Genomic DNA, 71578 nt, shown 5'->3' on the forward strand with positions numbered 1-71578 from the left:
TGCCCTGTGGCCTGCGCATGTACCACCCACTCTAAAAGTGGTGACAGGAAGTTCAAGGCCAGCCTCAGGTACCCAAAGGCTATCCTAAGACATCCTTTCTCAAAACAAACAACAACCCCTAAACTAGCAAGAAGCTCGATTACTAGAATCACACAATACCCCCACCACCACAATACACCCTAAAAGGGGATAAGGTAATGAAGGTCATTAAAGAGCAGGAAATGAAGAGGTTGCAGCCATTCCGTCTAGGAAAAGTCACTTGACGGCAACTTTAAAGTATTTGAAAAGACTGTTACCCAGAACGGGGTGGAGAGGCTGGGGAGACCCCTTACGAGCATTTACTGTTCTTGCAATGGAAGAATTTGGTGCCCAGCACTCACATCAGGTGGCTCAGAGCTACCTGTAATTGCAGCTTCCTCTTCTACACTCAACAAGTTCGTACTCATGCCCCAACCCCAATTAAAAAAAAATTAACCTCTCGCCACCCCCCCAAAAAAACCCAAAACAAACAAAAAACCAAAAAAATAAGCAAAACCCCTGTGTTTAAATTTACCTTTTTTCTATTTACTAAAGAAAATCTACAAAAATAGATTAATTCAGGCTTGAGACCTGGCTTAGCAGCGAGGAACACTGGCTGCTTTTCTACCTGTCCATCAGCCACCTAGCACTCCAGTTCCAGGGGATGGAGGCACTCTAAGGCCTTTCTTTTCTGGCCTTAGCAGGTGGCAGGCATGCAAGCAGGACACAGCCATACGTGCCGGCAACTCACCCAAACACATTACATCACCACAGAAGAGAGGGTGGTACAGAACCTTGCTAAATACCTGCACGGCCACATCGAAAGGCTAGGGAGACTAAAACCAACCCTTAAGTATCTGAAGTGATCTTAACCTTATACGAGTTACAGAGAATAGCACAAAGGATTCTTTTACCTACAACTGGGGCTGCAGAGCTCCCCACACCCAGCACGTATTGAGAGAGCAAGACCCTGGGACTGATCCCCAGCAAGGAGAAAAATCCCTCATCAGTTCCTCAATACCTTACTGCATTCGTTCTATGTAATATGAGGACTTCGTCTGAATCTTTGGAGAGCAATTTTCCAATAATTTTCCTTATCCCTAAAATTTTCATTCATCCCTCCTTAAAACAAGGCTGTGCTCCTGTCTTACCAATGATACTAAATTTGTGAAGTTAAAAGTGATATAGTACTATTTAGTCTACTGATTTTACTGAAACTTGCCCATCCTTTAAGCTTTTTTTTTTTCAATCTAATTTTTGCATCCTGTCCCCCCAAGTGTATGGATTGTAGTTTGTACTGACATGTCCACTCCCTAAAGTCCTTTAAAGGAAAACAAAACGAAAGACAAATCAAATAAACAAACCAGACCCGGCCCGCTGGATTATTTTTTCTTTTTCTGGAGCTGAGGACTGAACCCAGGGCCTTGCGATTGCTAGGCAAGCGCTCTACCACTGAGCTAAATCCCCAACCCCAGGCCTGCTGATTCTTTATAGAACATTTGAAACTTACATTTTCTGTCGACTAGCCACACATGGTGAACTACTCCTCTAGTCCCAGCACGGGGGAGGCAGGCAGAGGCAATGGATCTCTGAGTTTGAGGCCAGCCTGGTTTGTAAGTCGAGCTCCAGGATAGCCAATGGCTATATGGAGAAATCCTGTCTTGAAAAAATTTTTTTTTTCTTTTTCTGTACACTGTGAGCTAGAATCTCATCATTACAAGGATGAATTAACACCTAGGCTTGTAAGACAACGCTGCAGATTTGCCTGCATATGGTTACAAATTATGTCAGGTCTCAAACCCTGGAAAACTGCTGAGATACTTATTAACATCGAAACTGACTGCTCTCACAGATCAGCCACCTACCTGTGTCTCATAAGTGATTTGGCTTTTAAAAAAGATTTAAAACGTATGGAAGTCTAAAAAAGTGTTCTAAGGTATATAAATAAAAGTTGTAAAGGCCTGAAGATATGTTTAAGTAAATTGTGAGGGTCTAAAAAAAGGCGTTTTAAGTGAGGTTAGAAAGGTCTACGGGAGTGATTTAAGGTATATAAAAAGGAGAAACATTTCAGATCTCTCTCCCTCCCTCTCTATGCTATTGTTTTGCTAAGACGTCAAAAGCTCAGAGCTTTCTCGTTAGTTAAGAGAGTTCTGATAAGCAATTAATCTAGCCCCTGGTAAAGCACTGGCTACATCATAATCACAAGCCCAAACTTTGAAATTTCCTCTGCTTATCTTCTAAGTATAGATTTTAAAATGTTTCTCGCTGTGCTAAAAACGTCTCTAGAATTAAAGAATTCATATACTTCAGAGGATCGACTTGGATCCCTTCCTCGCAGGTCGAATGAACTCCAGAAAAGCACCCGCTGTCGGTCAACAGTCTAAGTTTCCCCAGCTGCCTACTTCTGAGGGGGGAGATCTCTCCTCTACTTGGATCTCCCCCTCCACTAACTACCAGGACCACGTGCCTGACCAACTCCCGGACATTAACGTCTCTCCCTCGTCTATCTGCCTCAGCAGGCATCGAGTTAACTGCCTACATATGCTGGCCCCAGGTGTTACTTTGGAATCTGCATCATAGACAGCCCCCAAAGTCGCTAGCCCTAGGTGGTCCAGTACACAGCCAGCTCCAAAGCAGCCCCAGGTGGGCTGGGAGAACCTGGGCATCCATCCAGCAGAGCGAGCGAAACAGCCTACACTACTCATCTCTCACTTCCTGGCCTTGGTCAGCATTCCGGCTTTCCTGCCCCCCCAACCCCAACCCAGAAGACCCCAGTTTCAGCCAAGTAACTGAGATAACCCCTTTACCAACAACAAAAGCCTGGAATGTTAGGTCTTAAACCCCAGCATTCATCGGTCCCTACCTGTTACTTGGTCCTCTTGGCTGGCATACCCTGCCCACTACCCTGAACTCCCCAGGCCATGAAACTGGGCTGGGTTGTCCTTCTACCAAATAACCCAGCTATTTTGGCCTCTTGGCCACTGCTTGTTTCTCTCTCCTCACACGACTTAGCTCAGTTTCCTGTTCACTCTGGACCCTTCCACATACCTCTGGCTATAGTCTCCCTCCTATTTCTAAACTCAATCTCTCTCTGTTCTTCGAGACTAGGCTTCTCTGTGTAGCTCCGGCTATCCTGGAACTCGACTTTTAGACCGGCTGGTCTCGAGCTCGGAGATTTGCCAGCCTTTGCCTCCGAGATTACTACCTAAAAAAACCCTTTCTCAATCCGTACCTAGTAGTCACGTCCTCCTTTCCTTCCTTTTTTTCCACTCAAATTAACGTATTTGTTGTGGGCGGAGCAAATGCCAGGCTGTTTAAAGGCCCTGAGAATCTACCCAAGAACAACAGACAACAAAACCCTTGTTAAGGTAGATCAGGTTGGGCAAATTAAACTAAATTTAAAATCTAAAAATTAAGTTAGAAATATACTAGCAACAGAGAATCCGGCTTCTTAAAATGGGGGATGGAAAGTCTCTGCAAAGAGGGGCGGCTGTGAGATTTGTGTTAAGTTTCCTACTCCGGCATCTCCTAGTTAAAGCGCCGACTTTTAAGTCTTCAGTTCTTTAAAACTTTGTTATAAGAGAGATGAATCCAAACTCCAAAGTCCTGTCGGAGCCGCTTCAGGTGCGGCTGTAATCACTTTCTCTGCAACCTTCGCTTGCCTGCCGTGGGGCCTTCCAGCCCCGTGTGCTGAGCGTGCCCGCGGAGTCTCGTGCCCCGTCCAGGTGCTGCCTCTTCGGGAGAGCTGAGCAACCGAGATCGTCACGTCTAGAGAGAGCCCTGAGGCGACGCGGCTCCGAGGAACCGGCTCCTCCAAGCGGCCTCGCCCACTGCAATGCAATCTGGGTGGTTTTTCCAGATTCCCCGCCCAGTCTCAACCCCCGCGACTCCTAGGGACAAGGAGGCAGGCTCAGAGACACCGGGGCTAGGGCGGGGCCAGGAGAGGCACCCGGGGACTCGGGAGCTGGGTGCGAGCCAGGCCTCCCTCGCCCTGCTCTCCGGGACGCGCCTGCCACAAGCAGCGCCAGTCCCCCACCTCCAGCCGCAACTCATCCTAGTGGGAAACGCGCCGCCCGCCCCCGACTCCTCTCTCTCCCCACTTCCCGGAGTTTCGGCTCCCACTGGGAAAGTGTGGTCTCTAGGTTCCCCTGACAGGCGTCCCTAGGAGGGTACCAATAGGTTCCTGCGGTTGCAAGGGTGTGGCCACTTCATTTCTCTTGAAGAATATGCTAGGCCGCACACCTGGCGCCGAGCTAGTAATATTTTCAGACGGAATTCGGCTCCCAAGAATAGACGGCTTTGAAACAAACAAACAACAAACAAACAAACCTCGAAGAACAACACCGATGGCACGTTTCTAAAATGTCAACATCATCTACCTAGCCCCTTGGCGGCTCGCGGCGGGGCTGGGGTCGTGGTGGCGCAGGAGTCTGTGGGCATGAGTTGGTCAAGTCACACGCTCCACAAAAGTTAGGAAATTTAGCGAAAAGTGTGTTGGCCTGACTCTGGAAAACCTGTAAGAGGGCTGCGGGGCAGATGCATTTCTTATCCAAGGCAAATCACTGTTAACTGTGCCTGGGCCCTAGAGGGCGTTCCGGTCTCGAACTAGCAGCCAGCAGGACGAAGATGTAACAAGTGATAGAGAAGGGGCTATAGGGTCCTTCCTCCCGAGGTTCCCCGGCTGCTGTGAAGGCTGTGATTGCATCCCAGGACCTGCCTAGCCGCCCGAATGCTGGGCTGTGCGGCTGGGGGTGGGGGAGCGGAGGCTCGCCCCGAGGTGGAGAGAGCGAATGCCAGCCTCCCGCGCCGTGAGGGGCAGGGCGGGCAGGACACCTTCCTCCGGCTGTTTGCACAGAAAGGTGTGCTGGGCTCAGGAGCGGCTTTTGCCGGGTTCGGTAATTGCCCGCACCAGCTTCCCGGGCAGCCGAAGACCGGTCCCTCCCAGGCGCCGCGCCCTGGGCCTCACCTCTGGCCTTCTTTTACCTCTAGGCGCCTTGGCCTTTCGCTCGACCCCTCAGCTTCTCTCCTCCCCAACCCCCACGGCCAAGCCAACCCTTCAAATCCCCCAACGCTGAGTCCACGAGCAGGGACCCTGGCCGCCGTCGTGTCCCCCTCCCCTTGGTCTGGCCTTGGCTACCCTCCTGGTGACAACTAGCACTTCCCCGCCCCTCTCCTCCCCTCCCTTTCCCTCCAGGCCTTCCTTCCCCATTCATCCAGCCTTTGTCTCCCGCCCTCTCCTCTCCCTCCCCCAGCACCCCCCTTCCCACCCCTGCCACGTCGTGGTTTGAAGGAGCCAATGGGCGGGCGCCGCCAGGTGTCTCTTACCTGCACCACGTGGGGGAGGGGGAAAAGGGGCGGGCAGGTAGAGCCACATCCCAAAACAGAAAAGCTTTCAGCCATTGCGCGCGCCTCCCGGGGGTGCAGCCCGGCTCCTGGGGTTTTTTTTTTTTTTTTTTTTTCTTAGACGCACGAGCAATTGGATACAAAAAGGGCAGGCCTGCTGCTCCCTCCTTCCACCCCCCTTCCTGCCCAGGGTGTGGAGCGCCGGCCAGGTGCGGGCTTGGGTGGCAGGTTACCGCCTTTTGCCCTGGCGGCCTCGAGGAGGGGGGTGGGCGCTTTCTTTTTCTCTTGGAAGAGGGTTTTAGCACAGGTTTTCTCGTTCTCACTTCCAACCCCACCTCGCCGCCTCCCGACCCCCCTCCTCCCCCTCCCCACCTATCGTCATGACGGCGTCTCCGGATTACTTGGTGGTGCTTTTTGGGATCACTGCTGGGGCCACAGGAGCCAAGCTGGGTTCGGATGAGAAGGAGCTGATCCTGCTGTTATGGAAAGTCGTGGATTTGGCCAACAAGAAGGTACTTCACCATGTTCTGGTCCAAACCAGTAGTGGGGGCAACAACTGTACTGTAGAAGTTGGAGAAGGGATGGTCGGTTTCTTGTTTCCTTTTTTTTTTTAAAGTGGTTGCACGCTTATGAAGCGGGGCCCCGAGGCCTAGAGAGTCCATTGCAGAATCAAACCTGTTAGCCTACCACCTTGGAGCCATTTAAGTCTTCCGAAACCTGGCCTAGGTAGAAAGGCCCCGCGCTGCCCTGCCGCATTCTCTGCGAGTCGCAGAACGCCTATGCCAGACTAGTGGTTCCTGGGGCGCTAGGATCCCCTCCTTGGCCTGGGCGACTTGATCCGGGTAGGGTGGGGGTGGGGCGACCAGATCCCTGGGCGTCTAGGGAGCTTTGATTCTGCTGTTAGGTGCCTGTAGAGCCTCGAGCCGTCCAGGGAAAGCCGGGGAGGAGGAAGGGTTTCCAAGTTGTAAAAGGGGAAACTGACCCCTTATTTTCCACCCCTTATACCCCGAGGTGGGACAGTTGCACGAAGTACTAGTTAGACCGGATCAGTTGGAACTGACAGAGGATTGTAAAGAAGAAACTAAAATAGACGCCGAAAATCTGTCTTCCGCCCCGCAGCTGGACCAAGCCCTCCGACAGGTGACAGTTTTGGCCAGGCCACGCCGCCCACCCCCATCTAAGTGGCCCCCACACCCGACCCAACCCTACGGCTCTCACGCCCTCGTGGGGCGGTCTCCACTTCTTTCTGGGGCGGGGTGGCGAGGTTCCCAGCCTTCTGTGTGGGAGTCCGGCCTGGGGGTGGGGGGCTGCTGCTCTGGAGGGGCTGCTGTGCTTAGCTTCCCGGTCTTCAGGGTCTGGGGATTAAGATTCGCTGGAGCTCCTGTTGCCTCCCGAGTTGTTCTTTGAGCGGGAGAATCAGCCGTGCGCGGTTTACCCCACGCGTTGACTAGCGAAGTTTCAGTGCCAGCTTCAGCAGCTCCAAGCTCAGACCCTACTGGGTCTGGGTCTGTAGCCCAGCCTCTGGGTTGGAGGCGCAGTAGTGTGGAAGGGGAGGGGGTAGACCCTCAGTCATCGGCGTTAGTGCTACCCATGGTTATAGTTTGGTTTGCACCTGAGTGCACGCCTGATTTTAGCCGAAGTTTCAATTTCCAAAGGCTTAGCTTCCTCATTACTTCTCTAGTGCCTTGATTGGGATCCTATGGAGGGATTGCAAGTACAGACCTGTGGGGCTGTTTGTTGGGTCACCGTGGAGCTGGCGGGATCCCCTATTGAAATTGAGGTGACCTAAAAACTGCTCTGGGTGCTGACGGTTGCTAGAATCCGGAATAGGGCGGGTCTCGACACCTGTGAGGCAAAGTGTGCTCTGCGTTCTCCCAGCCTCTGCCTCTAAGCACACGAGTTTCCAATTAAAGGAATACGTTATTTCTAGAGTTTTTCTAAGAAAGGTGATAGCCGCCTTACAGAATTCTGCTTATTCATTACCCCGATTGTCTATCGGATATGGATTCCTTAAACCTGAAACATCCAAACGTTGAAAAAGTAACCCTATAAAATGATGTAATCTCAAGGCAACTTGTTAAAAAGAGAAAAGAGAGACCTGATTAGTCTCATCCTGAATATCAGGGCTGCTGGGAAGTGACTGCAACTCCTGAACAAGAACTGCAGATTAGTTTGAAAGCTCCCTTGCCTGGGTGAAAAGGGCAGGTTCCTGGGGAAAGGGTTCTTTGTGATACTGCCTTGGTGTCCTCAGAGTCTTGAGGAGGATTTTTCTTTGGTTATCTTCGAGTTGGGCCACTTTGGTATGCTTATAAATTCTGCTTTCGTTTCATCCTCGCGTGTGTCTCTTGTTCTTGCAGTTTAACCAGTCAGTGAGCAATGAACTGAACATTGGGGTAGGGACTTCCTTCTGTCTGTGTACTGACGGGCAGCTTCACGTCAGGCAGATCTTGCATCCCGAGGCTTCCAAGAAGGTAAGAGTGCTGGGTTCTGGAAAAGCGGATGCTCTCTGAGAAACAAACAAACAAAATCAGTCTGTTCTGGCTTCTGGAAGGACAGGTGTACTTTTCATTCAAATTAAATCTTACTTTTTAAAGAAGTCCAAGTGAGGAGTTAGTTGTGTAATAGTGCAGATTTTCGTTTTGGAAAGATTATAAAATGTTCTGAATCAAAAGGAAGGAACAGTTGCAAAGCCTTAGTGACCTTGATGTTGCTGTACTTGCAAATGAAGAAACTGTAGATGTGTAGCTCCAGGAGGAGCTCCAGAAGGGTTAACACGGAGCTTTAACATTGTGTCTATTTTACCACAAGTCATGGAGATGTCTGGGGTAATTGTAATTTATAGGTATCCTCTGGTGATTTAAAACATTTTCTTTGTTTCCAGCTCAACATCCTCCTCCTTTCCAAAGCTAATAGAAAGTTTGAATTTCAGTCACTTAGAGTAGAAAAGACTGGTATTTTACCACATCCGATTATTTTCTTAATGTGAAGGAAATGTGCTTTATCCTTCAAAGAGAATAAAAAAGCCTTCTAAATATTTTTAAGACTGCTTAGTAACAATTACCAACATAAGCAGTAAATAACATTGGAGAACACTCCCTTGAACTTGAAGTAAATGTTCAAAACCGAATTTTAAAATTCCTATTTACTTTTGTGTATTTATGAATCTTTGGAGACAAAGTCTCACTCTAAGCCTAGGCTAGCCTCAAATTCATGGCATTCTGCCTCATCTGTGTGCTGAGATTACAGGGATGCACTTGTATCAGCGGGGTCATCTTTACTAATTTTTCTCATGTAGAAAAAAAATTATGCTATAAGAACAGTCTTACCCTGATCTACTGTTTGTCCTCCTGGGAAGAATATTTCTGAAGGACAATGAAGAGCAAAGACAGCTCACCTAGTGAAGCCAATTCGTGATAATGTAGTTCCGATTAACAATTCAGATTAATTGTGCTGTGCCGCCTTAGGCTGGCACCATTCAGGGCACTGTGAGGCTGGGAAAGTTGGTAGATAGACAGTGCAGGCAGGTTCATTTACTGCTGCTGTCTTTGCCTTCCTTCTCTAAGGTAGGGAAAGCTGGTGAGTTAGTTAAATAATCATTAGAAAAGTGTCTGCAGGACAATGTCTGTTCTCCACCTTTGAAGGTAGATCACTCCTTTTAAGGAGTCTTGGTAACCAGTTGATGTCACGGAATGGTATACTGGTAACTGTCATTGAGTCAGACGTACAAAGGAGGAGTCCCTTCCAACCCCCAAGTCATAAAGGAAGGGCCAAGAATTAATTCCTTCTTTCACTATTGGCAAGAGGGAAATATTTTTTTTACTTTTGTTCACTCCCCTCTGTTTTTTTGTGTTTTTTTTTGTTTTTTTTTGTTTTTTTTGAGATGGCCTTAGAGCCCAGGCTAGCCTTTCACTCTATATAGTTTAGGATGACCACTTACTAAAGAGCCTCCTGCTTCACTTTTTTTCACATGCTGGGTTACTGGTAAGGGCTACTGTTCTCAGCACAGTTTCTTCTATTATTTTTTGGAAGGATTGCATTGTAGGGGAGAAAACTTAAGGTAGTTTCCTGAGCCATTTCTATTAAGATAAATATAAATTATACTAAAATAGCATAATAAAAATTATATGTATTCATTTTATACACAAAATGCTAAAACATGAAAGAAAATAACTCACAAAGTTTTCCCTGACATTAGCATATTACATATTTTCCAGACTTAAGTAGGGAAGCATTGTTTTTGCGAGCAACATTTATACTATACAAACCTGTTTAGTTTGCTATATAATTTAGTGTGATGTCAATGTAAAGTGCTATTTTAAATGAGAGTACTAATTTAAACTGATGTTTTCCTGTTGTGTGAATTCTTGCTATAGATTATCAAGACCATAGGGCATTGGGAGCACTCCTAGTTTATGTAGTTCTTCAAATCTGTTACAAAGGTTTGCTAATTCTGATTTCAGATACAATTTGAGATACAATCCACTAAAGAATATGTTACTGTATGTTTAGCAAACATTCAGAACACATATTTTCTGGCTGGAGAGAAAGTTCAGCAGTTAAGAACACTTGCTGCTCTTGAAAAGACCCTGGGTTTGGTTTCCAATACACCCACTGGTGACTCACAACCATACATTCGATTCTATACAATCTGAAATCTATATAACTCCAGTTTCACAGGATCCAGTGCCTGCTTACAATCTCTGGGCACCAAGTGTATCCCTGTTATACATACATACATGATGGAAAAATATTCACATAAGAAATTTTTAAAAATTAAAAAAGCTACATATTTTCTTTTTTTAAAACAGTAAATTGAAATTTCAGATTAATGAACACAAATTATTTTGAATTTTTTTTTTAAAACATCTAGGGCTAGAAATGGCTCAGCAGGTAAAGATGTTTGCTTGCAAGCTAGAGTTCAGTCCCAAGACACACAAGGTAGTAGAAAAGACCCAGACTCTCTCAAGTAGTCCTCCATTCATTCAGTGGCATGCGTATGCTCCCCCCACCAAGAAATCTTTAAAAAAGGGGGATGTATTCTGTCTTGTCAAAAATTATTTTTAGCCAAGAGTGGTGATCAATGCCTGTAATACCAGCATTTATGAAGCTAAGCCAAGGTATGAATTCAAAGCCAATCTGGGGTTGTATACTTTATTCCAAACAGAAAGCAGAAGCTAAGAATTACCATTTGCGGCTGAGGATTTACCCAGTTAACAGAGTACTTGTTTGGTATCCTGGGTTCAGCCCCAGCCTGCATAAAACTAGGTGTGGGGGATTTAGCTCAGTGGTAGAGCGCTTGCCTAGGAATCGCAAGGGCCTGGGTTCGGGTCCCCAGCTTCCGGGGAAAAAAAAAAAAAAAAAAAAAAAAAAAACTAGGTGTCGGGGGCACATTCAAGGGGAGTGCCAGGGGATGAGAGTCAGAAGCTTAAGGATTAGCGTTGTGGGGTAGCACACACCTTTAGTTCCAGCACTCAGGAGGCAGAGGCAGGTAGATCTCTGTGAGTTTGAGGCCAGCCTGGTCATAGGGCTATGGGAGAGAGAGAGAGAGAGAGAGAGAGAGAGAGAGAGAGAGAGAGAGAGAGAGAGAGAGAGAGAGAGAGCGAGAGAGAGCGCAAGAGCGAGAGAGAGCGCGCGAGCGCGGAGACAGACACCCTGTTTCAAAAAGCCTTAAAAGTTCAAGGCTTGTTCAACCTGGGTACAAGGAAACTTTGTCTTTAAAAGAAGTAATAAAATAAAATAACAAAAACCCAAACCAGTGGTGTAATAATTATTCTCACAATGGTCTTTACTCTCCATAAGTGGTGCTCAGAGCTACCTCTCTTTTGCTTTGACTTAAAGCACCTTTTCTTTTTGATCTGTTGCTAGGAATTGAACACCTAGAGCCTGAATGTGCTAGGCAGACACTCTCCTGCTGAGATACATTCTGGTAGCTTGGCTCTTTTGAGACAATCTGAGTGTGTAACTCTGGCTGGCCGTGGGGGCTTGCAGTCTCCAGCCTCTCTGCCTGTAGAGTTCTGTGCACTCTCTTCCTTGTCTGGTTGTTGTGATGCCTTCTTATTTTAGAATTTTTTATAACTGAGTGGCGATAATGTGCCACACTCTGCACATTGAGGTCAGGGCATAGCCTGCGGGAGTCCATTCTCTCCTTCCACTGTTTACGTGGGTTCCAGGGATCAAACTCAAGTCATCAGGTTGAAGCAGTGAGTGTTTTCCCCACTGAGCCACCTTACCAGCTTGTGGCTTTTTGTTTTTTGTTTTTCTTTTTAAGATTTATGTTTCTGTTTTTATATGCATTGGTGTTTATGCCTGTGTGGATTATGTGTACCATGTGTCTGCATGCCTGTGGAGGCCAGAAGTAGGTGTCAGACCCCCTTGGGCTGAAGTCACAGGTGATCATGAGCTATTGTGTGGGTACCAGAAAGGAACAAATACTTTTTTTTTTCTTTTCTTTTTTTTTCAGAGCTGGGACTGAACCCAGGGCCTTGCGCTTGCTAGGCAAGCGCCTACCACTGAGCTAAATCCCCAACCCCATGAACAAATACTTTTAACCACTGAGTCCTTTCTCTAAACTTGTGGTGTTTATTTTTAAAATACTGGTGTGAATTTTCAGGTATAGATAGAATAATGAGCAAAAACCCAATGTGGAACTATAATTTGGCACAAAACTAATCTTTTCCAAAAAAAAAAAAAAAAAGGTACTATTCTCTAACCTTATTTAGTATCAAATATTCATATTACTAGGATTCAGCAGTAGTTAGAACTACAAAATCTTACCATTTAATTGTAAGTCTTAAGTTATCTTAAAATGGGGGTTGGGGATTTAGCTCAGTGGTAGAGCACTTGCCTAGCAAGGGCAAGGCCCTGGGTTCGGTCCCCAGCTCCGGGGGAAAAAAAAAAAAAAGAAAAAAGTTATCTTAAAATGGATTCTGTAAAATGGATTCCTGAAAACACAGGTGGTCTAAAGTGATTATGGCAGAGAAAGGTTGTAACTACCCTAGTAAGAGCACCGGAGTTCAGACAATGTAACAACTCCAGGACGGGTTTGAGTGAGGGGAGGAGAAAGGCTCAGCAGTTAGCTGAGAGTGCACTTGTGCTCCTTACCCTCATTCTGGTAACCCACAGTTCCTGTAGCTTCTGAGGCAGAGGCTTCTGGCTTTCGTGAGAACCCACACACACCTGGTGCACCTGCAGACACGTAGAAGCAGACACGTGAGACAAAAAATGGTTTGATTTGGAAGGCACAGTGAACATAAACATTGTGGTCCATTCTGTTAAAAGGAGATGACTTTTGTGAAACTGCTTAGATCGTAGGATCTAATGTGATATTGTGGCCAAGGATTAAACATTAAAGCCAGTCCACCTTGAATTTCATGGTTCTAAAAATTGTGGTAAAATGTTACCTATATTCCACTCTTAGGTTCCTAGTTACTAGAGAAATATGGACCAAATTCACCTAGTTTAACAACCTCTACCCTGTCCTCCCTCAGAATGTATTACTACCTGAATGCTTCTATTCCTTTTTCGATCTTCGAAAAGAATTCAAGAAGTGTTGCCCCGGCTCTCCTGACCTCGACAAGCTGGATGTTGCAGCCATGGCGGAGAGTATCCTTTAAGTTGACCTAAGAGAGCTTCGTACATCGACCCCGCGCTGTTCTGTTCATTTTAAGTTTTGGAGATGGAACTTGTTATGACCTGGAACTCATTATGTAGTGGAAGGAAATGACAAAATTACAGGTGTCCTCCTGCCTCACACCTCCCCAGTGCTAGAATTAAAGGTGTTAGCCTCTGTACCTGGCTCAAGAAAACTGCCTTACATTGTCAGTGAGTGGATCAAATTGTTCCTGTCCAATTGTGTCGGTATACTGCGAGAGGGAGAAGTAACACTCTAAACTGTAGGCATCTTTCAGAGTAGTCATTGACCGACCCGGACTTGGACAGATACATGGTCTTAATAGTTTGTTTATGTGCGGTATTTTTGTTTCCGATGATAAATATATGAATGTATCCATGTGTGTATAGAAAGATGCACACATATGTTTGGTAGATTAGATAAAATACAAAGACTCCACTTTGTCTACAGATCCCAAAGCTACTTGTGCCTGATTGTTTTGGTCTTGGGGTCTATTTTTGCTTCTTTATATTACAGAAGAGTTTGTTTTGAAGTATTGGGTTCCCTTTAACTCTTAGCTCTTTTCCGTATGTACCAACCTGATCTTGTGAATATAGTAAGATATTTGGGGGCAGAGTAAAACAGGAATTGTGCCAGACATAGTGGCTTGGCTCACAACCGTCTGTAACACTAGGTTCAGGTGGTATTCTCGCCATCTCGGTAAAGTATCTGTTGCTATATGCGTGGGGTCCTCTATGTGAAGGCATTTTTAGTTTTCTCAGATAGTTGACAATGCAGAAAAGTCTTTAGAATCCACCGTCCCTTTCTTCTGTCGCCTTCTTGGCCTCTGTAAGGTTGAGGCTGAGGTACTTGTGTGTTTCCTTGCTCTGTGCTGTGCTTCCCAGCCTGCTTTAGAAGCTGACCTCTGAGGAGGGATGGCATGATTCGCCAGCACCTTTGCCCACTGCTCCGGCTAACTACTTCTGAAATCCTGTGTTGGCAGCTCTCTCAAGTGCATGGTGACAAAAATCAGAAGTATTTGCCTCTAGTAAATGGGATTGTGACTGAGTCAAGCTGAACTTCCTCCTACGTGCGTTATCCTTGAAATTGGAGGTAGAGCTCATGGTCGTTTTATCAGTGCATCTGGTTAAAAACAAAGGCAGCTATGACATCGATGTGGCCAAAGTCAATACCCTGATGACGGCCTGACAGAGAGGAGAAGGCGTATGTTTGCTTGGCTCCTGATTATGATGCTCTAGATGTTGCCAACAAGATTGGGGTCATCTAAAGTGAGTCCAGATGGTTAATTCTAAATATCTACTTTTTTTCCCCACCATTTAAAAAAACAAACAAACCAAAGACGGGATTTTCTGTTTCTTAAAATGTAGCTTGCTGATGGGGGGCGGGGTGGGGGTGGGGGTGGGGGTGGGGTGTAGCTTGGTTGGTAATGCCCAGTGGAGATTGAGCTCAGGGTTGGCTCACACCTGTAATGCCAGCATTCGGCAAGAAGGTGCCAGAGAGCCCGAGGTTCCTGGTGGTCCTCAGTGGAGTAGCAAGTTTCAGGCCAGCCTAGGCTGTTTGAAACCCTGCCTTTAAACAAACAAAAAATTGATTCTAACTTTAAATGTTTTGATTAATGTTTGGGTCCCCCCCCCCTTTTTACTATTTTAGAAATGCTATTGACCCTTCTTAGCACAGGCTTTTATTTTTCATCTCTGCTGTTATAATCAATCTTTCTCTTCAGAGAAGTAGATCTTTCCCTGACCAGGCTGCTAAATCAACCTTAGAGGTCAAAGTAAGTACTGATTCTGAGCATCGACCGCATCCATCTGTCTGAGCCTGTGTGAGCCGAAGAGCTGTGCTCTTTGAAAACCCACTTGTTAACTCCTTGTTGATATGGAAGCAGTCCTGAATTTGGAAACATGAAGACGGTCATTAAACACGTTTGTTGGTTTTTGTCAGATGACAGTGTGAGCTTCTCTGTCCCACTGACTAGCAACAGAAATAACATTTTCTCACTGTGCAGATAGTTGTATTCTTATTCTTAAATCTGACTAGTTTTTGAGACAGTTTCACGTAGTCCAAGCTGACCTAGAACTTGGCTGTATCATCAAGGGTGATCTCCTGACCAGGAGGTTTATAGGTGTGCACCTCCCGGCCCAGGTTTTCTTTTTTTTTAAATGCAAGTGCAGCCATGTGGATTTGTCAGGAACGCCAGTGGCTGTGGTACTGTGTTAGCATTCTTTCACTTTCTATCCAATTAAAACGTAAATTCCTGGTACTGTTTTTGTTTCCTTTTGAAATGGGGGCTTGCTCTGCAGTTTACAGGCTTGCTGGGAACTGGGCAATCCTGCTTCCCCCCCCCCCTTCCCTCTGGGTGCTCAGGTTCTGTGCACGAGCCATCACACCCAGCCACAAATCTTTTTTTTTAAAGAGTAATTTTTAGATCAGAGCCAATTGAGCAGAAAATACAGATTTCCCATGACATCCCTAACCCTCCCTTAATGTCAGTTTGGCATATGTGCAGTTTCTTAAAACTGAACTTCCTTCGATATGTTGCCCTCGCTTTGTTGGAGATCACTTCTGATGTTGGGCATTCTCAGGCTTTCCAATGTATATGATGATGTGCCCAACACCATCTCGTCAGAAAGCAAAGTAGTGAAGTACAGAATGGTGTTCTGTCCCTGTGCTTTTGACTTTTCCAGAAAGTCCTGTAGTCAGGTAGTCCGAATGAGATCGGAATCCTCTCTTCAGATTGGCTTTTTAAACACGATTGTATACGTCTAAGGTGCTTGCATTTATCTTCATGGCTTGATAATTCAACTCCTTTTACCTCCCTCCCTCCCTCCCTCCCTCCTTCCCTCCCTCCCTTTCCATCCTTTCCTTCCTCCCTGTTTTGTTTTTGTTTTTTGAGGCAGAGTTTCTCTGTGTAGCCCTGGTTGTCTTGGAACTCTCCGTAGACCAGGCTGGCCTTGAGCTCACAGAAATAGATCTTCCTGCCTCCTTAGTGTGGGGCCTAAAGGCGGGAGTGACCACTGCCCTACTAGTTCCCCTCCTTTTAGTGATGCTTAATATCGTCTGGATAGACCACAGGTCATTCACTCTCCTACTGAGAACTTCCTTGATACTCAGTTGTGACAGTTATGAGTAAAGTTGTTCTAAGTATCATTGTACATGATTGTGGGGAGACATAGTTCTGTAATTCATTTGGGCTAAATACCAAGAATTGTAATTACTGGATTAATCTAGTACAACGAGTACACTCTGTCTTCATGCAATTTTGTGTTTTGACCGTTCTTTTGGCTTTGGTAGGGAAAGCAGCATCTTTTGGCTTTGGTAGGGAAAGCAGCAACTTGGTAGAACTTGGTTGTGTGTGTGGTTTTTTTATGTTGTTGTTGTTGTTTTTTGTTTTTTTGGGGGGTTTTTTTTTGTTTGTTTGTTTGTTTTTTTGGGAATGCAACTCTTTTAGCACCCAGCCCTGGCCTCTGCCCCTGCCCCTGCCCCTGCCCCTGCCCCTGCCCCAGCCGTGGCCCCAGTGTTGGTGTTTTATGGTAGAAAAGGAAGCTAAAGGTATTGGTGAAGTGTTGTAGCTGGGTCTTGAGGGCCTGCCACTCTGTAGATTGGCTTTTGTGGGAGCTGAGCTTCCCTGGTTCCCTTTGCGTTCCCAAACGAAAGCTTCATGGACTTCACCGTGCTCCGTATAGGAGAACGCATGCTCCGTATGGGAGAATGTGTGGCCGCTCTGGTTCCTTCGGGGTTAGGAACTGCGCTGGTTTCTTCCGCGCTTTTCCCACTACGTTTTTTGTGATTGCTCTGAAACTATTTCTAGACTTGGTTTGGGCTTCCACAGTAATTCCAGCTGCAGGTGTGCTAGTGTGTGCGTTACATAATGTTGCCTTTGTAAACTTTTTATCTGCCAGGTGAACTGTGCAGGTATTAAATCAGGCGACATGGCGGAGAGGAGGATGGGGCGGAGCTTATCTTCGTTTTGTTTTGTTTTTAAGGAAATTCTGTTCAATTCCTTGGAGAGATTAATAGTAGCTTTTTTTCTATTTACATTTTGATTACAGAGCCATTTGTACAAAGGATATTTATTCATTTACTAAAATTGCTGCCTTTCTTAATCCCTGAAATTGAATTATTTCCTTCTAACTTCTGAAGCTTTTTGTTCGTTTTGATTTGCTTTTTTTGTTTTTGATAAATGTTATTTAAGACCTATAGGTTTATAGCCCTGGCTGTCCTGGAACTTGATACGTAGAGCAAACGGGCCTTAAACTCACAGGGATCCACCTGCCTCTGCCTTCTCAGTGCAGGAATTGAAGGTTCATCCTGTTGCTCATGAGCTGATTTATTCTCGTTAGTTAAGATGTGTAGCAATGTGCGTTTACTTTTACTGACACACCTTTATTAAGGGCTTACATTCCATAGAGTCTAATGTAACAAACCTGTGAAAGAAAGACCGCTCAGGGGCAGGGTAAGACAGAGTGACAGAGTATCTACATAGCCTGTGCAGAGGCCCTGCTTTGAGAGCCCGGCCATCACATCATACACAAGAAAATATTGAAAATCAGTTACACCTATTGCTTTAGTAGCCTCACAGTAGCCCACTAAAAGGGCATTACCCCATTGCGTAACCAGAGAAACTGAGAGGTAAGGTTTTTTTGGTTGGGGGGTAGTAGTTCAAAACATAGTTTTTCTGTGTAGCCCAGGCTGTCCTAGAATCTGTTTTGTAGACCAGGATGTCATCGAACTCTCAGACCACCTGCTTCTGACTCCAAAGAACTGGAACTAAAGGCTTGTGCTATCATGCCCAGCACGAAGATACAGAGGTTTATCATAAGTGAGAGCCTCTAATATCTATCGGATACGAATGTCCTTATTTTGAGGAAGTGTTTTCTTACTGTACAGTTGGCTCGCCTGAAATACAGAGCAGGCTGACCTAGAACTCAGAGAGATCTGCCTTCCCAATGCTGGATTAGAGTCATGCACCCACATCTGGCAGATGATGTAATTGTGACCGCTTGTTGTCTACTCAGGTATGTTACGCTTCTTCTGAAGCTTTTTGTACTATGGGGCTTCTCTGAGCTTTTGCAGGTAAGCCTTTCAGTCATAAGGTATTAGTAAAATTGTGAGTGTTCACGCAGCACCAGGGTGCACTCCGTAGGCTCTTACTGCTTGACCGTGTTCTCTGCTGCCTCTGGATGGCTGTGCATGATTTGGATGTGTATATATGGCACCGCCTTAGCCTGTATATATAATATAGGTGCTTAAAGAACTGAGCTCTGGTCTGGTGGGAATGCATGCCCTTAATCCCAGCACTCGGGAGACAGGGGCAAGCTGTTCTCTGAGTTCAAGGCCAGCCAGGGCTACATAGAGAAACTCTGTCTCTAAGAATGAAAACAAAATATGAGGTCTAGGTGTAATGTATTAGAGTCAGGCTGTTGGCAGTCGTCAGCCTCGGTTTCCTTGTATTAAAGCAGGAAAGACTTGAAATAATAACCATGGTGCATGTGACCACATTATCCAGTGCTGGCCACTCTGTTTCCTCCTAGGTTATTGGGACTATCCAAAGAGATAACACAGTGGCAAACAGCTTTAAGATGGACTTCCTTATTGATTTAAAATGTGTTTGAACTATTTCACACTTAAAGTTTTGAACCTCGTGTGACTCTGGCTAGAGAACTTTGAAAGCTTCAGGTCCACGTTAGTGCCTGAACAACGGCCTTGCTAACGTGTCCTTTTCTTTAAGACACTGTGATTGTGGCTCATTTTTGCATGAGGTTTTTACGGTTAGTTGAACAGGGCCATTGTAATTGCCCAAGCCACTACCCAATTCAAAAGATGGCCGAAAGCACACCGACTGTTTCCCCGTAGCCACTTCTTCATATGAAAAGGATTTAAAATATCCTCACATGCACGGTTAAGGCACGCTCTGTTAGACAGCCTTGTTACCTGGAGGGGGAAGAAATTATCTTTGGCATCCCATCATCGCAGGCACTGTTTGAAGCAAGCGATCAAGCACATTGGCTTGTGGTCCCTGTAGTAAGTTAAGCAACTGGAAGTGACTGCTTGTTCCTGGCTAGCATGCAGATAAATTTTGTATGGCTTATTTTAATTCTACAAGTGTCATTTTGTTTTTGATGAAGCTCAGTTGGTAGGTGCTTGTCTAGGGCTCAGGAAGCCCTGGGTTTAATAACCGATGTTTATCGCTACTACTGCGTAAACCAGATGTTCACGTGGTAAGGCACATTCTAATTCCAGCACAAGAGAAGCAAGGGCAGGAAAGTCAGGAGTTCAGGGTCATCCTCAACTATGTAGTCACATGGAACTACATGTAGTCACATGCATGCACACACAGGAGATTAAGAGCATACGTATGTACATGTGAGAGAGAAACGACATAGAGTTAAGATGGGGGTGGGAGGCTTGGGGGCACAGAAGGAGTTAAGAGGGATGGGTGAGTGTGAAAGTAAGTTTGACCGAAACAAAAGTTTATTCAAATTAAAGACTTTAGTTTTGTTTCTATGGAGTTTTTATCTAACTTTCTTGCTTTATATAAATATCCTTTTGCCTGTATAGGTGATTTCTCTGAGGGTCTGAGGCCAGCCTGGACTAGATAGTTTGTTCTGGCATAACCTGAGATAGACACCCCCACCCCAAAATTTTTGTATTTATATTCAGTTTGTTGCAGTGCTGGGTGGCTGATCCTGGGGTCTTGTGTAGGCCAGGAAAACAGTGTGCCACTGTTCCGTATCTCCCAACTCTTAAATATGCCCGTGTCCTTGGATTTTTTTTTTCTTTCTTTTTTTGAGATGCCATTTCACTGTGATACCACCGTGGCCTCATGGGTCTGCACTTTCGGCCTTCCAAGTAGCCAAGGTTCAGATGTGAGCTGCCACTTGCTTGTTGGCTCGTGCCTACCTACAGCTTACTGCTTGCAGGGTGTATGTGACTCGGGGTAGGGCTGTGGAGGGGAGGGGGTTGAAATTCCTTCACTTGGTCCCCTTCATTATGCTCATGACTCCAGGACGTAGGATTTGTTACATAGGGATATTTTTTTTTTCTTGGAAAGAGTAAAAATTAAACTAATACTTTGAATACTTTTCCCTTAGCATATTTCTGTTATAAGAGTTTGCTGCCGTGGCTTGCTTTATTGATTGATTGATTGACAGGGTTTCCCTCTATTGCCCTGACTGTCCTGGAACTCAACCCTTAGACTAAGCTGCCTCTGCCTCCTGAGTGCTGGGATTAAAGGTAGGTGCCACCACTGCCTGGCATGGGGTTACTTTAGTTGTGTATGTGTGAAAGACAGGGTCTCGTGTTCCAGCCGGCCTCTAACATGCTGTGTGATGGAGAAAGACCTCATGATTCTCTTCCTTCTGCATCCCTAATGCTCCCACTTGTTCCGTAGCATTTATGCAGGGCGTAAATCCATGACCTCATGGAGCCTACACAGGTGCTCCACCCACTGAACTACACCTTCAGCCCAAACTTTGTTTTTCTTTTAGTTTTAAAATGTGTATGGGTTTTTCGGGTGTGTATGTGCACGTGTCTGTGTCTGTGTACCTTATTTGTGTGGTTCCCAAAAAAAAAAAGGGTCTGATTTCTCAGACTGGAGTTCAGTCAGCTTGTGAGCCTCCATGTTGGAATAGGGAACCAAATCCTGCCCCCCTGAGAAAGCAGCCAGTACTCTTAACTTCTGAGTCATCTCTCCAGCCCTATATGATACTTCGGAAAAAGCCTGTATAACGCTTGTTATTTTCTTCTTCATCCTTCTCCCTACACTTGTGGGAATATTGGTTCTTGAGGTACCACTGCTGTGTGCTACCCGTTGGCTACTCCTTTTTCAGTACCATGGCCATATTAACATTTGGCCTCATAATTTTTGTGTTACACTAAATACAACAAGGCAGTAACAAGACCGTCTTCTGAGGAGTCCTGGGCAGGGCTTTGATGGAGAATTTCTGCTGAGATGTTATTTTGAGACTTCTTCCCTAACTAATATATTTTCTGTTTCATGAGTGATTGTCTTAGATACAAACTAAAGCCACAACTTCAGAAGAGGGGCTGTCGTTTACATTCGGAAAGTAAATACATTGGAAGGGTGTCCATTTTCTGGCAGTCAGGGAAGAAATTGTCAGTGTAGTCCGTAAGCTGAGAGAGATGTGCTTTAAGGGGCCTATTTCATCAAAGGGTAGTGATAAAGGGAAGACTCCTGTAGTTAACACAGCCTCGTCTGCCTGTCCCACCCTCTTTATGGACGAATACCGTCTTCAGTATAGCCTGAAATGTAGGTTTTCGTTCCCACCACGCTAGGCTGTGTTCTTTATTCCCTCCTGGCACTTGGGGTTTGTAAAACTGGCTGAGCCTGTCTGTGCTGTTGTGGCTGCCCGAGGGCACAGTTGAGTAAGTTACAGGACCAGCCTTGCAGTAAACCAGGAGGCGTAGGCTCCACGCACCTTCTCTCAGCACCAGATGTGGCAGCAACTAATCCAAAATGTCATGGGCCTTGATGCAAGAAAGGGTTGGTGCTAAAGCATTAGGAAACCCCCTAGGGCTGGGGACAGCTCACCAGTGGTGTAGTCCTAACACGCACAAGAAACAGGAAAGAAACCCCTTCCCTTTGTTGTTTGCGTTCAACTCTGGTGAGGAAACAGACTGAGGGTACGTAAGGAGGTACGCGCACACATGTGTAAGGATGGGGTTTGGGCACGGGACTTGTAAAAGTTGCTACAGCTTCGAGCTGCTGGTCTCTATGGTGGCACAATGGGAAATGCGGTGGTATGTATTATATAGAACCGTCTAAGCCAAAGGCCTGGGACATATTCTTAATTAAAAATGAGAATTTAGTAAAACGATCCTTTAGCTGCCAATCTGTTTCATTACAAAAAAAGAGACCGCATTCCTACGTTTGATCTCTCTCCTCGACTTATACCTATAAGTTTGATATCTTTTTCTCAAAATACTGCTCAAAGTAAAAACAGATTGAGCAAAGCCTTTCTAACTTAGCAGGGACTTCTGTGTTCAGTCAAAGCGTGGCTGTTACAATTCCAGTCCCTTCACCTACAATGGAAAAACTGAGTTGGGAAACATCTCTGAATTCTAGCTACTTCATATTGCTGGTGTTGATGTCTCCTCCTTGATGATGCGATATCATGTATAGTGAAGGAAACACACACATACACTTGGGGGGGGGGGATGGCGGGGAGGAGAAAGAGAACCAAACCTACTTGGATGTGGTGGTTTATGTCTTTAATCCCAGTACTCAGGAGGCAGAGGAATCGAGAGTTCAAGGCTAGGGTGATCTATAAGCGAGTTCCAGACCAGGCAGAACTACATAAGCGAGACTTGTCTCAAATAAAGACACAAATGTGAAACCTGTGCATGAAGAGAAAACTGTAGCTCAGTCTCTCGTCAACGGGCCTGTGTGTACATGGTGAAAGTGGGCGGTCCTGGGGCTCGTCCTTCATGGCCTCTCAGAGAGGAGAGCCCCCATCCTGGTGGCAGCCCGCAGCTCTGCACAGCGGTATCCCCAGCAGACTTGGGGAAGGAGCTGCACACCCTTTGACTTGAGCGTCCTGGATTTTCTACGTGACGCCCACAGTGAATTGTCTGTTGAAAGTGGCTCCCTGTAGGCCGTGAGAACTCTGAGGACACACCATCTTTGTCTTTCCTGGAGCATCACTGCAAAGTAGTTCTACAGAACTGAATTTTGAGGATGAGTGAACTAGATCAAAGGACGGCGCGGTCCATGCTCGGGGACTGCGTGTGATACCATCGAGAAGAGCAGTTTCCTAGGATGTAGCTGACAGAATTGCCCACTGTGCCCCAGAGCAGGTAGGGAAGGCTTTGGTGCCCGGTGCCAGTCACTCCAGGCTAAGTAGGCGAAGGAATCAAGATGAGTGGTTTATGAAACTTAAAACGTTCGTAGACAAGAAAGATGTATAATTTGAACAGGATTACCAGGGTACGCACACGTCAGCTCATGGGGTTTTATATCTCCCATTTTGACCTACTGGTCCTTATGCAGTGTTAACTTGGCCAGTTGTCTCTAGACAAATCCTGTAAGGATGATTCTTGGGCAGTAAAGGGTGACGTTGGAGCTGTTGGAACTGTGAGATGGCCCCAGTGCTCCTTATCTATCCTGCGGTCACTTTCATTGCTATTTTTTTTTTTTTTTTTTTGAGATTTTATAACTGGAAGACAGCATGCTGCTGAAAGTCCCCACAGTACACAGAAGCCCCATCCCCACTGCCCTCTTAATGAACTGAGTGGAGCAGGTGCTGAGCCTGAGACCCCAGGCTTGTGCAGAGGGCTGCTTCCCACTCCCTGATTCTTCACAGACCCCAGTAGCCTTTCCTAACTCCCCTGCAGTGGCGGGGCAGCTGTCCTTCCCTGTGTTCTCATCTTTTGGCTTCATCCATGCATAGTGAGTGGTAACTCCTGTAGACGGCTCAGTGGTTAGGAACACTGACTGCTCTTCCAGAGGTCCTGAGTTCAATTCCCAGCAACCTCATGGCCTCACAGCCATCCGTAAGGCCCTCTTCTGGTGTGCACAAAGACAGCTACAATGTATTTACATTAATAAAAAAAATTTTTTTTTTTTTTTTTTTTTTTTAGTTGGGGCCCAAAACCAGGGCCTTGCGATTGCTAGGCAAGCGCTCTACCACTGAGCTAAATCCCCAACCCATAAAAAATTTTTTTAGAAAGCATATTAGATAGGGAACAGTGAGTTTGCTGTAGGGCAAACATTCGACTAAGTCCAACACGGGAGTGCCTTTATTCCAAACTCAAAGAGAAACGGAGCATTCTCACCGTATTGTGTTGATTCCTGTTGTGCTGTTAAAAATGTCTTCTGGACCAGTGAGCTGGTTCAGCAGGTAAGACTGCTGCTAGGCCTCATGATCTGAGTCCAATCTCTGGGAGCCACGTGGTAGATGAGGAGAGTCACCTCCTGAAAGCTGTCCTCATTACCACACACGGGCTGGGGAACAAGTACTCCCACACACTGAATGCCAGGTTTGAGAGCAAAAGGCCATACACACAAATAAGATACAATACAAATTTTAAAAATACTTACATATCTTTTTAAAAAAAATAGTTGTGACTTACATATAATCCAAAATGTGGTTTACCCAGAAAGAGTTCTGACATGGTCAAGGAACATTAGGGTTGGTTGTGCCGTGTACCTGAGTTCTCAGAGCCTGCACTGGGAGGGTCCACACAGAGCAACACAGTGAGGTCACCATGTCAAAATACACATGGCGTCATTGGCTCTAAGTGCTTGAATTATGTCTAAAACTTGATGTGAGGGATTCAGACTTGCCTTTGTATTACTGCTGAACATATGCTATCCCACAGGGCTGTAAGACTGTTCGGGGAGGGAGGTTCTGGGGAAAAGCTTGAAACGATGTGTTACGTGGTGTGAATTGCAAGTGCTGTACCTCCTGGTTTGGATTGAGGGTCATCTCTTTAGTTACCTGGCCATTGCCTTGAACGTATATTAAAGGGTTCTAGTTGCTTGCTTAGATGTGATACTGTGCACACAGCTTTCATGCATTTGCTATTTCCTAAGTAAGCCAAAGTTTTCTTACTGGTAACCCTCCAGGATAGGGTTGACTCGGACACTTGCTGCAAGAGGGCAGAGAGGGGAGGTGTCAGGATTCTGGGTGCAGTCCTGGCTGCGAAGAAACAGCCGTGCTAAGATAAACATCTCGCCTGTCTTGTTTAAATTCTGCCCAGCAGAGTAACCTTCTTTTACCTGTCCAAAATGTTTCCTTAACTCAGTCCCACAGGCCTAAACTTTGAGAAGAATGACTCCATGTCCAGATACGGAGCCTCCCAAGTTGAAGACATGGGGAACATAATTTTAGCGATGATCTCAGAGCCCTACAGTGAGTATCACTGTGGTGATTGTGTAGTGTGCCTGGGATTCGCTCCCTTTAGCCCTGCTTTTGATTGCACTGCGTGGCTTTGCAGTCCAGGAGACAGAATGATGATTCTATGCTCTTATTTTTAGATCACAGATTTTCAGATCCAGAGAGAGTAAACTACAAATTTGAAAGTGGCACTTGGTGAGTGACTGCGTTCTATTCATGTGAACCTTGGATTTGTTCTTCATGTTCTTAAACATGTTTACCACTTCTTATCGTTAGGCCATCTGTCTTAAAGCAAGCTTGTAAGTGAGATTAAGAATTAGTGAAATGCTGGCATCTTTAATTACTCAGTGACGTAGGGGCATCCTCTGTTTAATTTGTGATTTTAGTCAGCCTCCCCTCTCTAAAGGGAAAGTCAAGAGTACTTGAAAGTTATACGGGAGTGGAAAGGTGACTTATTAGTTAAGGGTGCTTACTGTTCAAGCAGAGGACCCGGGGTTTGTCCCCACATCAGTTCGAACTGCCTGGAGCTCTGGTTGAAAGGGATCGAATGCTCTCTAGCCTGTGCACGTGATGCGCATAAATTCATGCAGGTGTACGTACATACACACGACTAACACAAATGGGTCTTTAAAGAAGTTCTTGATGTTCGTGGGGTAACTTACATATATGTACTGTCAGTATCGACTTCCATCGCCAGGGACATCTAGGGGGAGGAGCCTGAAGTGGTGGCGTCTCTGATCAGCGTTAGACTTGGTTGTCAGTCACTGTCATGAATTGTGTAAGATTGTCTGGCACCTCATGATGGATGGAAACTCGGACAGCTTTGCCAGTGGGGAGAGTCTTCAGCACCGATTTTGTTGTAGAGAAAGTGACTCACTAGGAAAATGTCCCAGGATAACTGAAAATGCGAACAGGAGAAAGACGAAACATCAAAAGGTGTCAGAATGTGTAATGGGCTATTTGAAAGTGAGTCACTGAGGCGTGGTGACTCCCCAGTGTTTCCATGAGCACCCTGTGCTTGCTGGCACTCCCGTTTGATGAGGGAGATACTTTAATAGTCTTCCGACCACACGCTCACATACCCTGTGTGGGTTAATTGTAGCTTTATTCTGGTCCTTGCTGTCAAGCCGGATTCAAAAAGTTGAAGTCCCACCCCACTCCCACTTGACCCTCAGTATGGTGGCCCAGGCTCGTATTAGTAAGGCGAGGGTAGGACATTGTCAAGTTCAAAGTCAGCCTTGGGCTATTTATGTCCAAACAGCCAGGAATGAAACCAAGACCAATCAAACTAGAAATCCCTTCCATCTTTCTAGGTCAGGCTGTGAGGGTACCAAGAGAATTTTGCTTTCTGCAAATTTGATCTGAGATGGTTTTGAACTTAGAGCAAGGAAGGAGTTATTCAACTGGTAGATGGTTTCCTGAATGTGCAAGCTGTTTTAGACCTATAGCCAGCCATCATTCTATAGTGACATAGCTGTCCCCAGACAAGTTTGAGGGGAATAGAGGAAGCTGGAATTGCGAGTCCTTGTGATCTTAAGCAGCTTGCCTTACATTAACTAGGCAACATGAAGTTGTGTTTCATTCACAGTAGCAAGATGGAGCTTATCGATGACAACACGGTGGTGAGGGCTCGAGGTTTGCCCTGGCAGTCTTCAGATCAAGACATTGCAAGGTTCTTCAAAGGACTCAATATTGCCAAGTTGGTTTTCTTCTCTTTGTTTTTGCTCAATGCCAGAGGAGGACGAGGGTTTTCTGTTCTTTCTCTTGTGTGTTTCCCCTACCTGCCATCCGTTTTGTTTCTTTCAAAGGGGTGGTGCAGCTCTTTGTCTGAATGCTCAGGGGCGGAGGAATGGCGAAGCTCTGGTTAGATTTGTAAGTGAGGAGCACAGAGATCTGGCCCTGCAGAGGCACAAACATCATATGGGGACCCGGTACATCGAGGTAAGGGCTCAGAGCCTGACGTACTTGACCTCTCCGGGTGCCTGTTGGCCTATGATGGGTGGGTTAGAACCTGCTTTAACGTCTCTTTCTTTCTTAGGTTTACAAAGCAACAGGCGAAGACTTTCTTAAAATTGCCGGAGGTGAGTTCCTTTTATGTAATACAGATTCATTGATGACCCGAAGCTCTGCACACACACTTGAGTGGATTCCCGTGACCATAAATGGTTCTTTCCTAGTGCCACAAGGGGGTTGTTTCTATAAATAGGGAGAAGAAACTTCGAACTCTGCTGGAGAATTTAATGTGCCGTAACATTTGCCCTAAGGCCTGAGCCGACTACTACGGCTAAATAGCCGTAAAGAATGAGCCTGTGTAAAGGTGAAAGGGTCACCGATAAAGGGAAAGGGTAGTTCTTGAAGGAAGTGTGTCTGAATTATTGGGGACAGACACCTGTAGTATCTGAGCCTATTACAGATCTGCTTCTGGATTTTTCTCTAAATCTTCGAGCTCACCAGAGCTCAGGACCATGATCGTTTCTTGTGTTTTGGGGGATACTTTTATGGACTCAGTTCTCCCCTTCCACCTTTCTGCGGGTTCTGAAGCCAGGACTTAAAATTGCCCAGTTTGCACGGCAAATGCTACTCACGGAGCCCTCTTGTCAGCCCCGATCTGTTTTTAGGTATGTGGTATTCGCAGGAATACGAATACAGGGATAATGAGATTTAAAAACTTTTAGGTTCCCAGTTTTCTTATTAGAATAGAGTGCCTCATAGCTTTCATTATCCACACAATAACATTTTACTGATATTAACCCCGAAGACAGCATCTTTATCCAGTTTTTAAGTGAGCCACCCAAGATGCACAAAATACTTTGTTTCCTTGAAATTTTTTTTAAAGATTTAAAATGTTTTGATTTTCTATGTGTGAGTGTTTTGCTCAGTGCCCCAGAAGGCCAGGGGGTGTTGGGTCCCCTGGAACTGGAGTTACAGACTGGTGTGAGGCACCGGTGGGCGCAGCCAGCGCTCTTAGCGGCTGACCGTGGATCCAGCCCATGTTGGATTTTCACCCTGGAACTTGTTAGGTAGACGAAGCCGGCCTTTAAACTCCAGGCATTCTCCTGCCTCAGCCTTGCAGTGCTTGCATCATAAGAACAAGCCAGGAATGCCAGCTGATGTTTTACAATATTTTTGTTAACTTTCATTTTGTGTTTATGAATGTTTTGCCTGCATACTTATCTGTGTGCCTGGTGCCTGTGGAGATCAGAGGGGAGGGCATTGGATCCCCGGAACTGGAGTGACAGGCAGTTGTGAACCACTGTGTGGAGGCTGAGAATGGAATCTTGGTTACCCCGCAAGAGTAGGCAGTGAGCCATCTCTCTAGCCCCAATATCACCATCATCATCACCACCACCACCACCATCATCATCGTCGTAGTACTTTTTAGACATCTACTTTGTAAGCTTCTGTTCTGTTCATGTGGTTTTAAAACTTCGTTTTTAATACATTCTGAACACCAAGTGTTAAATTTATTAATATTTATTTTACATATTATTTAAACTTTTTTTTTTCTTTTCTATTTTTCGGAGCTGGGGACTGAACCCAGGACCTTGTGCTTGCTAGGCAAGCGCTCTACCACTGAGCTAAATCCCCAACCTATTTTACGTATTATTATGCACTTTTTTATACGTCACTATTGAATTCCCAGAGCTTATTTTTAGTTTTTTTTATAAGGTTTTCTCTATTTGTGTGCACTGTTCTTCACGATGGATCTCTGAAAGTGGAGTCTAAGAATTGAAGCCTTTTTTAGTAGACTTCTGACAAGGTGCCAGCTTATACTAGGGGGACTTTTTATCTAAGTACAGAGTTCTGTGTGACACAGCACTTAGCAACCTGTTAGGCTTGTTTTCCTCAGAAATCTTCTTTTCCTGCAGTTTCTAGTATGTCTCTTCTCCACTACTTTCTTTAGCTACGCCCTCAGGCTTCAAAGGTTAAGGCTTCACTTCTTACGTAAAGTTTCTGAGGTTCCACGGCAGTGTTAGGTGCCGGTTGGGGGATAGCAGATGGATTTGAAGGTGCTGGTGTCTACTGGCATGCTGCTGGGCTTTGATGGTGGTAAACACATTGCAAACTGGGTACAAGTTGACAGGGTTTCATTGTGTGTGCATAGCGTGGTCAGCATTGTCATGAGCAAAGGGTGTCAGTTGGGGGTCTGCAGACGGCATCATTGCTCGTTATTTGGCAGTGCTACACAAATGGTGCGGTCTGGGCAGTGTTGGTAAATGTTGGAACCGCACCGATGTACTACTTCCATTGTTCTCTACGAAAATCTAATTAAAAGCAAAGGAGAATTTTATTCTGATAATCCATCTGTCTGCTTGCCTGTTTGTCGTTTCTTTGAGAATCTGTCTGTCTGTCTGTCTGTCTGTCTTTTTTCAAACAGGATTTTTCTGTGTAGTCCTGGCTATCCTGGAACTTACTCTGTGATTAAAGTGCTGGGATTAAAGGCCTGAGCCGCTGCCACCTGGCAACGATGTACTTTGTTTTATTAACCTGGTTTGTTCTCACAGTTTGTGAGGTAGTTGGTTTAGATGTGGAGGCTGCAGTGAAAACGAGGTCTAGGCATCCTGGGTCCAGGACTTGTGCCTTTAGAGGTTGTGAACTAAAACGCATAGGCAGACACTGTACCCAGGGCCTCTGTGTCTTTGAACTATCATGGAAACTGATTAGCTCTCTGTGAGAAGACCAGGTGGCCACTCTGGTTGTCTGGTCAGCTTCCTAAGTTAAGAGGGCTGCTAAAAGTGCTATGGGAAGAGCTTCAGATTTTCAGGAAGAGACTTCTGCGTCCTGGGATATTCTTATGGATCCACTAGCAGCGTGCCTCTTAACCGTACATTCAGAGCTTTGCCAGAAGGGCCTGGCGTGTAGCTGAGGGCTAAAGCACATGTTTGAATCCCACCAGCATACACAAACACGTACTGCCAGGGATTCTGTCATTTTAAAAATCTGGTAATGTCGATGCTTTAACCCTTTCACCCTGGGTTTCCTAACACTTGTTTTCTCCAGGGACATCCAATGAGGTGGCCCAGTTTCTCTCCAAGGAAAACCAAGTCATCGTGCGCATGCGGGGGCTCCCTTTCACAGCCACGGCGGAAGAAGTGGTAGCCTTCTTTGGACAGCACTGCCCTATCACGGGGGGGAAGGAAGGCATCCTCTTCGTCACCTACCCAGATGGTAGGCCCACGGGAGATGCTTTTGTGCTCTTCGCTTGTGAGGAGTATGCTCAGAACGCCCTGAGGAAGCACAAGGACTTGTTGGGTAAAAGATACATCGAGCTCTTCAGAAGCACGGCAGCCGAAGTTCAGCAGGTTGGTTTTAAAGAAAGTGGGAAACTGGCGTGGGTGGTGCCTGAGGGCTTTCCCTTCGCTTTTTTAAGTTCAGAGTTGAGAGTGGGAAGATCTTCCGAAGGGAGAACTATGTGGAATATGCGTGGTGAAAAAGAATTAAATACATCACCACCGAAGTCCACATCTCGCAGTATGCCTAGTTCTTAAATACATTTGCTCAGATAGGTGCTACTTAGTTAAGTACATTGTGTTATGTGGAGTGTGTGCCTTGGTTTAGTCCACTGTGTTTACTAGGGTCTTAGCATGTGACCCTGGCTGGCCTAAACTCCATGTACAGAGCAGACAGAATAGCTCTAAACTGATGGACAGTGCTCCCACATTTGCCTCCTGAGGGCTGGCATTACAGGCATGTACTTGATATATTTCATAGAAGTGGATGTCACACTTCCCTAGAGGAAGTGCCTTCATCAGAGCTGCTTTGTTTTTTTTTGTTTTGTTTTGTTTTTTGTTTTTTGTTTTAATTTATAAATTTATTTTTTAAGATTTTATTTTATTGTATATGAGTACACTGTAGCTGCCTTCAGACACACCAGAAGAGGGCATCAGATTTCATTACAGATGGTTGTGAGCTACCATGTGGTTGCTGGGATTTGAACTCAGGACCTCAGGAAGAGCAGTCGGTGCTCTTAACCACTGAGCCATCTCTCCAGCCCCCTGCTTTGTTTTTTTAAGGTTTACTTATTTATGTTATTTATGTGACTACACCATTGCTGTCTTCAGACACACCAGAAGAGAGCATCAGATCCCATTACAGATGGCTGTGAGCCACCATGTAGTTGCTGGGAATTGAACTCAGGACCTCTGGAAGGATAGACAATGCTCTTAACCGCTGAGCCATCCCTCCAGCCCCTCATCGGAGCTTCTTTTTTGCCCTTATGAATCTCCCACTTATGAGCATGAGGAACAACCATACTTTGTAATAGTTCTGCGCTAGGCCATGATTACCCCCCCACTAACTACCCCTGTCCCTGAGCGTTTGGCTCCGCTCTTCCTGCATGCAGAAGTGTGCTCCACAGCCGATAACACACAGAGAGACTGGAACCTGCATTCCTAACAGGATTCTTGGTGACGCCGCTGGTGGTGTGCAGGGTGGCCTAGAAGCAGCAGGTCTCTTCCGACGCTTGTGCTCTTTGCCTTGTATACAGGTGCTGAATCGGTTCTCCTCCGCCCCTCTGATTCCGCTTCCCACCCCTCCCATCATCCCTGTACTACCTCAGCAGTTCGTGCCCCCCACAAATGTAAGAGACTGCATACGTCTGCGAGGTCTTCCCTATGCCGCCACCATAGAAGACATTCTGGACTTCCTGGGGGAGTTTTCCACAGACATTCGTACGCATGGGGTTCACATGGTATTGAATCACCAGGTAAGAGAGTTCATTGGAAAATGCGTTTGCTCGTCTGTGCCCCTTCTGGTTCAGTAGCCTGACGTTTATGTTGCCTGTGTAAGAAGATTTAGCTGCAGGTATTAAGAGATCTTTTGGCTATACACCCCAAAATTAGCCCGCTGTTAGTGTGAAATTCAGCTGTGCCGTTTTTATCACAGAAATCTGTCCCCTTATCAGCCCATCAGATCGGGGCCAGATGTATCACAGTTTCCCGTTGTAGCCACTCAGCTCTGCTGTTTTGGCGTGAGGGTAGTGAATATGGACTTAGAGTAGAAATACTAATTTTTTTTTCCGACTAATGTTCCACTTGGTACTTGGAAGTTTGTTCACGTTTATAGTTATCTTCCTACTTACCGGAAGGCACATGCTATTGGGCACAAGGAGTCAAAAACCTGTGCCCTTGCAAATGACACCAAGGTATGTCGATCTAACACTTGGTCTGTGTGAGCTACACACACCTTTTGGTCTGACAGCTGCTAGCTCGCATGACCAGTTAAGAGTCCTTTGAAATAGAATGAAATAGAACTCCCCACTGTTCAACATCACCGGGGAACTATTTCTTTCAAGTCACTGTTTTCTAATAACCTGGGACCATTACCCTTTGATTAACAACAGTAGACAGATTTGCCTCTGATTTGACCTCCGTGACCTGGAGAAAAAAATGCTTCTTTGATGATAGCCAAGTTCTTATCTGCCTGGAAGATGTTAGGTTTCCATCTTGGACTGGGTTTGTTGCTAATTTCCCTGGTATGGTGACTATTATGGTAACTTGCATGGTATTAATTTGTAAAGTGGTATAATATAAATTATTTCCTAAGAGACTTGGAGAACTAACTTAAAATAGTCCTGTACGAACTCGTCATCTTTTCCTCCTCCAACCTTGTTCACGTAAAAAATATTATAAAGGTATTCTAGTTGTATGCAGTACAGAGAGGCTTGGTTTCCAAGATGGAATTTTTTGCTAAGGAAACTGTTTTTACATTGTTCCATGGGCAGTCTAAGGAGGTGTGAGGATGTAAGAGAAGCAAGGCTCCCAGCATGGCAGATGGCACCTAGCCTCTTAGCCTCTCCTACCTTGCAGCTCTCAGTTGCTTACTCTCAAGTTCATCCCAGCCTAGGCTGGGAGGGGTGAGGGACAATCTAAAGGGATGTGGCAGGCAGAGAGGAGCTAATGCCAGAGGACAACGCTGGCTTGTTTGGTTTCCTGTAGGAGGATATATTTCTAGCTTTTTCTCATCAAATGCTATTTAATCGGATTTTTCGGAAGGGGAAAAAATATATAATCCTATATTTTGAAACTACAGTTACAAGGAGACCTTTTAAAAGTCCTGTGAATTCGATACTAACTTAAGAGAAACCAAAAAAGGGATCACTTTTCAATCATGATCTCTCAGAACTTCTTCTTCAAGATTTTGTGGGCAATTCTGGCAAGTAGGGAAGGAAACCCAAGTCAGATTTGAGTAGATCCCACTGTCACCCAGATCTTGTGGCTAACCATGTCTTGCACTGTGGGTGATTGTCACTTCACATGCTTTATAAGCAACCGTTTTATTTCCTTGTTGGAGGAGACAGTCGCCTTTTTGTTTGTATTCTCCCCCCAAACACTCAGGGACGCCCGTCAGGAGATGCCTTTATCCAGATGAAGTCTACAGACAGAGCATTCATGGCTGCGCAGAAGTATCATAAAAAAACCATGAAGGACAGATATGTTGAAGTCTTTCAGTGTTCAGCTGAGGAGATGAACTTTGTGTTAATGGGGGGCACTTTAAATCGAAATGGCTTATCCCCACCGCCATGTAAGTTACCATGTAAGTTTTTCTTGGGTCTTGGCGCTATTCTACGCTGTATGCTGGTAGGTGCTTAGGCTGCTTTCCGTCACTCTCTGTGCCCCCTGGTTCTTTCTGAGGCAGGCGAGGTGGTTACATAAAGCTTTCCCATCTGAAATCACTAGTTCCTGACAATCGTTAGACCTTGGTTGTGGACACCCGTAATTAGACATGCTATCCAGATATTTCCTTTCAAATTACATTCTTGCTTTTCCAGCGATAAAAAGCACGTGGGTTCTGAAGCGTAGTGTGCCCCATCTGGATAAGCACTGACTCTGGGAGGCAGCCTGGCTATGTAAGATGATTGGAAGGTGGAACGGAACATCTGGCTGGCCCCTCTCCTTTCTGTCTCTTACTTTATTTTTTATTTATCCGTTGTCCTTTTACGGGTTAAACTTTTAAGAAGGATGACTTGATGCCCGTTTTGCATTCTTAACTTTATTTGAGCATCAACTGTGTCTTGAAAAATGGTAGCCTGGAGAGCATTCCTGTTGATTTCCAGGATACCTGGAACGAGCAGGGTGGTGGTAGACTGCATTTGTGAATAAATTCGTACTTGAGTCAGCCAACGTTTGATTGGATCACAGGATCAGTGCTTAATTCCAAGCTGTGCTCTTGCTCATTGGCAGCTGGGTGCGAGCTGTGCGGAATCCTGTTTAGGAGGAATAAGCCCCGGAGGCGTGAGCCGAGATCTAGTTAATGGCTGAGGAGTATCTGGAGCCCTGGCATTTTAAAATACGTACCTTTTTAATGCAGTTTCAATGAGTTGATTTGCGTGGTTCTATTAAAGTGGGCAGTTTTAGGCATTGAGTTTTATTCTGAAGCAAAGAGGGGTCTATATAATTAACTTGTTTAATAAAGTATTTGTAGTGTGTTCGGTGGGGCTTAATCCTTTTTTTCCCCCCCATGGAATTCCTAAACTCTTTAAAACTCCATTTATCTGCTGCTTGCTGTTGGTGAATATCTAATTATTGTTAATGAGTATAAGGCTTTAGAAATTTTTGATGGAGTATGAGGAAAAAAAAACACACTTTAGGTCTAGAATGTTCTGTCTGTAAATCATTGTTAATGTCAATACCATGTAGAATACTGTCCTTTAGAGACCGTTCATCAAACATCGTGAAACAAAGGAATTTCCCCATTGTTTCTTGTGTAGTTCACTGTAGACTCCCTTCATTCCTTTAGTTCACAAGCTCCAAGAAAAGAGAATATTGTTTTCTTTCAAGTTTGTTTTTTTTAAAGATTTATTATGCATACAGTGTTCTACCTGCATGTATGCCTGCAGGCCAGAAGAGGGTACCAGAGCCCATCACAGATGGTTGTGAGCCACCATGTGGTTGCTGAGAATTGAACTCAGGACCTCTGGAAGAGCAGACCGTGCTCTTAACCGCTGAGCCATCTCTCCAGCCCTTCTTTCAACTTTTGAGCCAGAGTTTCACTGTTTGCCATGCTGGTCTGGAGATCAGGATGTAGTCCACACTGACCTTGGAGTATGACTCTCCTGCCTCATCCTCCTGAGTCCCAGGACTGCAGATATGAGCCATGATTCTCGCTCGCAAAGGAGAAAATTTAAATCCATGCTTATTGCATGTAAAATTATGATTCTGAAGACCTAGTCTTAAAACACAAAATTTTAAGAATCTATTGTTGTATCTTTGGTTACTTTTAACACTTCCAAAAGATGAAGAGAGACTTTTTTACCTAAAATTTGATAAATGTGCCTTTTTAGCAGAAATGTTAATTTCCATAAAAATCAGAAGTTCGGTCTGCGTATGCTTGCATTCTGCCTGTTCCTGCTGCCACCTTTAGGTGACTGCCTATGTATATAACAACCATAAAAGACTTAAAGAAATTGCCTGCTTTTTAATCTAATCTCAGACTTAAAGCAATTTAAATACTGATGGGTAGGAAATTTCCCACTGAAGACCTTCTTGATAAATTTGGCAACAGAAATGATAGTATAGTTGTAATATACCACAGTATAGCATCTTAGTTCACCAAGATGGCCGCTGGAGCTGGACGTGTTGGTGTGCACCTTTGATGCCAGCACGGAGGCAGAGGCAGGAACGAGTTCAAGGCCAGTCTGGTCTACTTGGAGATTCTCCTGTGAAAGTTACCCCTTGGCTCTCTGCTGGTTACAGGATCTAATGGATCCTCAGTATGCTGCTTAAAGTCAGGGGTCCCAGACTACTGACTGATTTTATCTCTCTTGAGTGGTGCATATGGTCTATCCAGTGTATTCATGCTACCTGTGAGATCTACTTACTGCCAGCAGCTCCAGTAAAAGGCAGTTTCTCACAGGGGAAAATGTAGGATAAACTAGAAGATAAATTTTCTTTTCTTTCTTTTTTTTTTTAGAGGCATTTTATTTTTTTTTTTTTCCTTTTCTTTTTTTTCGGAGCTGGGGACCGAACCCAGGGCCTTGCGCTTGCTAGGCAAGCGCTCTACCACTGAGCTAAATCCCCAACCCGAAGATAAATTTTCTCTTCCTCTTCCTCCCACGGTGCTGGGGATTGAACCCAGGGCCTCACTCAGACTACACGTGAGCTCCACCACTTGGCTATGCCCTCAACCCCTAGATTATATTAAAAATTTGAGCCACATTTTTGTATGTGTGGGGCTTGATTTGCTTATTTTGTTTTGGTTTAGCGTTTTCTGAGACAGGGTCTCACTATATGGCCCTGGTGGCTGGCTTAGAACTTGCTGTATAGACTAAGTTGGCCCTGACGTCAGGAAGATAATGATTGCTTCTGCCTCACTGGGTGCTGGCAGTGTCGGTATGCATCACCACACCCAGCTAAGTCAACTTTTTATCAGATAGCTCGGGGAAAGATTTCCGTATCTCCTTCCTCCCCCCAACCCCCACTACTTCCTTGTTGGCCTTTTTTTTATATATATAGGTTTGAAGGTGTTAATTAGCTTCCACACCTATCTTCTGCATTGCCTTTAGGTGAGCGTAATGAAGAGATGACGTATCCCCCACAGAGCAGCTTCTGTGATACACATGTGCTTTGGCGTAGTGCATGGTACAGCTCTTTATATCTTAATCTTTTGATTTCATCTCATACTTAAAGGGCAGAAACCATCCGTACGATCAAAAGGAAGTAACTTGGGATGTAAAGAACTGTGGTGGTCTTTTCCTTTAAAATATACAGCTGATCTCGTGGTGATGGCTCAGCCCTTAGGAGCGCTTACTGTTTTTGCAGAGGGACCTGGGTCAGCACTCACATGGCAGCTTCAAACATCTGTATCTTCAGTAGTAGGGGGATCTTACACCCTCTTCTGGCTCCCAAGGGCTCTTGGATACACCCAGTGTGAATTAACTCATACAGGTATACACATAACACACATAAAAATTACCTTCACAATCTGTGTAGGTGGAAGAGTGACTGACTATAGCTTGCGTGCCACCATCCGTGTCAGCTATTACAAACATGACTCAGAGTCTCTCTCTTTGCTTATTTAGGCCTGTCTCCTCCCTCCTACACATTCCCAGCTCCTGCAGCCGTGATTCCTACCGAAGCTGCCATTTATCAGCCTTCCCTGCTCTTGAACCCACGGGCGCTGCAGCCCTCCACTGCTTACTACCCAGCAGGCACTCAGCTGTTCATGAACTACACAGCCTACTATCCCAGGTAAGGTTATACAGGAAGTGACAACAAGGGGCAGGAACAAAGGACTCCTTTGATAACCAGTACCTCAGCTCACAAAAGAATATTGTCTACCTCGTTGAAGGTTAGCATGGCAGGTTACAGCTTCGGTCGGTCGTGTCTCTGACCAAATAGATTTCGACAGATGGGAAGACCTTTGTTTGTGTGTTTATTTGTTTACTTTGCTGTATGTGACTAGCATGGTCCTTAGATTGCACACGAGCTCAGCTCACCCCTTCCGCCTTCTTGTAGTGGACTGCAAGCAGGTAGCTCTTTTTTTTTTTTTTTTTTCTCCTTATGAGCAGATGGTAACAACAGAGGAGAAGAATCACAAAACTGAATTATTCATGATAGGGGCAATTGTATTATTTCCATAATAAATATGACAAATCCAGAATGGAGTGATTGGGTATTTTCCCAGGGTCCACACATTGTGTCTTTGTCTCGTTTTGGTGGCTATCTGTTTCTGTGAGGTCGCACTGGATAAGGGAAAGAGTGTGTGTTGGGGAGTTGAAGCTTTATCGTAACGTCTGTACTTTCTGTTCAGGTGCCGGGTTTTCCTTCCTTTTATCTTTTTTCCCCTCCAGGGTCTTACTTTGTACCCCTCACTGTCTCTACTGGTCTCTATTAGCATTAACCCTCCTGCTCCCGCCTCCCAAGTGCTGGGATTACAACTGTGTGCTACCATGCCAAACCTGTATTTTCTTAAAATTATATTTATTTACTCATGTGTGGGGTGTGTGTATGAGTGTGCGCGCCTGCATGCGTGCACACACACACACACACACACAGTGCACATAAGAGAGCTAGACCAGCTGGAGACTCCACTGCATGGGATCCCAAGGATGGAACAAAAGTTGCCTTGGATCTCATAAAATGATGAAATTGTTGGAAATTTTGGAGTCCCTTTCATGTATCTGCCTGTGATTCTAACTTGGATATGTAAGGAATAATTCTAACCCTCAGTTTTAAAAGTTTTCAGCACCTCTGCTTATCCAATAATCAGCTTTCTTTATTCATACAAAACTTCACTTTGTAAAGCAGTGGGAGCATTTACAAAGACAAAAACGTTTATAGCAGGGTTTATTTTTTATCCCAAGAGCTTTAAGAGTGAGGTTTTGAGGATATTTGCACATTTGTAGGTGAGGTTTTTGATAAATGGCCTAAAGCTGACTTGTCATTTCCCTGCTTTTACACCTGTTTCCTCTTCAGTGGGGAACCAGAAGGTTAGGGTCAGTCATGGGTGCTGATGAGGAGTTTGGGAAACACTGGTGCTATTGCAAATCTGCAGGGGGTAAGAATAGGGATCAAGCCCTGGGGGGTCGCCATGTGGGTGTCATTCAGAAAGGCTCAGAAAGGGGCTAGGGTTCGGTGTTCATGGTGCATTGCTCACCTCCCGTGCATAAGAGAGTACATTTGGACCCCCTGTGCTTGGTTGAGTACTGAAGTGGGCTGACCTATAGACCGTATACAAACGCTTTTTAGAGGGCTCTTTAATGAGGACCTCTGCCTCTTTATGCCTTCAAACTGTCAGCATGGAAAGATGATGACCCCCGTACAGTTCTCCTGTCTCAGTAAGTACCCATAGCAAGTGCCCCCTTACTGACTCAGTGCCTGGGCCCTGTTATAATCTCTTAGAAAGGAGATGACGAGTGTTGGGTTGAAATGCCAAAGGCAAGACCTAACATTCATGGCTTACTCTTGCCTTTCCTAGGGTGGTTTTGAGTCTCCTCGATCCTTCTGCCTGTACCTCCTGAGCGCAGGGATGATTGGCGTGCACCACCAAGACTGTTTCTCATGGTCTAGCAACAAAACCACTTTCCTAATTTCTAGGATTTTCATTCCCAAGTGACAGCCAAGCTTTGCAAAGCAGCCTTGTTTTACGTCAGAAAGTCTTATCACTTGGCTCTAGACTCATAGTATTATGGTAACTGTATTTTTTTTCTTATAATTTTGGGATAACGAGTAAACTTAGTTATCTACTTTTTTTTAGCGGTAAATTTGCTGCTCCGATGAAATAACGCCCTTGGAAGACTGACTTACGCATGTATGTTGGGTAGTTGTTTTCTCCGGCTGACAGAAACGTGTTCCATTATGGACACATGAATTAGTATTCATGCAATTAAAAGTCTAAATCATGGGCTGGGCATGACGGCACACACCTTTATTTCAGCGCTCAGGAGGCAGTAGCAGATGGGTCTCTGAGTTCAAGGCCAACCAACAGAACTACAGAGCAAGTTCCCAGATAGTCAGGGCTGCACAGAATCCCTGTCTAAACATACAAAACAAAACAAGAAAGTCTTAAACATAAGGATCTGATGAAGGAAAACCTTGACACGCGAAAGGAGGGCTGACAGGAGTTGCTGATCCAGAGAGCTAGTGCTCAGTATAGTGCTGAAGTGTTTACTGCCTTGGGATTGTAGATTTCAGATGAGAACTTCGTTCAAACAGGGAATCTTGACCTGAAAATCGGCTCCAGGCTTCACAACAGCGAGGCTAGAAACAGTATTTCTCTGTTGGCTTCTGCACGCTCACTCTCAGTCAGTGAGGAGGCAGAGGTGACTTTGAAGCAGTGGAAATGGGGTTTCCTTCGGTGTGGCTTCTCAGAGCACTTCTTAGGCTAGCGTATGTGGATGCTGTGTCCCATGAGGATGCAGATCTTGCATTCTGTCCAGGGACTACTTATAGCTTCTCCTTAGATGCTTCCCTTATAGCATCTACTGTCCCAGCACTCGGGAGACCCGAAGATCAAGAGCTGAAGGTCATCTCCAGCTCCATAGTGAGTTTAAGGTCACCTTAGCATCTCGAGCACTGTTGTCCAAAAACAGTGATATTTGGAGGGATGGCTGGGGGGCGGGGTGTAGTCCTGTTAAACTGACAACCAGAGTTGATCCCCATGGTGGTTGGAGAGAGAGAGGGAGTCCCCCTAAATTGACTCATACATGTACTGGGGTGTGCATGGTTGCACATGCACAGATATTCACAAAGACATATATACACATAAATTAACATTTTTGAGAGAGAAATAAGAAGCTCTCAAATGATGTCTGTTGCCCTCATGATGGTCTTTAATTTTTAGGAAGTTACCTGGTAGAGCTACTGTTAACAACATTTTGCACTTATAACGATTAAGTAAAGGCAGACGGACCATGTGAGGTGTTTTGGTTTTGCCGTTGTTGTTTTTCAGAAGCAGGGTTTCTCTGTATAGCCTGGCTGTCCTGGAACTTGTCTCTGTAGACCAGGCCGCCCTAAACTCAAGCAGATGCCTGTCTCTGCCTCTGAGTGCTACTGGGATGAAAGCCTTGCACCACCACAGCTGCTCAGCTGTAGACTCTGTGCTTACGTGGCGAAGATCCTGGCCGCGTTGTATGTGCACAACAACTTTTCTACAGAGAAGTTTGTGGGACTTTTACTAGGAACTAGGGTGTGTAAAGCAGATGCTATCAGTTAGGATCTGATAAAAATAACATGTGAAGACATTATTGGACTGTCCATCTACAACGTCCTCAAGTAGTCAAATCAAAAGCAAATCCTGAGTCGCAAAATTCAGAACTTTGACTCAGTTTTGGAGCTTGAAACCAGCCCATGATGCATACTGTGCACTGGAATCCATCCATAATTTCAAAAAAGATAATTTGGGAATGGAAGCTTTGTGTTGGAAAGGGTTCTTACTAACTTTGTAGTAGGAGACTGAGGGGGCCGAAGTGGCGCAAGTCTTTGGTTTCCTAACAGCACTCCTGTCCTTTCTTCTGTGGTTCTTTTCTGAGACAGACAGACAGACAGTTTGTTTCCTACAATGTATTTCGATCACGTTCACCTCCATTCTCTCCCAACTCTTCCCACATCTACCCCCTTCAACTTCATGTTTATTTTTAATAACTCATTAATTCCAGTTTGTGCTGCCAGTCTACTCATGACTCTGATGAGGCCATCCACTAGAGTGAAACTGACCAGGAGTCACCTTCCTCAAAGGAAACTGTCATCCACTGTCTTGTCTCCTCAGTTAGGAATAGGTGAGGACTTCACCACTCCTTTCATACTGGAGCGTTGCCTGTTGATCTTCTACATATCTTAGGCAGGCGGCCACACTGCTGTGAGCTCAGAACTGCAGTTGCCCCTCCATGGCTACAAGGCACTGTTGGTTCCCGTCCTCCCTGATTTCTGTCTCTTAAACTCTTTCCTCGTGCGATGGTCCCTGAGCCTTCAGGAGGCATGCGCTTCAGACGTCTCACCTGTGGCTGCACACTGCGCTCTGCATCTTGACCAGCTTTGAGTTCCTACCTTAGCCTCCATGTGCAGAAACTTCTGGCCGAGGACCCTACTATGTGCAGAACCTTGTCTGGAGAGGAAGGGTCCTATGCTCTGAGCCCTTGGTGCACATGCACAGAGGGAGCAAGCATGGGGGACACCTCTTTGTCCTTGTCTTCACAGCTGTGGTGATAACGGTGGTTTCCTGCTTCTTCATTTCCCCTTGCACCCATTCTTCATTCAGGCCTCTCCTCCAGGATTTGTCACTTGCACTTGACAGTTTCTGGCAGTGTTCCATCCGCTGTTATGTGTAGGAAGCATCCTGAGTTGAGCGTTATCCTGGCTGGCATGCTGGTTCGTCCTTCTTAGCCCGTCTCGGTCTTGCCAGTGTAGAAGTTAAATTGCTGATGCCGAGTGTGCATGAGAACTGATACATGATCCTCTGTGTTAGTAGCTGGAGCACAGTTTGAGAACTGTGTGTCTGTGTTCCTCATAGGTTCTGTTTCTACCCAGCCTTATGTCATCACATTTCTAGTTAGATAAGGGAGACACACACTCCTTTTTTTGTGCCTAACATATAGCAGGCAACTGTAAAGATTTGCATTTAAATATTTGTGTGGATCCAGACTCCCCACCCCGCCCCCCATGTCTCTCTGTCTCTTCCTTTCCCACCCACGCCCCCAGCCCACCCCACCCCCCGCCACCCCGTTGGTGTAGATGTGCACATGTGTGTATGTCTTTTCATACACCTGATGGCCAGAGATCAATGGTGGATGTCTTCCTCACTTTCACCTTAATTTTTTTTCAAAGATTTATTTTATGTATGTGAGTACACTGTAGCTAGTGTGTCTGACACACCAGAAGAGGGCACCAGATCCCAGTACAGGTGGTTGTGAGCCACCATGTAGTTGCTGGGAATTGAACTCAGGACCCCTGGAAGAGCAGCCAGTGCTCTTAACCACTGAGCCATCTCTCCAGCCCTCACCTTATATTTTTGTGACAGGATCTCTCAGTGAACAAGGAGTTTGTCAGTTTATCCAGCAAGCTCCAGGAACCCACCTATCTCTGCCTCCCTATACTGGGATTACAGACGTACACTAAAATGTCTCTCTCTCTTTGTGGGTGTTGGTGGTTGAACTTGATCATCTTGCTTGATGGGCGGGCGTTGAATTGACCCTGGTGTCTTGTTAGTAGCACAGTGTTGTTACTTGTTTTGAGCTTCGTATAGGCGTGTGTGTGTGTGTGTGTGTGTGTGTGTGTGTGTGTGTGTGTGTGTGTGTGCAAGTGTGTAAGTTCTATTTCTGTCTAACTTCAATTTTTGGTGTCAAATTTAACCATAGATATAAAACTTAATTTTTTTAAAAAAAATATTTTTTCAGTTTCATATTTAGATAAATAACTGGATTTGAGTTAGCTTTTTTATTTATCTTTTTTAAAAAAAATTATTAGTGTGTGTGGTATACGAGTACAGGCATATGTGTGTTGGCTTCGTGCTCCTTTACATGGGCTCTGAGGGTTGAGCCATCTTGCAAGTACAGAAATTTGAGTTAATTTTTTTGTAGGATTTCACGTAGGAGTCAAAGTTCATCCTGTGTTGGAATATTTTGTAATTCCATAACCACTTAAGAAACCGAACTTACTAATTTTGTATTGTTTTGCTTTAACTTGTGTAAATTTGTATGTAGCTGGGTGATACTGGTACCTGCCTTTAATCCCTGCACTTGGGAGGCAGAGGCAGGTAGATCTCTGAGTTTTAGGCCAACCTGGTCTACAGAATTAGTTTCAGGACAGCCAGGGCAAGAGGAAGAAACCCTATCTCACAAAACCAAAAAGGGAAATGTAAGTTACATTTGCACAGAGCACACATATGGAGCTTAAGGACAATCTTGGGGGGTTTTAAGGTTCCTCTTTCTTTGTATTTGAGGCAGTCTAGCTGACCTCTTCAAGCTTCTAGGGATCCATCTTGACTTCCTGTCTCACCACCACAGAGATACCTGCACACACTCTCACCTCCAGCCTTTTAACATGCATTGTGGTGGTTTGAACTTGGGTCCTTACCCTTGTAGGGCAAACATCTTACCTCTTGAGCCATCTGCCTTGCCTTTATTCTTAATGGTGGTACTGGGTAGCACGCTCGAGTTCTCAGGCAGGTTAGGCACACTCTGTCCCACTGAGCTACAGTGCAACTCTAATGCCTGTGATCTGGACACTCAGAAGGTTGAGGCAAAAGGATTGCTTGTTTGGGGTCAGCCCGTGCTATTTACTACACTTGATCTTAGCCAGGAAAGAATGGGTGAGCTTTTTTATCCGATTGCTATTTTCATGGTGCTCTTGTGAATCAAATTGGTGATGGAGCCTTTTTAAAACGTTTTTCATGTATGCAGCTATGCCATTATTGGGTTACAGTTCACTTTAGTAATTGCTACCTCAAGAACTGGATATACGGGCTGGAGAGACGGCTCAGCGGTTAAGAGCACCCGACTGCTCTTCCAGAGGTCCTGAGTTCAATTCCCAGCAACCACATGGTGGCTCACGACCATCTGTAATAGGATCCGATGCCCTCTTCTGGTGTGTCTGAAGACAGCTACAGTGTGCTCACATACATAAAATAAATATATGTTTTAAAAAAGAATTGAATATAATTGTCCTTTATAGTGTTAAGTAAGTGTCATCTTCCTTTCGGGGATACGATTCCTGTAACCAGGTTTCTGCAGTGTGTACATTAATCTGCTGCTTCACCTCACCAGCTCTCAATTAACTACTTGGTTTTTTTTTTGTTTGTTTTTTTTTTTGTTTTTTTTTTTTTTTTGGTTTTTTTTTTTTTGGAGCTGGGGACCAAACCCAGGGCCTTGTGCTTCCTAGGCAAGCGCTCTAACCACTGAGCTAAATCCCCAACCCCAACTCCTTGGTTTTTAAGAAGCCCTACGGTAGTTAACTTTGTATTACACCTGCATTCATTCATTGGGTATGACCTGTGTGTGGATACATATGCTCCATTTCTCAAGAGTAGACGTCAGTGTACAGCTTTTCCCTCTGTGTGGGTTCCAGGGATCAAGCTTGGGTCCCAGACTCAACCATAAGTACTTCGACCCACTAAGCTGTCACACCGGCTTCTTATCTGCCTTTTTTTTTTTTTTTTTTTTTTTTTTTTTTAAATATCATTGGAGGTACCAAAGACTCCAAACTTAATTTATAGAAGATCTTTAGATAAACGCAATGAAATGTGAAAGGAAAGGATATAAAGATAAGTATGTTAGGGAAAGGACAAGACATTCATGTTTTTCATAGAAGAGTATGGGTGGGTACTGTTGAAACATACAGAGAGAGCTTCATGGTCTTTTTTGTATTAAACTCATGTCAGATATGCAATATATACAGATACTTAATGAATACTAATCTAAATATGAAGAAAACATTAGTCTTTTGAGAAATCAGAGTGGGGTTGGCAGAACGGTAAAGAGCACTTAACTATTTGAAAGACCAAGGTTCACTTCCTAGCCACCCACATGGAGACTCAGGCACCGGGCATGTGTGTAATACACAGATACAGGTGCAGGCAAAGCACTCAGATGAATAAAATAAATCTTAAAAAACAAACCAAAAGCAAAAAGCTGGTTGGTGGTGGTACATGCCTTAAACCCCAGCACTTGAGAGGCAGAGACCAGTGGATCTCTTACTTTGAGGCCAGCCTGGTCTATGGACTGAGTTCCAAGACAGCCAGAGCTACACAGAGAAACACTGTGTAACAAAACCAAACAAAGGAGATACTGGTGTGACTTTTCTGGGTGGAAAGAGTGCCAGCTGTCTGTTCCGTAGGAAATTATTTAACTCTAAGGTCTCTCACCTCTGTTAAAGTGCAGTGGTGCTGACTTGAAGGCTTCCAGAGTGTTCAACTCAGCACACACCGATTCTAGCTCACGTCTCTTAAATGGTGGTTTCAGTTTTGTTTTCCATTGGAGTCACTTGGTTTGCTTTTACATATATTGGCACGGGAGTGTAACATTTGGCTTTCATGAGTCTTTGATTTTTTTTTTTTTTTTTTTTTAATTTGGAGGGGAGCACAAGCAGGCTCTTAACAGGGAAGTGAAAGATCTTCAGTATCTTTCAGTATGTCACATGGTTGAGGACTTCTGATTTAGAGGCTGAAAGTTTTGGTGCTGGATGCCCCGTGCTGTTCTCAGGCTTCTGTTACTCAACAGTGATGACAAGAGTCAGGCAGTGCCATCAGATCTTAATGAATGTGTTAAGTAATACTCTGAAGAGCCTTGCTGTGAAGCTGAAGATGTTGAACATCCCTGTTTAGCATATGAAAGGGTTCTGGGCTACTTAACATAGACTGTGGGGCACTGAGAACCTATGTGTTACAGTTCTATAGAGTGGATACTTTGAAACGGTACAGTTACCTCTGGAAGGTAACTAGAAGTTCATAATCTAAACTTGGAATCAGTATGGGTTAAATGTTCTGTGTATATTTCAAGTTATAACGATCTGGGTGTTCTAGAGAACTGGTTGGGTGGAGAATCCCACAAAGCCGATTGGTGAGCTAATTAATGAGACAGGTGTGGAGGTTGCTAGAGGAGCACACAAGTTAGGCCACCTTGGGTCTTGTGCTTCTTGGAGGAAATTGCTACAGTAACACCGGGCGGCTTCATTCTTCAGTTCCCCCTTGTTAATGGTGATCAGATCAGCTTGTTGCCTTTCTCTTTCCCTCTTCTGTTGGCAGAAGTTGCCCTGGTGTGCTCTGCTGTGTTGTTCGTGGGCCTCATCCTTCCTGTGCACATGTGGATAGAGCCTTTCATTCTTGGGCGCGTTCACTTTGGACACTTTTGATCGCTGGCTGTGGTTCCTATTAGTCCTTTATAGCCATTTCTCTTCTTCGTGCCTTAATATTCCTGAAAACTGGCTCACTAACTGTCAGTGGTCTGGGCTTTGGAAGTGGCTGAATGACTTGAAAAGGCTTCTCCCTTCCTCTCCCTTTGAGAACCTTAGGGATCGGGGAAAGTCCGGCATCTAACAGCACGGCATTAACCCGCTACCTCTCCTTTGGCTGCTGGGAAAGGTGAGACAACCTCTGGCGTTCTTGTGTCTTAAGAAAGGTAGCTCAGCGATGCAGAAGAAACATCACTTTCTAAAAGTCACTTAAATCCCCAACCCCTAAAAGTCAGTTTCTTAACCGGTATGTTTTAGAGCAAATATTCGACATTGTGTGTTCCTGTTGGTTCATTGTGCTTTCTCTCCCTTTAGCCCCCCAGGTTCGCCTAATAGTCTTGGCTACTTCCCTACAGCTGCTAATCTTAGCAGTGTCCCGCCCCAGCCTGGCACGGTGGTCAGAATGCAGGGCCTGGCCTACAATACTGGAGTTAAGGAAATTCTTAACTTCTTCCAAGGTTACCAGGTCAGTAGCTTGAAGAAGAAAACTCCTCCGTGCCCTTATTATTACTAAAGTCCGTTTGCCAAAAGAACACAGCTAGGAAAGACACCGGTTCTCTGAAACTCAGCACGGGGGTCTGTGCTGATGGACCTACCTCCAGGTTCATCTTCTTGCCACGACTAGGGCTTCCCTGTGATGTCCTAATTCCTGCTACATAATCCTCACTCCCTCTTTCTGTCAGTGCCTTCTTTAAAGCTTGGGTGCTTTGGGAAAGTTCATCAAGGCAGGCAGCAGGACAGGGGCTCTCATGAAGAACAGCACTGACTAAGGATGTGTTTTCCTTGAAATGTCTGTTAATTCTTTGACTTATAAAATAAGCAGGGCACCTCACAACCATCAGTGAGTCCAGCTCCAGAGAGTTAGTGCCCTCTGCTGGCTTCAGGGAGCATCAGGCACGCACACACACAGTATGTGACTGCAGGCAAAATACTCCTACACATACAGTAAGTTTGCTTTTTTTTTTTTTTTTTTTCTTTTGTCTTACTAAGTAGCTTTGGCTGTCCTGGAACTCACTGTATAGAGCAGGCTCAAACGTGGAGACCTGCCTGCCTCTGCCTCCAAAATGCAGGATTAAAGACAAGCACCACACGCCCACTTTAATTTTATTTTTTCAGACAGGTAGTGGTGGTACATTCCTTTAATTCCAGCACTAGGGAGGCAGGATTCTGTGGATCTGTAAGTTCAAGGCCAGCCTGGTCTACAGAGTTAGTTCCAGGGTGTCCAAGGCCTCACAGAGAAACCCTGTCTCAAGAAACAGGGAAGGAGTTGAACTTGATCGTTGGAATACTCACACGATGGGAAGAGAGAACTCATTCCTGAAGGTATCCTCTGACTTCACACAAGGTGTATGCACCACACACACACACACACACACACACACACACACACACAAATACAAATGAAGGTAATTTTAAATTTTTAAAACAAAGGAGTGGTAAGGATATCGATTAGTGGTAGAGTGTTTCCAGTCTCCAATACTGCAAATAATTAGAGTAAATAAATCAATAGAAACATTTAAGCATGGAGTATCCAGTTGAGTATTTAAAAATCAGAAAGCCTCTTTTAATTGCACTGGAGAAAAATAAAAATAACAAACCTGCCTTAACCTCAGAGATGAAAATAAGACACCCAAACTAACAATCCTGTTTCGATTCTTGGACTGGAGTGGGTGCTTGGCCTCCATGAAGCGTCCTAATGATTCTGCCTTTGCATTCATCTTTTGTTCTGTTTTATTTTGTTTTGTTCTTTGGCTGCTGCCTGTGTCCATCACTGTCTTCTGACTTTAAGAATAGGCTTTTCTTGGTGACAGGTTTGCAACAGTGACTATTATCTTGTTTCTTTCTGGGTCATCCAAGCAAACCTCATTCCTTCTTAAAGTCATTTGATTACTTAAAGTCAAGTTTCTTCTTCCTAGAAAGTCTAAAAACAAGTAACTTTGTAGCCTTACTGGTCTATGAGCAAAGGCAGTCCTCTTAGAGCTGAAATTAGCTCGAGTCTTCAGAATAGCAAAGTCTTGAGATGCCTCTGAGAATATGCAGCACAGCATGGGCGAGCCATGTCTACAGAGATGGGCGATGAAACATGACTCGGATGGTGTGATCTTAGGTAAAAACTGATTAGATAGATCCCTGACCACCCTAACCATTATTAAGGACGTTTACCATGCAAGAAACATTTTCCATTAGTTAGGAGGAGGACAGACTGTCTGACAGAAAGTCCAGAACTAAAGTCACCTCTTCTTCCTCCTTGGTTATGGTATTCTTCGGAGGGCTGGTACTCAGTTCTCATGGGTCAGTAGCTCACTATTCTTCTCCAGGTGATTGTTCAGCGGCTGGAGGACTTAAACAATGTTAAAAGACCTCCTTTTTCTCGGATTAAATTATACAGTTTTACTGAGATTGGATTGAAAAGCTTAATCTTACAGAAGAAATACTTGGACTTTTGTATTTTCCCATTGTAGAGACTCTGAGTAGTTTTCGAGTTTAGTGGTCACCTGGGTTTAATGGTTTAGCTTGGTTCCACCAATTTCATTTACTTTCATACTGAATAAAGTGAAGCATATATAATGAACTAGCCAAGGTTAATCTTATGGAGGAAGTACTATGGTTGGCAGTTGTGAGTACTCATTTCCCCTCAGACACATAATCAGGATCATTTCTAGGTAATATGATGAAACATCTGACACAGACTGACAAGACGGCTAGAGGCTGATAGTGCTTACAGCCTGACCAACTAAGCCTGTGTGGCGAGAAAGAACCAACTCCCGAAGGCGGCCCTCTGACCTCCCAGATGTGTGTTGCAGCTCGCACATGCACGTACATAATCAATGAATGTAATAGAAAGTGGGGAAGATTTGAAAATGTACAAGTCTGACATGCTTCAGAAATGGGAGAAAATGATAAAATTTATACCAGATAACTCTTGAGTATCCCCGAGAGTCATTCTTGGCTAAAGTTATCTGTCAGAATCAGAAGCACACTGCTGGGACATTTTCTTCTCTTGATGTACGAATTTTATTTTGGAAGTCTTTAGACTTTCTATTTTCTTATTTATTGTGTTAGTTGGAGACTCATTCTTTCGTAGTTCAGCTGACCTCTGTAGCACTAAGTAGATCAGGCTAGCCTTCTGCTAGCCATGATGCTCCTGGCTCTGCTTCCCAAGGGCACCACACTTGGGGCAAGCATTTGTAGTTTTTAAACTGGATCAGTGAATCAGGATGGTACTGAGGCCTCAGTCATCCAAACCTGCAGTTCCAGGATATGCTTCAAGCTGCAAGGCATGCATTCACATCTAACCCAGTGCATCTAACATGCATTATTATCTAACCCAGTGTTTTCTTTCTCACATAAAGCCTAGATTTTCTTACTGCCCCTTATTTGTTGTTTGCTGTTCAGAGAACAGATGTCACCTTGGGGTCCTAGATTCTTTAGATGTGGCGTTGCCACAGAAGGTAAAATCTGCCGATGACTTGTTAAAAATTGTTCTTTTGAGTAGAATCTTTTTTTATCTCCCCCATCTCTGTTTCTGTCAGAAATTAATTGTGCAGCTCTGGCTGGCCTGGAACTCACTGTGGAGACCAGGTTGGCCTGGAATTCACAAAGATCCACCTCCTTCTCCCTCCCGAGTACTGAGATAAAGGCGTGCGTGCAACACCACCGTCCAACTACTACCGTTAATCCTAATGACTTGTTTTAATTTTACCTCTGGTTCTTTCAGATGAATGTTATATGATTATGTTTACATTGATATACTTAAGCAAGTATCTAAGAAGTAATTGGTTTGTTATAAGTGAAATTCGACAGCGATGTCCAATTTTACCATTTAAACAAATAGAAAACTTGGATGTCTGTAATAGCAAGTGTCATTTTAGAAACAAATGCTCTTAGTTGGGTCTGGTGGTGCACACCTTTAATCCTAGCACTTGGGGGTGGAGGCAGAGGCAGACGGATCTCTGAATTTGAGGTCCGTCTGGTCTACGTGGTGAGTTTACAGGCCAGCCAGAACTGCATAGCGAGACCCTGTCTTGATTAAAAACAGGAAGGAAAAAAGAAAGAGATGTATAATCTAAAGAATTTAGATATATTTCCCCCATTTACTTCAGCAACATTTCTCTCAAAACTGTTGCAGCTTTGTGAATTTCCTCTTTATAGGAACTGGGGTGGGGTGGGGGTAGGGGATTCCAAGCTTAGAAAGAGTAAGGGAGAGCGGGGAGAAATCCGACGGGCAAAGTAGGTAGGGTCCTTCCTACCAAACCTGTTGTGGCTGGATATAGTGGCACACATGTTATCCCAGGGCTCAGGCAGGAAGTTCTAAGCAAGCCTAGGCTCACAAGACATTCTATCAAAGAAAAACCAAGGGGTTGGGGATTTAGCTCAGTGGTAGGGTGCTTACCTAGCAAGCGCAAGGCCCTGGGTTCAGTCCCCAGCTCCAGAAAAAACAAAGAAACAAACAGAATGGCCACAAAGCTCCCTAACTACTGTAGTGCTTTCCTGACAAGCAGGAAGCCCTGAATTTCAGCCCCAGCAGCCCCTAAAACCAACATTGTGACCAGAGCCTATGATATGGAGAAACCCCTGTCAGAGCTGAAGGAAGAGAGGAAAAGGAAGATATGCTGTGGAAGGAGGATTTCTGAGGGCGAAACACTTTGAAAGCATTGAGAGGATGTTTTGGTCACTAAAGTGAAGGCACTTTATTTTGGATAGTGGGTTGCCTTTCCTGATGGCTCCTGGGAGACCTTACCTACCATAAATACTTCTGTTTGCTCTTTTCCTTAGCCGTTACTTTCCTTGGCCTTGGGCTGTCAAAATGCATACTGGGTTTCCTCCTCAACATCCTGACTTTGTGTCCTTTGGTAACTCATAAAAATTTTTATTCAGTATTCAACTGAGAATTTATTTCAGCGGCTTATTTCAGATCTAAAACAATTAAAAATCCACTGATTTTATGTTTTTAGCGTATAATGCCTGACAGAGTAAATTGATGCACAAATAAGTAATTTCCTGTCATACCTAAAGTTTACTATTAAGAGAAAAGGTTCTGGGGTTGGGAATTTAGCTCAGTGGTAGGGCGCTTGCCTAGCAAGCGCAAGGCCCTGGGTTCAGTCCCCAACTCCGAAAAAAAGAGAAAAGGTTCTGGGCTGGAGAGGTGGCTCAGCAATTAAAAAGCACTGGCTGGTCTTCTATGGGTCCTGAGTTCAATTCCCAACACCCACCTAGCAGCTCAAAACCATCTGTGGGATCCAGTGGCTTCTTCTGGTCTGTAGATGTACACACAAAACATATACATATCTATATAACATATTTTTAAAATATTATTTATTTTATTTATGTGAGTACACTGTCGCTGTCTTCAAATACACCAGAAGGAGGGCATCGGACCCCATTATAGATGGTTGTGAGCCATCACATGGGTGCTGGGAATTGAACTCAGGACCTCTGGAAGGAGCACTCACTGACCTACTACTGAAATAGAGATCAGATTTGATCCTCAATTGTGGTCTGGTGGGCTTGTTTCAGTTTTTAAAACATATATTCAGGCTGGAGAGATGGCTCAGCAGTTAAGAGCACCAACTGCTCTTCCTGAGGTGCTGAGTTCAATTCCTAGCAACCACATGGTAGTTCACAACCATTTGTAATGTCTCCTTCTGGTATGTCTGAAGACAGCTACAGTGTACTCATATACATTAAATAAATAAAATCTTTTTTTTTTAAAAAGCCCTAAAAATAAAAAAATATATTCAATATAACTTCTCTCCTAGAAGGGATTTTGATAAATAAAGCATTCAGAGGGAATTAATTTGTGGCTTCTAACAGTGTCATTGCCCAGGTTCTAAATGTCATACACTTTTGTTGATATATATTTGGTTTAAAATAACATCCACAGTGACAGGCTGTCCATCTTTTGATCCTGTTTGTCTCAACTTGCATTTTAGTATGCAACCGAGGATGGACTTGTACACACAAATGACCAGGCCAGGACTCTACCCAAAGAATGGGTTTGTATTTAAGGGCCCCAGCAGTTAGATCGTCCTCAGAGAAAAGAAGGTAAGGACCTATTGTGAAAGCTAAATCAGAGGCCCCCATAGAGAAGCCAAGAGTCTGATGTGTCTCTGGGAGGCAGGTGAGGGGGGCTTCCTTCCCCTTGCCTCACTATGATGTGAGTCAGAAGACTTAGAGGGAATGGGCGTGGGAATGAAGATTGTAATCCAGGAACACAGCATCAGTGTAAGTGTGTGAGCGAGAGAGTGCTGCTGCGAAGACCGTAGAGCAAGTGTCTTCTTGGACGTTGGTTTACCGCTCAGTTGTGGGATAGGTCAAGTGCTTTCCTTGTTGTTGTTCTTCCTCCCCTCCTTGTCCTCCTATTCCTCCTCCTCCTTTTTAATTTAAGATGTCTAACAAGGCCGCTTACTTGCTATTTAACCTTATAACCTGAGTTTGATCCTTGAGTTCCACATAGCGCCTGTCGAGAACTGACCCTGAAGGTTGCCTTCAGACCTCTACATGTGCACTACACACAAAATAAATGTTACAGGGACTAAAACGTCGCCATTCTAGAAGAATCTATATCTTTACTATTTTAGCACCCCACTCAGTCAGCCAGTTACACATACCTGCTATTTCCTACCAGGAAGATCACTTGAGCCCTAGGTTGGGGTTTGAGACCAACCTGGACAAAAGACCTCATGTTAAAAAAAAGAAAATGGCTTTGTTCCAAAGTTCTTGAAAAACTTTCCTTGTGTGTCTTTTTTTTTTCCCCCCTCTCTTTTAAATCTAAAGCTAGAGGGGAAAATATTGATAAAGTTAGTGGGCTGTTGTCAAGAGGGATCAATCCTGCCTATTAATCCAAAAGTTTTCCTAGGATGCTGGTGCTCTGTGGTTGCCCAGGGAGTTTCCTGGGGCCACATTGAGGGATCAGTGTGGCTTTATTTCTTCATTTTGGTTGTTGGATTTCTAGACTTTTCACTTTCCGGTTTAGTTGTCTTCATACTTATGAGCTCTAAGTATGAAATGTGAAATGTGGAATCTAAGCCGGTGACGTAAGCACCAGGGTTCCGTCATCTTTGTGAAACGGGACTCTGTGTGTGACTCCTCATTCTGAGGACAGTTTCAGGGTGCAAGAGAAGAGTTTCAGGTCTGCCTTTTTCAGTGAGGTTTACAGGAGCTGAGGTCTGTTAAGGCTCAGAATGCTGCTCAAAGTGGGGTCTGCCCGGCCTGGGTCGCAGTGATAGAGTCACATCGGCTTAGCTCACTGACACCTGGTGGTGTTTCTTCTCACGCTGTTTGGAAGGGAATGCCTCTCCTGCGTACACTCAGGACCGGGTTTCCCAGTGTCGGTTCTTATATATTTGCAGCTGGGGGATAGTCCAGCACCGCCCTCTGTGCTGCTCAGGATGCCTTGCCTGTGCTGTGAGGAGCTCATTCTGCTTCGCTTGTCCCTTTAATGTGCCTCCATCCATTTAAGATTTTCCTTGAATGCTGGCGACCTAGGTTCTTGGGGTCTCTGTCTGCTTTTGCCCTGTCATCATGCTGCCGTCTCCAGACGTCTCCAGACAATAGAAGGACACCTTCAGAAGAGTGCTTTCTATTCCTGTCCTAGAATCTGTTACATATGCACTACTTTATCGTATGTGAATGGGTGTTTTACCTACATGGACGTCTGCTTCACCCTTGTGCCCAGCGCCCCACAGAGGCTGGAAGGGGTCACTCTGTGATGACTCTTGTCTGTCATCCCAGGGCTTGAGGGATTGAAACAGACACTGCCAAAAATGGACGACGTGAGTTCCAGTCCACCTTATGCTGCAGAGAATTTAAGCAAACAGAACCCATCAGAATTTTAGGTTTCTGGGTTTTGTTTTACTGAGACCTCGCCTTGCTGTATAACCCAGGCTAATGTTTCATACCTAGTGGTATCCAGTTATCTTTAATAATCCTTGTGTAAGCTCTGTGTGTTGGTACACGTTTATAATTCTGATATTTCCAAGAGAGGCAGAAGGATTTCTGTGCGTTCCAGACCGGCCAAGACTACACAAAAAGAACTCTATCCCAAAAAAAAACTAAACAAAACCCAAAGTAACAAATGGGCATGGTGATTCACACCTGTAATCTCAGATCTTGGAAGAAGTTCAAAGCTCACCTGGCTATTTAGTGAGTTCCTAGGCAACCTCGGGTTGGTCTTCAGCGTGAGGCCTGCCTTGTTTCTAAGAAGAAGAGGAAAAAAACTCTTCTGTATACATAATACTTTAATGATAGTGTATGACAAAATAAAACATTGTTTTAACATACATCTTACCAGGAAGGAAAGACAAATTATGAATGTTTGCATTTAAAACCTTAAAAATTATCTTTGGATCATACCGTCGGCTTTTGTTGCTAAGAAGAAAAGGAAACTTTTTTTTTAACCTGTCTTAGATTCTCTTCCTGCTAGCTGTAAGAATTCAGCAGCTTCCTCACTACATACTGAAATGCCACTAACATCACTGAGGTTAAGAAGCAGGTGTGAGGGAGCTAAACACTTAACATCCTTGTAATTATTCTGGCCCTTCCACAAAGAAATCTTTGGCTGGGCATACACTTTAGGTGCTCACAAGATGACTGTTAGTATACTCGTAAGAGCTGGGAATAGAAAGGTGTAACTGACCGACCTCCCATCATTACACGCCAGCCAACAACTTTCAAGAGTCAGAAGCAAATTGGGAATTGAGATCTCTCACTTGCTTCATTGGCTGTCTTAGTTCTGTTAGCTGGTGGTAAAATGGCCTCTCCATGGTATTAGCGAACTAGGGTGTTGTTGGGTGAATATGGTGAATAGTTAACAGATTTTATTATCTGTATTTTGTGTGTGTGTGTGTTCAAAGAAGCATTTCCATGCTTAAACTGAGCACTAAGTTGCTTCATTTAAACCATATTTTAAATGTAAATGCTAAGGAACTGGTATTTGGGTTATCTTTTGAATACTTGATTCTAAATTTGTATCAATTGTCGTTTGTTACTTAGTCTTGACACCTTTTTCAAAGTGGCCACAGGAAATGAGATTGGAGCCATTCTTAACTTTTATCCATTTCTCATTTACATGTAAAAGTGCACGATGCCAACAGTTTTTTGTTTTTTGTTTTTTGTTTTTTTTTTTTCTTGGTTCTTTTTTTCGGAGCTGGGACCGAACCCAGGGCCTTGCGCTTCCTAGGCAAGTGCTCTACCACTGAGCTAAATCCCCAACCCCGCCAACAGTTTTTATTTTAACCTTTGAGTATTTTTGGTTTTGTCCTGTATACCCTGTAAATAAAACAGTATTGGGGGGCACAGGGTGCTGTGCGTGTAAAGATTGTATCCTAGGTCTGTCGGTGGGATCTGACACCTCATGTACCAAAATGTACAGATGGTTCAGGCCTTCCTAAAGCCACACAGCATTTGCTTATAGCCCATGTTTGTCCTCCCATACATTCCAAGTTACTTCCGGACCACTACTAATAAAGTGCAAAGTGAATGTTCACACACACTGTTCTGTGTCTCCTGGCTATTCTGATACGTTCTGTAAAGCCCAGACTGGCCTTGCCTTTCAGGCAGTCCCCTGCTTCCTGAGTGCTGGGTTTGCACAGTGTACCACCACAGCCGGCCTGTGACTGCTGCTGTTTCCACGGCTTGCTTGCTCGTTTGGAGAACAGTGAGAAGATGAGCTGGGGAGATGGCTCAGTGTTTTAGAGTACTTACTGCACTTGCCAACAAGCTGCATTTGGTCCCTAATACCCATGTCTGGCTCTCCACCACCTGTCACTTCAACTCCAGGAGGTTCTCTGAGTAGAGGTTCAGTCACCTCCACTCAGACATGCACATTCCCACACAGCACACATGAGTACGCAGAACTAAAAATAATCAAAGACATTGTTTGAAGAGGGGAAGCCAGCCATGGTTGCCCTTGCCTTCAAATCCCAGCATTCAGGAGGCAGAGGCAGGCAGAACTCTGAGGCTGAGGCCAGCCTGGTTTATAGAGCAAGTTCCAAGACAGCCAGAGTTGTTACACAGAGAAACCATGTCTCAACAAAAACAGAAAAAGGGATGGGGTCGGAGTAGGTAATGACCAGAAAAGAGTCTGCACCTGATCAGGACGGATGCTTTTCCCTTCTGAATGCTCATCATGAGCTGTTTGAATTTATAAATCTAGATCCATAAGCGTGGATGGCTTGCTCTGCCAACATAACCACTATCTGTTCCACTTTCCCCACCTCCAATGCGGCCACAGGGACTGGGGCTGTGCTCAGAAGCACTCACCTACCGTGTGAAGACCTACCTGGCTTTGACCCCTAGGACCAAAACCAACCTAGTGGATGTAGCATGGAGACCCACATCAGCAGTTCTCACCCTTCCTAAGGCCAGAACCCTTTCATACAGTTCCTTGTGTTAGACCCCCAATCATGAAGTTATTCTGATGCTCCTTCATAACTGTAATTTTGCTGTTATGAATTGTAAATATTTTTTGAAGATCGAGATTTGCCAAATGAGTTGATACAAACAGAGAGTGGTGTTGGAACAAACAGATTGGCTGAAGCACTAGTCAGTCACTGGCATGGGGTTCCTGTCTGCCATCGGTCAGGCCCTGGCGCTGCTTACTGGTTTTAACTTTTTTTGTTAGAAATTATTTGAAGTCATTCTAGAATTAAAGATTTTACTATAATTATTCGCTGTCCTCAGAGGCCAACAGAGGATATCAGAACCCCTGAAGCTGGAGTTAGAGGCAGCTGTGAGCTGCCTACTGTGAGTGCTGGGGGCCAGAATAATCCTCTGGGAGAGCAGCAAGCACTCACTCTGAGCCTTTCTTCAGACCTGGTTTTGTTTAGCTTCGGGTTTGTTTGTTTGTTTGTTTGTTTGTTTGTTTGAGACAAGGTCACTCTGGTCCTGACTGTCCTGGAGCTCACAGAAATCCTCTTGCTTCCTCGTCCCCATGGCCAGCCCTCCAGCTCTAGCAAAGCCTGAACTGTGGAATTGAATGTCTAGTGCTAGAAGACTTTACAGCACTGGCCTGCCAGGAAAGGGGGTAAAATTGGAATCAAATTGAGTTGGGCAGGTGCAGAGTTCTGTGTTAAATATACTCAGTAATACAAACAGGAAAGTGTTAAACTCTCAAATCATTGGTTTTGTGAATGTCCCTGTGCTATAGAAACTGGGACTGTTAGTCTCCTGTGAATTTGAAAAATTAAATTAGAGGTTGTAATGCTGTCTCTTTCCCCCATTCAGTGTTTGAAAGACGCATGGTGATCCTGAAACTATCAGACGAGAACTTCTAGCAATTTCAGGGGATGTTTGTCTACACTCGGGCTGCGGAAGTTTCAGCCAACGGGATTGGACAGTGGGCCTGGGCCTTATCTTTCGGTGGAGTGAAAAACCATGGAGCTGTGGAAGCCAAATCTTTACAGCAAGCTGTACGCACGAACCCGGCTCTTTGCTGAGTGCAAATAGGAATTTAAATGTGAATTTGAAGTCAAAGTTCTCACTTCCAGCTAACTGGCAACATTTATTTCCTGAGCTGAAGTCTTGGAGTAAAATACATTCCAGTAGCATCTACCATCCACCATTAATTGCTATGGAAGCCTCATTGTGTACCCCACTCTTCTGTCTCCCTGTTTTCTGTAAAATAAAACCCTCTTGCTAAGTAATTTAAGTGTACGTTCTTAGAATACTTAAGTCCCAAACTCTAAAGAAAAGGAATAAAATAAAATTAATATTTTCCCAAATACTAGTTTTCTTCAATAGGCCATCACGGTGCCTTATTGTTAACAAATATTTCTAAAACGTCTCAGGCAGGCTGGTCCCGTAGCTCCGTTGTAAAGAGCTTGCCTGCCTAGCACACTTGAGCCCTAGGGTTGCAGACCTATCCCCTGTGTCCTCTCCACAGTGCGCCCTTCCACATACGCCTTGTTAAAGGCCTTGCGTGTTTTTCTCTGCAGGTATCCGCTGTAAATAAGAATGAAGTAGGGGCCAAAACCTGAAACCAAAAATGAAGCAGCTCCTTGTAGTCTTAGTTCCTAGTTTGAGCTGTAGCTGAGTGCTTGGCTTCCCGTGTATTATTTTATATTGTGCTTTTGTCATTGTTAATGGTTTGGACTTTAATAAGAGAAATCCCATAGTTTTTAATGTCACCAAAATAAGCCTATTTGAACAGTGTATTCCAGAAAGCAATATACTAACCAAAGTGAATGCTTGTGTGTATTGATACCCTTTTTCTCTCTAACGCCTCAACTGTCAAGGAACTAAAACCTTTAAAAGCGTAGGCATGCTGGCCTGAGGTAAACACTGGTACAGTTAGAGCGGAGGCAGCAGCTCCCTGTGTTCAGCACAGCTTGTCTGGTGTGTTTATGGCCAGAGTGCAGTATTCGGCACTGGCTAGTACGGCTGCCTGACCGAACTCCACTGGAAGTGGTTTGGTTAAACGCACATGTTTCTTTGTTACTCCTGACCTTGCTTGGATGCAGTGCCTAGATTGTGGCTGCTATTTTTAGTTCGCATCATGACCTTGACTGCGGAGTCCAGCCTTACCCTCTTACTTGACAACAGTAGCCCTTCAACTGCAGTGGGAAGAAAGAAGAATTTGGTATGAAAATTGGTGAGCTCTGGCACTTGAGATAAACAAGAAGAAAGTTCCTACTTGATGCCTTAAGCCGCTCCTGCCGGAAGCTCTGAAGGGCTAAGTTGGCAGAGATCCTTACTTTGATACTACTGCATTTTTTGTAGAATTGTTACGTTGATAATAAAACTTGCCTGCTTAACCTCAATGTTTGCATTCTTGTTTTTGAGAAGGCAGCTGGTGATGGGGGAAGGAGGCAGGGGAGTCGGCCTGTTTTGTAGGTTGGAGGACCTTTGCCCTAGTTTACCTCACAGGGTCACAACAGCTTTCAAAGAGGCTCTTGAGGTTTCAAAGTTCAGACTACTGAGGCATGGGATTACAGTGGGTACCACCATGCCTGGCTTTTTATGTGGGTGCTGAGAATCCGAGCTCCTCTCCTCATGATTGTGTAGGGTGTGCTTTACTGACAGCCTTCCCAGCTCCAGTGTTTGCACGTTTTGCTGGTTCTCAGTATGTGACAGTGAGCTGGACATGACTCTCCCGATATTTAGAAGGGTGTGGCAGAAGGGTTCTTAGTTGGTTAGACTGAGGTATAAAGTGAGACCCTATCACAAAAACGAGAAAAAAAAATAGCATAGCCAGGCAGTTGTGGTACACTCCCAGCATTTGGGAGGCAGAGGCAGGAAGATCTTTTGAGTTTGAAGCCAGCCTCCTCTTCAGAGTTCCAAGATAGCCAGGTCTACACAGAGAAACCCCATCTCAGAGGAAAACAAAAAACCAACGATAGTTTGAAAACTACTTATGTCATACAAAACTAGTAAGAGCTGCAGCCTTAATGCTTCTGATTCTGCACCCTCCTTGTTTGCTGAGTTCCTTAATGTTCTCATTAAAGTTCTATTCATCCTCAGGACTACATTAAATACTGTTATAACATTCCAGAACAATATGCATCACCAACATAACTTACTGGACATGAGTATTCTTGTTCAAGACCTCAGGTGTCTTGATTAACAAAGTAAACTCTTGGCTTACTAGCATCATTTTTCCAAAGGTTAAAAAAGTAAACTTGTAGCTTTCTAGCATTTTCCACTTGTGGCACTTGAGCTCTGGGTCCTTCTCCATCACATAGAGTGGAGATGGCTCCCTCGAGAAGCTGAGGCTCCTTGCTTTGCTGTTTTCCTGAGACATCAGGGTGTTCTTTGCCTTTGGCAGGATCAAAGTGTCCTAGACAAAGCCAGAGCTCTGTTGGAGTCACGTACTGGGTGGAGCTGTCCTTTCCACAACATAGTCGGTTGGAGCGCCAGCAGGGGTTGGTAGGTAAGGGTGCATGCTACCACCATGGAGGACCTGAGTTCCAGCCCTGTGTGCCTAGAGTGGGAAGAACAAACCAGTTTGTGTTTGTCGTCCTCTAGTGCGTGCACAATCGCACCCACACATAGAACACAACTACAAAATAAAACTTAAAAGATCCATTGAAGTATTTGGAAGAAGAGCAATGGAGTAAGGCTGATGGGGTAAGAAATGAGAAAGAACCTGTGTGTGTGTGTGTGTGTGTGTGTGTGTGTGTGTGTGTGTGTGCTCTGTCAGGTTTATGGTCATTCTGCCTATCCCAGTCCTTGCACCCAGGAGCAGCAGAGAAGAAACCTCAGACCCAGTCTCTGGTCCTGCATAGCTAGGACTTCAGGCTCCAGCTGCCTAAGCAGGGTGGGAAGTGCAATTCTTGTTCCCCTATACGATCTCTAACTATGCGGTATTTGACATGGAGGATACACAGTAAATGCGAGTTGAGTGAATATCTTAGTTACTTCTCTACTGCTGTGACAAAACGACATGGCTGAGGCAACTTAACAGAAGAGAGCATTTCACTGGGGGACTCGTGGTTCCAGGGAGTGAGATCTCATTTCTGTAAGATTTTGATAGGTTTGTAATCTTGGACTGACATTATATACCAGTGATAGAGTAGTTTTGCCCATTGCCTTAGGTTTGATCTCCAATACCCCCCACAAAAAAAAAAAAATAATAATGAATGTTTCTAAGTGAAGATTTATTTGAGTACTGACTTGATCTATCAGTACAGTTCTGATTTTTATATTTAAGTACTAATGTATTCAAAGAGTTGCTTCTCACACTCCGCTAACACATCTGTGTTTGCAGTTGGGTTGAGAGTGACCTAATGCTTTGGTTGCTCTGACATCTACTGGCCACACAGTGCTACTGGCCTTCCAGGGACAAGTTCCCAGTCAGTAAGTATGTATCCAGGATTGTAACAGAACGTAAGAAAACCTGACCAAACTGGGTTCTGCACACCTTTAATCCCAGCCTGTGAGAGTCAAAGGCAGGTGGATCTCTTAGTTCCAGGCCAGTCTGGTCCACCAATCGAGGGGGTATACAAAATCTGAGTGACTGGGTAGTACCAGAAAGTACGCTATCATTTTCTACAACTCCAGCTCTTTTTGTTGTGAGACATGGTTTCACTAAATTGGCCAACTATGCAGTCCCCCCCTTTCAAGTCTCTTGGGGCGCTGGAATTACAGGCATGTGCCTGGCTAAAACTCTTTCGTTATGAAATCCTGCATTTTTTTAATTAAAGTTTTTTTCATTTTATATATATGCTGATCATGGTTTCCCCTCAGAGCCTCCCAGATCTTCCCCACCTCCGACTCCATGGGTCTTCTTTCTCTCCTTTTAGAAAACAAACAGGCAAAAAAGAAAAGGCACTAGAGACCCAAGAACAAATCCCATAAGAGTACAAAACTGGGAACTGTAATATATGAGCAAAAGACCAGGGAGGTTTAACAAAAACAAAAGGGCCAAACTGATATGAGGCCAAAGAGAAAAAAGAAAGAAAAAAGAGCAAAAGAGGAGGAGGAGGAAGGAAAAGAAAAACTCCAGAAATACCACTGAGTTTGTTTCGCTTCTCCCATCTACTGCTGGTCAGAGTCTTGCCTGCCCTTCTGCATGGCTTGTATACCACGGGACTGTGTTGGGTGTCAGCAGGAGGATAGTTCCTGGCCAAGAATGGGAGCTTCTGCCCACTTCCTCCTCTCATTGCTTGGACCCCATCCAGCTTGAACCTGTGCCCGCCTGTCTTAGGGTTTCTACTGCTGTGATAAACAGTCAGAAAGCAAATTGGGGAGGAAAGGGGTCATTTAACTTTCACTTCCACATCACTGCTCATCAGCCTGGAGGAAGGAGATGATGCAGGGGCCATGGAGGAGAACTTGCTCCACGTGAATTTCTCGGCCTTCTTACAAAACTCAGCACAACCAGCTCAGGGATGGCACCACCCATCATGGCCTGAACCTTCCCCCCATCAATTACTGTAACCCTAATTTTTGGCTACTTTATTGGGTTCTTATATCTACTCCCCTTCTATACCCCAATCCCTTCCAACACGGCAACACTAGGTGGTAAAGAAAAAAGGTTAGAGGGCCAGGGCCTGTAGATCTCTTCAGACTACTTTCTGCTGATTAGAAGCATTGACTTCCTAGGGGCAAGTCCAATCATTATCATCAGAATCTCTCCAATCAGAAATTCTGCAAGCCAGCAGACAGCAAACCGGCAGCACAGCAAAAGAGCAAATGCAGCAGCAGGAACCAGCAGCAATAGGGGAAGCAGCAGCCGCCATGGGCCAACCTGGGGCTCTTGTATTCATGCCCTCCCAAAAGTCCCAGGATTCCAAACGTAAGCTGTTTGCAGCTGGCAAAAATCATTCCCCTCCTAGGGCACAAGACAAATCATAATCTGAACAATCTGAAGCAGCTCCATATCCCACACCCAATATTAAAACTCATAATCATCACAACTGGGTTTTTATTTTTTAAGGTATATATATATATATATATACACACACACACACACACACACACACACACACACACACACACACACACACACACACACACACACACACACACACACACACACATATACATACAGAGAGAGAGAGAGAGACCAGAAGAGGGCATCGGATCTCTTTACAGATTGTTGTGAGCCACCATGTGGTTGCTGGGAATTGAACTCAGGACCTCTGTAAGAACAGTAAGTCCTCTTAACCGCTGAGCCATCTCTCCAGCCCCGCAACTGGGTTTTTAAAGGAACAGAAATTCTCACTACATTTCCCCCTTTTAGTTCAAATGGCTTTTTCTCTAACACCAATCAACTATATCTGAAAGGAACAATTATAAACTATAAGATAAGAGTTAAATTTATAATGATCGGTTCATTTGTATTTGGAAACTTTGGACCAAGTACTCCATCCACTACCTACCTCATCTTGGTGAGTCCAAAGTTCTGTACTTAAGTTATTTTCTTATCATAACTTCCATTTATGAGCCTAAAACCTTTTTTAGATCCTAAAACATTTTCTTAAATCCTAAACAACTGAAGCTTTCATATCTTTAATTTTTAATAAGGAAAATGGTAAGACTCTAACTATCTAGTCTTCTAGTCCATCAGAGACCCAAGAAGGATAAATATTAACTGAGTAAACAGGAAGTTCAGAGCAAGCAGCTTCCAAAACTATAGAAATGGCAGAAACTGCTGGCTACCTGGTCAGTCACCTAGGGTTCCCCTGTATCGGTAGGGCAACCAATCTTCAGCCTATAGTTTCAGACTATCTGACAAACTTTTCCGTGAAGCAGGAATTTTGAAGGACTGATCTATCTTGTATCAGAAAAGCAACTTCCCAGTGTCCTGCTTGTCCACAGTTTGGACAGCCTGCTGTCAGCCTTTGAGGTAAAGGACAGGTTTTTTTTGCCCAGGGGCCATCTTTGCCACAACTGAAGCAAACTCCTTGTGGAGGTTTTTCTGTGCTCATCATCTCCTTTGAAATAGACTGGGGATGCTACCAGGAGTTGATGTGTCTGTCAAAAAAGCCTTTTATTACTACAATATCTTAAATGCCATATCCTACAGATCTCTAGTGTTTGAGGACCACCTAGCTATCGAAAGTATTTCCGAATAGGCAAACATTGCTTGCTTCTAGCTATTTACTCTCTGCTTAAATTAAAAACATATACAGAAGGCCAAAGAACGCTTATTGCTGTAATTAAGTACACTAGTACCTAACAGACTACTAGCTTGATTACTTATAGGTGACTAACTACTAACTTGCATTTCTTAATTATCCTAAGCAGTTTACACAAGTACGTTTCAGGGACTCAAACTTTACATCAAAATTTTTAAATGAGTTGCATATGCACAATGCCTTAAACAAGAGTTTAAGTATGTTATAGCAAACAGAACCTTAAATTTCCTATCAATATACAAGAACCCATACCAATGTAAAAGTGTTTGAGGCTTCTTGTTGCTTTCTTTATCTTTTTCTTTTACTTATTGATTGGTTCACTTTATATTCCGATCACAGATCCCCACCCCCACCCCCTGTTGTGTCTCCGTCCTCTTTGCCCTTTTTCAAAGAGATATAGCAATCTACTTTCTGCTGCTTATGGACATCGAGTTCCTCAGAGCAGGTCCAATCTTCGTCGTCAGGATATCCAATTTCTTCTTCCCTTTGCTCACTTCAAAAATGCCCTACAGCTGGATTTTACGGAAGCATTTTCTCTGTTGAGGCTCCGTCTACGCAGACAACTCCAGCTTGCATCAACTCTACCACTATACAACTCGAGGCCTTTTACATGCTTCTACACTGAGCGAGTTCATTCGTCTGTCAGTCCCCGGGTGTCTGGAAGACACCATTTCCTTCTGCCACCCATCCCTCTGGCTCTGACACTCTTGCTGCCTCCTCTTCTGCATAGTCCCATGAGCCCTCCAGGGAAGGGTGTGATGAAGACATCCCACTCATGACCAAGCATTCCAAGGCCTCTCGCTCTGTACATTGTTCCGTCGTGGTTCTGCATTAGTTCCCAAGTGTTGCAGGAGGAAGGTAATCTAGAACCTGACCGGTGGGTATACCAGAATGTCGTCAGAAGTCGCTTTATTGCTATGTTCTTTTGGCAGAGCGGTAGTATCTGGTTTTCCTCTAGGTTCATGGCCTATCTAGTCTCAGGTTCTAGGCCACCCAAGTGGTCAGGTATGGTTTCCATCTCAACACTTTTTTTTTTTTTTTTAGGAGCTGGGGACCGAACCCAGGGCTTTGCGCTTCCTAGGCAAGCACTCTACCTCGGAGCTAAATCCCCAACCCCATGGCTTCCATCCCATGGCTAAATCCTTAAGTCTAACCAGAGAGAGGATGGATACTCCTACAACATCTGAGGTAGCGTTACACCACGCAGGTAGCGTTTGGTGGGCTAGCTGGGTTTGTGGTTAGCATTCTCTGGTAGCAGGCTGAGTACTCTGCAGTACCATGACCACTACTAGTCAGGAGTGGTGAAGACGCTAGTTAAATCCCAACCCAGCCTCTTCATGCTCAGTGAGGTAGGTAAATGTTGTCTTCAACAATAGGGCCTCACCGTTAGGTTGTGGAGAGCAACGCCATAGACTTGGGAAAAGCCTGGGTTGCTTGAGAGTTTCCATGGAGCAGTTTGGGCACCACCTCAATGAGACGTAAGTCATTCCTGGCACTGGAGTTTCACTTGGTGGGGAAAGATGTCTAGGTGCAGCTTTGTCTGTCCCATTATTTGGTGATTCTATTTAGATTTCTTTAATGAATGTATGTTTGTATGTATGTATATGAGTGTGCTATATATATGTGTGTATACATATTATATATATATATAAATTTTAAAATTTTCATTTTTCAAGATAGAGTTTTCCTCTGTAGCCCTAGCTGTCCTGAAACTCACCCAGTACACCAGGCCGGCCTTGAATTCAGAGATCTGCCTGCCTCTGCCCCCCAAGTGCTGAAATTAATGCACATGCTACCACCACCTACCTCATTCGTGTGTGTGTGTGTGTGTGTGTGCGCGCATGTGCATATGTGTATATATGTACATGTATACATGCATATACATATATTTGTATATACATACCTGTGCAAGTGACTACTGTTCTGTTTCCATATGACCCCTCAAATGGCCCTTAGTGTTATTTGTCCCTCTAGCTATTCTCTACCTTGCCTCCCTGCCTCCATTTAATCCTCTTGTTCCAGTTTCCCTCCTGTCTCTCCATAATCATCATTTTATTTCCACTTCTTTGAGAGACCTTCCACTCCCTCCCTAGTCCCTCATTCTATACCCAACCTCTGTGGCTAGACAGTATGACTAGCAAAGGCTTAAAGGCTAACATCCACATATAAGACATTATATATCTTATTTGTCTTTTGGGGTCTAGGTCACCTCACTCAGGATAATGTTGTTGTTTTTTTTTTAAGATTTATTTATTTATTATATATAAGTACACACTGTAGCTGTCTTCAGATACACCAGAAGAGGGCATCAGATCTCTTTACAGATGGTTGTGAGCCACCATGTGGTTGCTGGGAATTGAACTCATAACCTTTGGAAGAGCAGTCGGGTGCTCTTAACCGCTGAGCCATCTCTCCAGCCCAGGATAATGTTTTTTATAACTCCATCCACTTACCTGCAATGTTTATTTCATTTTAAACATGTGAATAATATTCCATTGTGTAAATGTACGTTTTCATTATTCACTCATCTGTTGATGGACATCTGGTCTGTTCCCAATTTCTGGCTGTGTTTAAGCCCAATGGGGATCCCAATAAGAAAGTGTTTCTAGGTATTGGCTGATGATACAAAGGCATAGGAATCAGTGAGAAGGGAGGTCTGAGAGAGTCCACAGAGAGGGAGAAGCTGGGTCTGTTCTCAAGGTTCAATGGAGTCCCCAGAAAATTGAGGTAGGGTAAAAGCCTATTGGGCCCCAATAGGCTATAGGACTGGAGAAGATTGTTATAGAAGACAGGAAGGAGAATGGAGATCTCCTGTGGCCCAGCCCAATGTGGCCACTGCAAGTCCCAGGTAGAGGATGTTTCTAACTTTAGGGAGTGACACAAAGGGATGCAGGGAGGAAAGGAAGCTGGGTCTGATGCAAGGCTTGGCATAGGCCCCCAGCGAATGGAGATGGGTCAGTAAGAAGAGAGGTCACGAAATCCTATATTAATTGATGAAAAACAAAGGAGACAGGTTTACTTGTCTTGCTTAGAACTCACCATGTAAACCAACCCTCAACTCAGGGATTCATGTGCTTTTTCCTTTTCAGGTGGGGGGATTCAAGGCACTGTAAGGGTCGAAGATTTACCAAGAAATAATACCACAGACTCAAATAGAGTTTGTAAAAACAAAGTGTTTTATTCTGCAGAAGTCCAGCACGCTGGGGTCTGCCATCTACAAAGATGGAGAGACACTGAAGTGAGTTCACAGGCCAGATTTAAAGCAAATAAGGGGAATTCCATGGAGGGGTAGGTGACCTCTATTTTTTTTTTTTTTAAGATTTATTTATTTATTATATATAAGTACACTGTAGCTGTCTTCTGATACACCAGAAGAGGGCATCGGATCTCTTTACAGATGGTTGTGAGCCACCATGTGGTTGCTGGGAATTGAACTCATGACCTCTGGAAGAGCAGTTGGGTGCTCTTAATTAACCACTGAGCCATCTCTCCAGCCCAGGTGACCTCTATCTTAATCTAGGTTCTGTCCCTAAGGACATTCCAGAAACGTTGCTGGGCCTGGGGGACTGGAAACTGTTGCTGAGGAAGTCTGGAAACTGCTGCTGACCCACTCTTGAAGTCTGCCGCCAAGGTTTACACTCTTCACACATTTAAACACAAACTTTTGAAAGTGTTTCAATGTGTCAATTATTACAACAAAGCCTTAGGCACAGCCACATAGAAACACCCTAGCAAAGTAGCAAAGCACCTGTGACTTTTTGCAGTAAGAATGAGTCCCATTGGCTGATAAACAGAGCTCAGGGCCTAAGGAGGAAGGATTTGTAATAAGCATGGGATAGATTCTATTGATGGAGGATGCAGAATGCAGAATGCCAAGCTCGCCTTTCATAAGGGTGGGTTCTATTCACTGAGAGACAAAGCCCAGGATTAGGGCCTAAACAATGCTCAGGATTTAGGAGAAATTCAAGTGGAGGCTGGCTCTAAATAGAATAGCAAAGGATTACCAAGGTTGTTTCACAGTCAGGTGACCAGATGTCATTCATTTCCTTCTGCTGTAGAAGATAGGCCCATGTGACTGGCAATCCTGGTTTCTCCAATGCTTACTCTAAGCTGTGCATCCTACACTCAGTAAGAGGCCCTGTCTCAAAAAACGAGGGGGGTGGGGGTCATTAAGACAGTTTAATGGGGGAAAGGTGCTTGCGAGGAAAGCCTGAAGACTTGAGTTCAATCACTGGGATCCGTGTAAAGATGGATGGAGAGGAGGACCCACTCCACAAAGTTGTCCTTTGACCTCCATAAGCACACTGTGGCAAATCCACACACACACACACACAGCAATAAAAACAACACTGAGGGTCGCCTCTGTGAACCAGGTACCCCTCCAGCCTGCCCTCAGTGACTCCACCAGCAGCCTTGTCATCCCCAGCTGACAAATGCGACATATTTCCACTGAGGCATACTCTTTATAAAGTCTATGCCATCATAGCCTGCTCTGTCTGTCATTCTGTCTCTTTCTGACTCTGTCTTGTCCCCACTCAGAGGTGGCATCCCATCAATAAACCTGTTGCGAAAGGTCTGTTGTGTGGTGTGATCTCTGTAGCATTCTTGGCTCCAATCTGCCTAGGGCCTCTTCTGCTGAGAAACTCTAACATTCTGGCATTCACATGTGCGCAAAATGCATCTACTCCCACATACACATGCAGACGCACAAAAGATAATGGAAATTTTGGGCAACGAGCAAATAGCTTATACTATATATCCCAAATAGCACATGGTACATGTTTATTTGACAACGCTAATAAAATTGAATTTCACAAGTATTTAGATGTTTACCTGTGATCTTGTTGTTGTTGTTGTCGTTGTTAAATTTAAAAATTTCGTTTATTGGTGGCTGGAGAGATGGCCAGTGTTTAAAAACACTGACTGCTCTTCCAGAGGTCCTGAGCTCAATTCCCAGCAACCACATGGTGGCTCACAACCATCTGTAATGAGATCTGGTGCCCTCTTCTGGTGTGTCTGAGGACAGTGGCTGTGTGCTCATATACATACAGTGAATAAAATCTTAAAAAAAAAAAAGCTTGTGTTAAAAACATTACCTTTATGTGTGTGTGTGTGTGTGTGTGTGTGTGTGAGAGAGAGAGAGAGAGAGAAGTGAAATGATTCTCAAGTGATTATTATTGACAACTGTACTAATTAAACCAATTAAAAGTATATGAGTCCCTTTATTAGCCAGCAAACAAGAGTTCTAAGACTTTCTTGGTTCCTAAGGTTAGGGGTACAGTGTTTTTATTAATTTATTATATTAATTTATTATTATCTTAATTTCCTTTTGGTTTTTTTTCATCTACTTAATTTTTGGTTTTGGTGTTTCAAAACAGGGTTTCTCTGCGTAGTTCTGGATGTAATAGAGCTGATTCTGTAGACCAGGCTGGCCTGGAATTCAGAGATTCATCTGCCTCTGTGTCCCAAATGCTGGGATTAAAGACGTGTGCCACCACTGCCCAGCATGGGGTACAGTATTTTAAAAGACAAAACCATAATCACATGTGTTTGTACAGGTACATCAGTGAGAGATTTGGGTGACCTAGTAATATCTGTTTTCTTGCAGAGCTTCACAGTGTTTTCTGTTGTTGTAAAATTAGATAAAACGGTTTTCTTTCACCCCCATTAGATCCGGCACCGCAGTGCCCCAAGATGTCTGCTAGATATCTTGTCAGAAGCATACATCCCAACTCTGTGGCAGCCCAGACTAGACACTGCACGCTCTCTTAAACTTAAACCACTACATGAAAGAACACACAACACAATAACCTCTGATCCAAATGATCAGATAGAATTGCCCACCTAAACATACAAAGCCCTGTACACATCCATCCCTTAAGAATATTCATTTTTTTAAAAGATTTATTTATTTATTATATAGAGGGCATCGGATCCCATTACAGATGGTTGTGAGCCACCATGTGGTTGCTGGGATTTGAACTCAGGACCTTGAGAAGAGCAGTCAGTGCTCTAAACCACTGAGCCATCTCTCCAGCCCCCTTAAGAATATTCATAACAACCTGTAAATGTGCAGAGTGGAATCTTAACGTCAGCCTCCATGTTCTGTCCGCAGCTACCTCAGTTTCCTCCAGTCTCCGTTCGTCTCCTCCTCTTCCCTCAAACTTTTCTCCCGCCCATCCTTCCTTCTCGTCCAATGATAGGCCTCATTCTATCTTGTATCTGCCTCACCTGTATGACATTATCCCACAGTTTTCCAAACAGCATGACAATTATTTTTGGCTTACACTTCCTTTTCATTATTTTAGATGTATATTTTAGCTTGGGAGGACATCCATTACTTTGGTTAATTTGGTTAATACATCTGGACCATGGTCAGGGTCATGAGCAGTTCCAAAGTGTTGCCAAGGGGTTGGGGATTTAGCTCAGTGGTAGAGTGCTTGCCTTTAGCAAGCGCAAGGCCCTAGGTTCGGTCCCCAGCTCTGGAAAAAAAAAAAAAAAAAAGTGTTGCCAAGGCTGGTCAGGCTGTCGTGGAGTAGAAGGCTGAGGAAAGTCTAGGCAGACATAGAGACATAGGACAGAATTAGGACAAGATGGTGGGTGTTACAGTAGCCAGCTTTTCTAGCAAGTTCATTAACTCACTGAGACATCTATCTGGCCTTCCCCCCCCATTGTATAATACCTAAATATTTATTTGCAGACAGGGCCTCATGTAGCCCAGAGAAGCCTTGACCTCATGATGTCTTGATTGGGCTTGAGTTCCTCATCCCCTTGCCTCTAACGCCTAGGTGCAGGGATGTACCACTCTGCCTCTCGCCTAAGAAAGTTTTGATGCTAGACTTCTTGGTGTCCATAATCTTTTGGTACCAATATTAATTTTGTTTTACATAACCAGCTAAAAATTTCTTTCTAGAAGGATTTTGAGTCAGAAAAATCTGTATTTTAATAAGTTTCAAGATGCCTAATATATCTAACTCAAAAAAAAAATACTTTAACGTGGGGCTAGAGAGGTGGTGCAGTAGTTCTGAGCCCTTTGTACTGGTGCAGAGGACCCAGAGGACCCAGAGGTGCCTTGTAATCGTCCATAACTGGTTCCAGGGGGTCTAATACCCTCTTGTGTCTGCCTCAGACACCTGGCATACACATGCATGCAAAACATTTATATACATAAAATAAATCTAAAAATACTTCTAAAATGTTTTAATAAGATGTGTTTAATTTCTTAATCAGGCACAATGCGTCCCTGGCAGTTTTTCAAGCCTTGCTCACAGTTGATGATTTCTCAACAACTTTGGCATTCGTTGGGGAAGAAACCCAAGCCCTTTGAACATGTGTTAATCCCAAGGATGGGAGGAGAAAGACCACAGACCCAAATCATCATGGCCAAATTAACTAGAGCAAACCAATAATTATTTCATTTCCTTTCTCTTCTAATGTACATTGGTAATTTGACTGCATGTTTGTCTGTGTGAGGGGTTGGATCCCATAGAACTGGAGTTACAGACAGTTGTGAGGTGCCATGTAGTGCTGGCATTTGAACATGGGTCCTCTGGAAGAGCAGCCAGTGCCTTTAACCATTGAGCCATCTCTCCAGCACCAGCAAGCAATTAATTAAAGGAAGATTTTTAAATTCATGTGCATAGGTCTCTAACCCAGGTGTGGTTCAAGAGGTCAGCATTGACTATAGGGAAGAAGAGGCCTTTATAGTTCAGCAGGAGGGTTTTTCAAAAGGGGGATTTAGCAGGCGAAATAGGTGGGGTTACAGGT

At 44.5% G+C, this 71578-nt stretch overlaps 1 protein-coding gene across 1 annotated transcript; it reads left to right on the top strand.

Annotated features, from left to right (window-relative positions):
• Positions 1–5412: 5412 nt before the first annotated feature.
• Esrp1 (epithelial splicing regulatory protein 1) lies at positions 5413–58990 on the top strand. Its single transcript, XM_032905914.1, has 16 exons — positions 5413–5873; positions 6373–6501; positions 7719–7832; positions 12849–12963; positions 24766–24864; positions 24990–25044; positions 26438–26548; positions 26658–26790; positions 26888–26930; positions 29851–30152; positions 31337–31555; positions 33186–33372; positions 36869–37037; positions 46545–46695; positions 52163–52274; positions 57456–58990. Exons 1-15 carry the CDS (start codon positions 5742–5744, stop codon positions 52235–52237), a joined length of 2034 nt encoding a protein of 677 aa, XP_032761805.1. The 5' UTR covers positions 5413–5741; the 3' UTR covers positions 52238–52274; positions 57456–58990.
• The last annotated feature ends 12588 nt before the right edge of the window (positions 58991–71578 follow it).

This window comes from Rattus rattus, chromosome 1, assembly GCF_011064425.1.
Source record: "Rattus rattus isolate New Zealand chromosome 1, Rrattus_CSIRO_v1, whole genome shotgun sequence".
Taxonomy (NCBI): domain Eukaryota; kingdom Metazoa; phylum Chordata; class Mammalia; order Rodentia; family Muridae; genus Rattus; species Rattus rattus.

Coding starts and splice junctions, on each gene's coding strand:
- Esrp1 (XM_032905914.1), top strand. CDS start 5,742: ATGACGGCGTCTCCGGATTACTTGGTGGTGCTTTTTGGGATCACTGCT. Junction 7,833..12,848: donor ATCCCGAGGCTTCCAAGAAG/GTAAGAGTGCTG, acceptor GTCCTCCCTCAG/AATGTATTACTACCTGAATG. Junction 12,964..24,765: donor TGTTGCAGCCATGGCGGAGA/GTATCCTTTAAG, acceptor TCAGTCCCACAG/GCCTAAACTTTGAGAAGAAT.